The sequence below is a fragment of the Conger conger genome, chromosome 15 (assembly GCF_963514075.1).
Source record: "Conger conger chromosome 15, fConCon1.1, whole genome shotgun sequence".
In the NCBI taxonomy this organism is placed as follows: Eukaryota; Metazoa; Chordata; class Actinopteri; order Anguilliformes; family Congridae; genus Conger; species Conger conger.
In genome coordinates this window covers 37,903,714-37,975,802 of record NC_083774.1, presented here as the reverse complement: position 1 = coordinate 37,975,802, position 72,089 = coordinate 37,903,714, and the positions used below count along the sequence as shown (strand labels likewise).

Sequence of the window (72,089 nt, the reverse complement as noted above, 5' to 3'; positions counted from 1 at the left end):
AAAGGCAAATTCATGTCTCTGGGAGTTCAGAGAACACAAAGGCAAATTCATGTCTCTGGGAGTTCAGAGAACACAAAGGCTGTCAGGGTTGGGAGGTAGTACCGGTTTATTATTTTCACCTGGTGCTCATTAGTGCCAACGGGGTGTCTACCTCCAGAAGGTTTTTAAAGCCCTCTTTGACCATCGGTTGACACTTTGGTGTCATGGTTTGCTCTGCCACCAAGCTGGTAAGCACACGGTAGACTCACTGTTAAATGAGTCAGGTATTGTGCTGGTTCTGGGTTGTGAATTTAAAAGAAAAAACAAAAAAAGGTAAGGAAGGTGTTCTGCTCGTTGTGTGCGTACACTGCGAAGGTTCTTTCGTTTTTTTCCTCTTTTGTTTTCGGCTCGTGTGAGTCTGTGGGTGAGGGACGTTATCCCCGGTATGTATTTTGGTTTGTGCGTTTTCCGGAGCTGCGACTCACAGTTGTTTATTTTGTTTACCTAGTCTTTTATACTAGGTTGTACTTTTATTTTGGGGATCCCCGGTCCGGGGTTACAGAGCTCGCCTTTTAGCCCTCATTTTGGTTGTGTTATTCGCCCTGGTTTTTAAGGGTTGCTTTATTTTGGCTATTTTCTTTATTTGATCGGAGCTGTCTCCGAGTTGTTTTCCTTGCCTTGACCTCCCGGGGTTTTGTGGCGGACACGTTCGCGTGCCCGCTTACTAGGGATTACCCTTAGTCGCGCCTGGCTCTTCGCCATTCCTCAACCTCATAGAACACCAAAGCCATCATGGAGAGACCAGCGACTAGTGCGGTGATTGAGGTGGGGCATTCTCCGCTGGAGGCGGTTGTAGCCGCCCAGCAGGCTGCTCTGATTAGGCAGGAACAAGGGTTACAGGTGTTGCATGTGCAACAAACTGCTACTGCCGAACAGCAGACTATGGTGTTTCAACGTCAGGATGAAATATTGGCCAGGTTAGGTCAGCAGCAGGATGTGCTACTAGGACTCGCTGAAACCTTCCGTCAATTAGCGAGCGAGTTCCGTTCATCCCAGGCACAAGCACCAGCCCCTGATACCCCTCAACCGTCCAATCCTCTCCATCCAGTCTCTCACACTTACCAACCCATTACACTTGTGGTCAGGGAGCCCAAGCTACAGCTTCCTTTACGGTATGGTGGAGAGGCGGGGAAATGTAGGGGGTTCCTCTCCCAGTGTATACATTTTTTAAAGTCCCAACCCTCACGTTTCTCTACTGAGGATTCTCGGGTTGCTTTTATTTTATCCCTGTTGACCGGGATGGCTCTGACCTGGGCGGATCCGCTGATCCGGGGACAGGCTCCCATCATGAGTCACTCCCAGCTCCTCATGCAGGAGATGGCACGAGTGTTCGACCACGATGTCACCGGCAAAGAGGCGGCGTCTCGGTTAACCTGGATAAAACAGGGTACCCAGAGTGTCGCCAAGTTTTCGGTGGAGTTTCAGGCTCTGGCAGGGGAGACTGGGGGGGCGGACGATCCGCTCATGACCCTATTCACGAGCGCCTTATCAGACCCTGTCAGGGACGCTCTGGCTACCATGGAGCCACCGGGGAGTTTAGGGTCGCTGATTTCTGCAGTGATCCGTATAGATAACCGGGTTCGGGAACGGGAGAGGGAGAGAGCGGGCAGAAGGGGCGGGTCCAACTGGCAGATTCCACCTCCCCCAGGCAGGGTTGTCAGTACCGAGGGGAGACAAGGCACACACACAGGGGAGGACCCGATGCAGCTGGACAGTGCTACCCTGGCGCGCCCTAAGAGGCGTCCCTGGAGAGAAGGGCTGTGCTTCTTTTGCAGACGGTCTGGGCATCAGATTATGAACTGCCCCGACCTGAAAGCAAAAAGAACAGTCCCACTAGTAGAGCGAAAGTGGTTAGAGGTACCAGTTTTCGCACATTTCTCCCCGTTGAACAGACGTGGAAGGGGGGTGTGGTTAGGGCAGACGCCTTTATTGATTCCGGGGCGGTTGACAACTTTATTGACCGTCAGTGGGCTAAACACCAGAAACTGCGGGTCCAACCCTTACCACAGCCCCAATCCATCACGGCGCTTGACGGTCACCCGTTGGGGTCCGGGGTTGTACGTCAGATGACTGAGCGGGTGGTAATGCGGATCCCGTTTCTGGGGCACCGGGAGCATATTTATTTCTTTTTGGTGGAATCCCCGGTTTACCTGATCATATTGGGTCATGTGTGGTTAACTAAACACCAACCCCAAATCAGATCAGATCCACACTCCCACGGCTCCCCCCATAGAGATTGACATAGACTCACAGTTGGACGAAGAGGAGGCTAGGGGGTTCCCCAGCCCTCAGATTAGGACTCCGGACATGGAGGAGCAGGTGGAGAGTCTGGAATGGGATTCAGCCTGCGATTGGAATCCCCCCGTTGACGAGGGGGAGGGCAGTGACGTCACTGACTGGGACTCCGAGAGCCTTTTTCGGGCTTCTGACAGTGGGGATGAGGGCCGGATGGTAGGGGCGATTGCGTTTCCACTTCCACCTAATGTACCCAGAGAATATAGCAAACTATATTTAGCAAACAAAAATTTAGCAAACAACGGGCCACTACGTTACCTCCGCACCGGTCATATGACTGTGCGATTGAACTATTCCCTAGTACAATCCCACCCAGGGGTGCGCTTTATTCATTGTCGGTGCCTGAGAGCGAGTCCATGAAGGAATATATTTGTGACACATTGGTGAACGGGTTCATTAGACCATCTACATCACCGACGGGGGCAGGATTCTTTTTTGTGAAAAAGAAAGACGGGGGTCTAAGACCCTGCATTGATTATAGGGGGTTAAATGCTATAACCATCAAAAATAGGTACTTTTTTTGATGAACTCAGCGTTCCAGCGTCTGCAGTCGGCGTCCGTTTTTTCCAAACTCGACCTCCGTAATGCGTACATTCCTTGAATAGAGATGCACAATTGTAAGACAAGTTAATGCTTTTAATTCACAGTGGAGGTTACCTTTGGTAGGACTGTTCCTAATACAAGCATTGGCTTTGTAGGAGCTTTGATTTCTATATGTGAAAATCTCTGCATAAACCTTTGAGATCATTTGGCCTCATTTATCAATATTTGTGCAAATCTGTGTGTGACCAAACTAACAAATTGCGCTGGATTTATCAAACACATGTTTTGTATCCAGTATGTTGATATATACCAATCAATCGTAAAAAAACCCATGCAATGAACTTGTGATTCACGTAAATGATAGTGCTGAGCAACATTCAGCGTTTTTTTGGATATTTCAATAATTAATCGATCAAAGTCGGTTTGATATTTCAATTGAGTTAATTAAGTGGAGGAGTGGTATATTTCTCTGAGCTCATTGTACTAATTTTTTTTAGCCAGCTATTCAACGCAGTTCAAACAGAAACAAATATAGCAATACAATAATCATGATGCATTGCACCTACAGACACACAAGTAAGTTTTAAACAGGTTTGCAGCACTAGCGACGTGAGCAATATAGGAGCTGTACCAAAGAGCTATACATAGCCTACTGCGCGACTACCGAAAACACATTCCATAACAAAATGGTCATTTTCACTTAGCAGAATATCATATTGGAAATTGGACAGGAACAGTGTGTGGATCCTATGAGTTCTGGCTCCAGTAGGAAGAAGGAAGTGGGAACCGACTCGTGAGCCTCACCAAATAAATCGGCTCGGTTTTTGAAGATAAACTCTCTTTGAAGTATTCCATGCACCAAATCTTCTATGAAAGCAATACATGTAAATGTAATATAAAGAGAGGTCAGCCATAGCAACAAAGGTCTAAGCTAGGACTTGTACGCCCTATTTATAGCAAATATTTTATGGAATTTGTATTCAATTCTAATTAAGCATTAATTGATCAAGATTACCCATTTTAATGTTGAATCCAGCTGAGTTTTATATATGATATGAATAATTATAATGTTCAATTTGCTTATTAATTCAAATAATTAATCTTTCTAAATGGAATAATACAAGCGCAAAACAAGCTTTACAACCGTGTTTGCTTCGGTACGAACAGTTCAGAGCACTCGTGAAATCTGTTCGGATTCTATACACAGACTGACATATGAAAACATTGATGAATCCCATATTGTTTGCGTAAATTGAAATTATTTATGGTCAAAATTGTTTGGCTCACTTCAATAAATGAGGCCTATTGTGTAAAATGTGGACAGTTTAAACAAATTATGCCATCATTTTTAATGTGAACTCTGTAATAAAACAATTTCAGTTAGATTTGTTTGTTTGGGATATGTTTCTTTTTGCTTCTGTTGATCACAACAAGCATTACAATTCATGAGAAAACTTTGCTACTTATTTGAAAATGTCCAATGAATGTCATTACTTGATTTATCACATTATTAATTTCTTATGCTATCATGATGTCATAATTTTTACCACGCATTACAAATTCTAAGTGCAACATTTCATTAGCTTTTCAAAACCACAAGTGCATTTTCATTGCTGTGAATACATTCAAATCCTCTTTTAGCCTGAGTTTTCAAATGCCAAATGCAATATTTCCTCTGATGCACAAGATAAAGATGTTTACCTACTTTTTCCAAATGAATGGGCAGGAAAAGAAAGAATTTGGAGAAGAATATGCCTCTGGAAACAGGAGAGCTTGAGGTCTGAGAACTGTCCTTTCTGAAAATCCTAGTCTGCATTCTACAAAATGGCTGACATGCTAAAATGTAAATCAGCTACTTATGGAAGCAACATTATCTCAAAAAGTCGAAAATCAAATCCTCCTGTGGTGGGCAAAGCTTTTTTGTCTATTTTTATTTGGTTATTTATGTATAATGTAACAATTTCTTACATTTTGATTGCACACTGTCTTTAATTTATTTCTGGCTCAGTCCTGTCCAATGTAAAGGTTGACTGTTTGTCCCTTTGTCTGATGCAACTCTGGCTTGCTATTGGCAGAAAAAAAGAAGAAGGGGGAACTGAAGAGTCCAGCGATACATGCTTGTCTTCAATCCTTGATGTCATTCCTCCTGGATGAGTGTCACAGAGTCGCTTCTACAACAAACTGTCTCCTTCTCCAAACAAACAAATAAATGAAGAAGTAACACAATTTTTTTTTTTGCAAATGGATTAAGTGTTTTGATGTAAAGTACTTTTTAAAGTCTGATTTTGTTCTTTTTTGTTTGTGTTTTAAGATTTGTGTTTGTGTTTGACAGATTTAAGTTTGTAATCATGGAGATTCTCTTGCTCTTTTCCTGTAACTGAATAAATAACTTTGCAAGGTATTGTCACTTCAATGGATATGAAATGTGCAGCAATTAATAAAACTACCTGGTTATAATGATTTGTTTTCCTTCTGGCCTGAAGCTAGTCAGAGCCAGGAGTCCTTCATATATAGAGATAAAATTTGAATGCTTAAGGGAATATTAGGGTTTGTGTTATTATTTTCTGTGAGTTACATATAAGCATTTGGTATTGTAATATATTTTGTTTGTCCCAAAACCTATGGCTCAGTAATAACATGTTCGAATGGATGGCTTTGTGAGTCTACCTGATTATGTATTTGTCAAGTCGACTGAACAATTCCCAGGCCTGTAGTATTGCTGTTTGTTTCCAATCTAATAAAAACATAAAAGTTAATTGATTAATGCTGCTGATTGGCCAGAGATTTCATTTGGTGTCAGTCCTGATTAGAGAATGAAATTGTGGTGAAATTTTAGTTCTTTAGTTTTTAGTTATTTTTTTATTCTGGACCTGAATGTATTTTGTGATTAAATTTGTGACATGCAACAAGCAACCTTTAATCGGTGCTCTGCATGGGAGGATAAATAAGGAACAAACAGAAACAGTCCAACAGTATTGGAAGTGCAACCCCATTGCAACCTGTTCCACGCACACGTATTTTTCCATTAGACAACTTTGGAAGAATTAATAATTCATAGCAATGGTAACCTAGTTTATTTTGAGTGATACAGTCATAAAAACACCCTAGCCAGTTTTATAAAACACTATCACAAAACTTTGCAGCATTTCTAGTGAGGATTTATTGTGTTTACAAACACAAAAATGTGTAGATTACTGTATTGGACAAAGTGTAATTCCCAGTTCTTAATCCCCTCCTTCCATTCCTCAATAGGCACAGATTCCTCCCAAACCTCCCAAACTCATCCTTCAAAAGAAACCTCCACCATTTGACAGCACACTCTTCTCTTCTTCCCATTTGGAGCATTGGATTATGGGATTTCTCTTGTTGCAGGAAGCTTGCATTTTATACCCGTGGCAGAAGGGAGCAAAAGCTGTGGAGCGAGGGAAGGCTCCCTCCCCATGCCATATTCATCCTGCCATTTTGGGGTTGCCACCCTTGAAGCAAGGGAAGGGAACATCAGGACAAAAGCATAAAAATGCAGCCCAGCAGTGCTACTGACACTCAAGGCCGGATTGGAATATCCCTGTCCGTAAGTATTCGGACAGTGTCACAATTAATTTTGTTCTGGCTCTGTACTCCAGCACAATGGATTTGTAATAAAACAATGAACATGAGGTTAAATGCAGACTCTATTAGGAGGCTGAAGTAAGAAAGGGGAGGCTCAACAAGGGGAGGCTCAACATCCACCTGGAAGCCTCTCAGTCTGCTGCCTTCTTACCACTACTTCACTCCTTTGACCTCTCTCTGCAGCACTCCCCCCAACTCACAAGGCTGGAAACCTTCTCTACCTGATCTTTCTGAGGAACTGCTCCTCTTCTAACCCCACTGTTACCCCACATTTCCTTCTCCATCCCCCTAGCCCCTCTACCTCCCTCCCCTTCTCTCACCCCCACTGTTTCTGTCCGATGTAACCTCCGCTCTCTATCACCCTCCTCCCTTGCCCCCAGAGTCACCGCTTCCATCCCTTCTCTTGAATCCTTCTCCAAACTACCCACTGATTCTGCATCTTCCATGCTGCTTACTTCTCTCTCCTCAGCCCTTGACTCTCTCTGTCCTCTTGTCTCCCGGCCTGCTCGATCCTCCCCTCGAAGCCCATGGGTTTCTGACCTTCTACGTTCCTCCAGGCCCAGCCTACGTGCAGTTGAGAGGAAGTGGAGGAAATCAAAAGACCCGTCGGACCTGTCTTCCTACCAGTCTCTCCTGGCAGAATTCTCCTCTGCTATCACCACTGCCAAAAGAAATTACTACCAAACAAAAATCCAGAACTCCACTTCTAACCCTCATCAACTGTTCTCCATTTTCTCCTCTCTCCTCAGCACACCTCCCCCACCATCTCAGTCCTCGCTCACTGCTGATGACTTTGCAGTATTTTTTGACGAGAAGGTTGCAGATATCCGCAGCACCTTCGCGACCACCACCACTTCTATGCCTGCCTCCATTTCTGTCTGCCTCCTGTGTCTCCTCTTTCTTACAGATGCTGATGTGTCTCACCTCCTGCTCTCCCACCGCCCTACTACTTGTGGCCTGGACCCCATCCCCTCAAACCTCTTTCAGGCAATCACGCCTTGTCACTTCCCTTGTTAACTCCTCTCTGTCCTCTGGCTGCTTTCCCTCATCATTCAAGACCCCTCCTGCATTCAAAACTTCCGTCCGGTATCTCTCCTTCCTTTTCTATCCAAATCCATTGAACGAGCCGCCTCCAACCAACTCTCTTCCTTCCTCTCTCAGAATAACCTGCTGGACCCGCACCAGTCCGGCTTCAGACCTGGCCATTCGACAGAGACTGCACTCCTCTCTGTCAACGAGTCCCTTCAGGCTGCACGAGCAACCTCTCTCTCCTCTGTCCTGATCCTTCTTGACCTCTCTGCGGCGTTCGACACGGTCAACCACTCCATCCTCTTAGCCTCCCTGGCATCTACAGGGATCTGTGGCACAGCCTTAGAGTGGATCCAATTTTATCTCTCTGGCCGGTCCTCCCAGGTGTCCTGGGCTGGAGGAGTGTCAACCCCTCGCCCCCTTGTTACAGGAGTCCCCCAGGGCTCAGTCCTCGGACCTCTCCTCTTCTCCATCTAGATCCCTTGGCCCCGTTATCTCTGCTCATGGCATCTCCTATCATTGTTATGCTGATGACACCCAACTCTTTCTCTCCTTCCCCCCATCAGACACGCAGGTCTCTACCCATATCTCTGCCTGCCTGAGAGACATCCAGAGCTGGATGGGCAACCACCATCTAAAGCTCAACCCAGGTAAGAAGGAGGTGATCGTCATCCCTGATTTAACCTCTCCCTTCTCTGATTTCTCTATCTCACTAGGGGATACCACAGTGACCTCATCCCTTAGTGCAAGAAACCTTGGAGTGGTGATGGACAACAGGCTCTCCTTCTCTGAGAACATCGATACGGTGACCCAGGTGTGCAGCCCGTCTGGTATTCAATGTTCCAAGACATTCACATGTCACCCCCCTGCTCAGCAACCTCCACTGGCTGCCTGTTATGGCTCGCATCAAATTTAAAACTTTGGTGCTCGCATACCAGGCAGTTAAAGGATCAGCCCCTGTATATATTCAATCCCTTATCAAGCCCTATACACCAACAAGACCCCTCCATTCTGCCACTTCGTGCCGTCTGGCGCCTCCCCCTCGCCACACCTGCACTTCATGCTCACGACTGCTGTCTGTCCTGGTCCCACGGTGGTGGAATGACCTCCCGGTGAATGTCAGAATGGCAGAGTCTCTGACCTCCTTCAAGCGCAGACTGAAGACCCATCTCTTCAGGCTACACCTTTCCCTCCCCAACTCAAAATCACCGTGATTAGCCTTAGACCGTAATGGCACTTATGTATAGATATCGTTACTTGTATAGGTATTGTTGTTTTTATTGGCTGTTGTATTGTTGTATTCTAGCTGCCAACTGTGGTATGCTAGTTTGAAAGTTGATTGTACTCTTCAAGGGTTCTGAATTTCTGTATGTTTACACTAGGACTCTGAACTGTACTGTCCTCTCAGGTCCACTTTTGCACGTGTTCTTGTGTTTGATTTGCACTTTGTTGTACGTCGCTCTGGATAAGAGCGTCTGCTAAATGCCACGTAATGTAAAAAAAAAGTTTCCTTGGTAAATGGTTGGCATTTATATATAGCACTTTTATCCAAAGTGCTATACAACCACACGGCTGCCATGCAAGGCACCAACCTCGGCGTAGTGATGGACAGCAGACTGTCCCTCTCCGAGAACATTGTGGCGGTGACCCGGTCATGCAGGTTCTTCCTATACAACATACGGAGAATCCGCCCCTTTCTCACCCCCTACTCGACCCAGCTCCTGGTCCAAGCGATGGTTCTGTCCCGCCTGGACTACTGCAATTCCCTCTTGGCTGGCCTCCCAGCGTCTGCCATCAGACCCCTCCAACTCATCCAGAATGCAGCAGCTCGTCTGGTCTTCAACCTTCCCAAATACTCACACGTCACCCCCCTCCTTACTTCCCTCCACTGGCTGCCTGTCATGGCTCGCATCAAATTCAAAACATTGGTGCTAGCCTTCCAAGCAGTTAAGGGGTCTTCCCCAGCTTATCTACAAAAAATCATCAGACCCTACACCCCTGCCAGACCTCTTCGTTCAGCCTCCACAGGCCGCTTGGCACCTCCCCCTCTCCGAACCTCCACATCACGCTCACGACTACTGTCTGTTCTGGCTCCACAGTGGTGGAACAAACTCCCCGTTGAGGTCAGAACTGTAGAATCTCTCCCCACCTTCAAGCGCAAGCTGAAGACACACCTCTTCAAGCAGCACCTCTCCCCATCCCTCCCTACCTCCCTGTGAACCTTAATTGTTGTCTCTGTGACTTGCTTTGTGTATCGGTATTTTTAGTTGGCTAGGTAAGCAGTGTTAACTTTGGTCACTTTTGCTCTGTTTCTTTGTTTCTTTGTTCTCAAAAAAAAAAAAAAAGGGCCCTCGTCCTTATCTTTGTTGTACAGGTAGCAGTTGAAATTGTACTTCCCTCTAGGGTCTTTCAGCGAACTTATCCCTGGTTATGCCTCTGCCAAATGCCAATAATGTAAAAATGTAAAACCAGCACTTCAGGAGCATTTGGTGTCTTGCCCCAGGACACTTCGACACATCCGGGGCGGGTATTGTACCGGCAACCTCTAGACTGCCAGACGATGGTGCTTACCTCCTGAGCCAATGTCGCAATCCCAATCAAAATCTCAGAATCAAGACTAGATACTGAAAGAGCTCTTGTACCTGTACTGAGGAAACGGTTGAATACACTAGACTATTCCGAAACACTACATCACCCAATATGGATGTAAATACCCTGAAATGAAAGGGGTCAGTCTGCTCTACTTACTGCACTGTGCATCTCCGTGATATTTGGTTCTTGGTTCCTTTCTGTGTCTGAGTGTGTGAGTATTACATTGTGTATAATAATAGAAACCAAAAGGATGAAGTATTTTGGAGCTTGTTTCTCCCACGCACTTCAAAATGGTGTTTGCATTTGGTCACTGAAAAAGTCCATGAGCATGAACTACACCCGCATCATTAAACCCACAGACAACAAACCAGAACCTGCCTGCCAGACTTTCCATGATTTAAATGGTAAAAAGGTGTTATGAAATCCACCATTCAGCAGCCACAGTGGTGCACTGTTAAGCATTGGACCTTGATGCAGGCATCAGTTCATTGCAGTTGCACACTGAGGAACGGGCTTGGACTCCCGGTCCAAAAGCAGAGTGTGTCCAGCACACGCGGGAGCTGCATCACTGGCTGGCCGCTCTGAGGGCAGGGGGAGGGACTCTGCAGGGGCTGTAGGACCGCCGTGTGCAGGAGAGCCCTGACCACACTCGCCTCAGAGTCGCGGTCCCGCGCGGGGCTCTGAGACCATACGGCTCGTACGCTAGCTCTCTCCTGGGCCGCTGGGGTATGGGGCCATAGTGGTGTAACCTCAGAGAATATGGGCAATTGGAATAGATTTGGGTACAACTGGCTTCCAAATTGTGGAGAAAATTAGACAAATCAGGAATAAATTCATATTGAAAAAAAAGAGATTGAAATGTGAGCCACACCTATTGTAAAATACACTTATCATCATTGTATAAGGAAAAAAAAATAGGTCATTTAATTATTGTCCTTTTGGATCCTTCTCATGCACCATTAGGATTAGTTCCTTCCAGAAACAATATGGATAAGGGCAGGTGTGTTGTAAAATCAGTGTGGTCTACAGCTGTGTTCACTGTGTGGTTATAAATCAAAATTTTATCGAGATCCAGAGTGTGGGGTGTAGTGGCTACCCACTATCAGCATATGGTCAGAATTCAGTGTTTTCCTCCATGCAAAGCTTGCACTTCTCTCCTGAGACATGAGCCACACTGAAGCTACTGGAACAAACAAACTGAACCAACAAACTGTTTCAGCGGGAAAATAGGGCAATCCCTTGGCTTTTCTCTCCATTCACATATCCTCAGCGAACGCTCGGTGTCAGATATAAAGATACATAGTGAGGAAAATTTTAGTTATGGCTCCACCATAAGTTCCCACTGCAGTTTATCTGTGAGATAACAATAGTCAATTTATGCACAGCCAGCACTTTGCATTCATCCCCTGCCAACCTGTAGAAAGCCTGAACATCTCCTCCAAGTATTAACTCTGTTTCCAGAGACTTTCCAAAGACTTTAGTTCACCAAAGTCAATAACTACAGTATTTATTAAGCATTATGCAATTATATATCAATAAAAAAAGCAGTGCAATATCCCATACACTATTTTATTTCCAATTTTCCAACTAACAGACTGTCCTGATAATCATCGTGTGGATGATGGATTCACTTCCAGCCAATGAAATGTGCCCATCTTGCAGGCTTGGCCAATGCCGTAAGCCTGGGCACTGTCTGCCATGCAGTTATCATTTTGCTTCATAGACACTAACTAGAGGTCATCTGAACTTTTCGAGACCTGGTTGTCTCACCTCCTTGTTTCATGTTGCAGGAGGTGGTTTTACTATATTGGTACAGTATTTGATCATAATGTTGTAGAGATTCACTCATCAGTTCTCATTTTGGGATGTTGGAAGTCAGAAGGGAAGTTTGTAATCATTCATAAAAAAAAAATCAGTGAATGTATCATTGCTATTGTTTCACAGTCATTAATACAGTATTTGTGGTTTATTATATCATCCATAAATATCCTAGTCCTGTTATAAAGGTTATGCTATCATCCTTAAATATCCTCATCCTGTTATGAAGGTTAGAACAGCAGTTACAATATGTAGAATCTGAAGTTACACTAGGTTCTCAATACATGCATGTAAGTACTGAGTAACTACAGGATGAGTTAGCCTGCGTCGTCACAGTGCTACCTTGTTAAAACAGCGTAATTATAGATATATTCAGTCCACTGAGTATGATCTAACATGCAACAAATGTGACAACAGCATGTTGTTAACAGAGGGTTTGGTAACACTTTTCATGAATATTATATGAGCAATATAGCGTCATCATAAGCACTTCATAGACATTTATAAATGATTATGTGAATATCTGCAAAAAGGCGCACCTGCTCTCTGACTCTCATCCCTACACAGCTCCTCTAGTTGGTCTCTGCAGACATCCTCCCATTCCTCTCCTCTCTACTGGATGTGTCCCTGCTGTCTACAAGCAAGCTCATATTGCCCCTGCTCAAAAACCCCACCCTGGATTGAGAACTACTACTCTTTTCTGTCATGGAACCATGTTCTAGACCCTCACCAGCCTGGCTTCCAGGGCTGATCTCAGATCACTGATCAGTCAGTGAGGACCTTCATACTGCAGGTGCAGATTTTCTTCTCCTCCACCTCTGCAGCATTCGACACCACAGCCTTCCTGCCTACCTTGGGGACTTGTGGCACAGCTCTTGACTGGTTTGCTTCTTACCTTGACTTTTGGACCTTCCAGGGGTGCAGTATTGTGGCATCAGGAACTGTTTAAGTGTTTTATTTTAGGTCCTGATATCCATAAGAATGCTTGTGTGGTTTTAAGTACCAAAAACATAAATCTCTGTAGAGTTTAATATGTCCCGTCTCCAGCACCTCTCAACCATGTTCATCCAACACTTGGATTTCCTCCAGCTGGTTCATGCTGAAGGCCTCTATATAGAAATTAGCGTATAGTTGTAATGTAAAACAATTATGGAAGTCCAAATGGCTTGTTTAGTGGCACAGTTTCTAATTGCGGATTGTATGGATTTCTTTGTGGACTGTGCATTTTGATACAACTCCTTTATAATCCACATAGCTAGGGACATGTCATTTTCCATAATATGGGACCTGAGACAGGCACTCCCCAGGCTCAGTCCTTGGCCTTCTCCTCTTTTCTGTCAATACCAATATATAAAGGCATATCCTCCATGTCCTGTCTTACGATTCCTATGCTGATGAGTGATACACAACCCTTTCTCTGAACCACAAATTACACCTCTTTTATTATTTTCTTCCACTGGGTACTTACAACAGCTTGCTCCTGTGCCTTGTTGGTGGTAACGCATGTTTGTGTTCCTGAGAGTTACAATGATCTTCGATTCTGTACGTCACTCCAGATAAGAGTGTCTGCTAAGTGATGGTGATGTAATTTCATTCTACAGTACTTCCTTCTAGGGTTTGCAGTGCACTTGTACCTGCATATGCACTTCGTTGTAAAGTGTCTGCTAATTGCCTGTAATGTCACTTTCTGTATAATTTATAACAAAACACTGTATACCTCTTTGGGATACTTTACATAAGCATTTATGAATATTTTGGTGGTACTTATGAAGCTCCTCTGTATTGTTTATGAAGGAATCACATAACTCTTATGAAAGCGCATTCATGGATAGTGTTACCAATATTTAACAAGCACAAACTTTTCTTTGTTGAAGGCCAAGATTGTGATTGGATTAAATGACTGTGCAAACAATCACCATCATGGCTTCTTAGCAGCCAAACTTTAAAAAAGCCACACCTTTAAAAAATTACATTAGAAATGCATCCAGGCAGTAACAATGTTTATGTTATTTTTTTCTTTTTTTGTAAAGGAAGTTCACCTTTAGGCAGATTACAATAAACCAAGTACAAGATAAGTACAAACATCCAGATAATAAATACATCAGAGAAAACTGACATTTTCTTTTGTGGAAATTGTAGATAATGGCCTGTTATTTACTAATCTTTGCTTGTCCTAGAAAGAGAAATATAAAAATGACATTGTTTTTGTTTTCTGATTCCACATGAAATATCCCACGTGCAAAATGTCCAGTAGCTACAACCGGCAGCATTCTGATAAAACGATCACCTCCTCCAGGCAATTTGGAAAGAAGCTGCCATCATGTTACAGCACAGAGAAAACCTTCCTCCTTTGGTCTAACAGCTCTCATGAGACTGCAGTCTGGGTCTTCCCCATGAGGCTTTCCAAGCTTCTCACTTATAAAAACACAAGCTAAACTATCAGAATAGCTTTGGAAAGATGTAATCCTCTTTAGCCTTAAAAACATGTCTTTAACTTTCTTGAAAACAAAAACATTGATGGTCCCCACACCCGCTCCCCCAACCAGTTTGTCATATTAATATTTTTCCAGCTAAAATCTTCAAATTCTGATATGAAACATTGATGTGTGCAATACCTTCAAGCTTTGGCAATTTGTAGTTCCATACCCAGCAATTTAAAAACCTTCTGGCTTCTGGTCTTAGTGGATACAATGCAAATTGAGATACAGATACTCCCCGGAGCTAGACCAATCACCAGATGTGGGATTCCACAATGTTTAATGTTGGGGATATCCAGCACATCCCATAACATTTAATTCATGCTTGTTGTTAGTCTTTCAGCAGAATGAGGAATTATGAATTTGCATCTCTTCAGAGAGTCTTTTTTGTTTGATAGTTGTAACCACATATCTGGAGAAAGTTCTACAGATCCACAATTGAATTACCCAAGTGGTCAACTAAAGTAAAACTGCTGAAAGCTCCGGCAGCAAAGCTTCTGCAATCAGGGTTAGCCTAGTCGTGATGTATTTTACAGTATGATAGTCTATTCTATTGCATGGTACATGCACTGATTCTGTGGATGAAAGTGGTGGTTCAGGTTATGCCTCTGGGAATTCTTCTTCAGATCCTTAAAATCCAAATATGGTCTGAGTGAACGAGCTGTCTCCATGCTGCAGGCAGCGGCCGCAGGACCCACTCTTATCTGCTGCCAATGTTTTTGTACTGACACATGAGCAGGTTCTTGAATGTCTTTTTGAAAGTGACATTGCAGAGCGCGTAGCAGGCTGGGTTGATGGTGCTGTTGACGTAGCAGAGCCAGTAGCCGATGGCCCAGACTGTGTCAGGTACGCAGGACTGGCAGAAGGTGCTGATGAGCACCATGACGTTGTACGGCGTCCAGGTGATGATGAAGGCCAGTAGGATGGCAAAGATGGTCTTGGTGACCTTCTTCTCCCGAGCTGCCATTTGCCGCTTCCTCTTCACCTGGGTGCGGGCAATGCTGGCAAACTTGCGGGCCACAGTCTGGGGCCGGGCTACAGCAAGGCTGCTGTTCTCACCGCCGTTCGGCGGGACAATCTCGATGGCCGTCAGGCATTCCTCCCCAGCCTGCTTGGTGACAATCTTTATCTTTGACCACTTGGAGGCGGGGTTTACTTTGAGGAGGGTGGGGTTGGGTGTGGGGTCAGGGGCGGGGTCAGGGGCAGGGGCAGGGGCTGCAGTCTCCGAGGTGGCCATGCTCTCAGCTCGGCCTTTGGGGTCTTTGGGGGCAATGCTGGCCGAGCTGGACTCATTGGAGCTGTCCTTCTCCTCGGCCTTGGAGGCAGACTCCTCCAGCTGGCCATTCCTCATGGACTCCGTGTCGGGCTTGGGCGAGTTGTTGTTGTTCTGCCTGAGGATGCGGGCCTTGAGCAGGCCTCCGGGCCTCCGGGACTTCTCCTTCTGGGTCTCAGGCTTCTGCTTCCTGACGCGGCTGCGGCTGGCCAGTGAGATGTGCACGTACAGCACGGTCATGATCACCACGGGCAAGTAGAAGGCAGCAATGGCGGTGCCGAAGGTGGCGGCAGGGTTCGACAGGAACTGGATATAGCACTCCCCTGCGGGGACCGTGCGCTCGCCCACAATGAACTGCCAGAAGAGGATGGCGGGGGCCCAGAGGACGAACGACAGGATCCAGGCCACTGCGATCATCAGCCCTGCCATCTTGGTAGTGCGCCGGGCTGGGTAGGTGAGCGGCTTGGTGACGCAGAAGTAGCGGTCGAAGCTAATGATGAGCAGATTCATGACCGAGGCATTGCTGACCACATAGTCCAGAGCCAGCCACAGATCACACACCACAGGCCCCAGCGGCCAGTACCCAACAATGATATAAACGGTGTAGAGGTTCATGGAGAACACCCCGATGATGAGGTCTGCACACGCAAGGCTGAACAGGAAATAGTTGTTGACGGTCTGTAGGTGGCGGTTGACCTTGATGGAGAGCATGACCAGGATGTTGCCTACGACTGTGACGAAGCTGAGCGACCCCGTCACCAAGGCGATGAAGACCATCTCCACTGCCTTGTAGGAGCTGTCTGCCCCAGCAGCTTCCGCCACACAGAGGCCGCTGCCATTGTGGCCGCCACAGCTGCCGTTGGGTTGGTAGGAGCCTACGGACACATTGTGCATGGAGGCTAGAGGAGAAACAAAAAGCAACAGAATATTCATCAAAGACTAAAAACACAAGCTCACACATCTGTTCTGTGGTTACCACATCTATCCAAGAAACAGAAACAATTTGCACATGGGCATTGAATTACATCAAGTGAATCTAGGAACTATAATCAATGTGTCACTGTTACATTAAAGTTATTAAGCTGACTGTGTTATACAATTACAGTTCATTAGACTAAACATTACATTACATTACATTACGTGGCATTTAGCAGATGCTCTTATCCAGAGCGACGTACAACAAAGTGCAAATCAATCACAAGAACAAGTGCAAAAGTAGACGTGAGAGGACAGTACAGTTCCGAGTCCTAGTGTAAACATACAGAAATTCAGAACCCTTGAAGAGTACAATCAACATTCAAACTAGCATACCACTGTTGGCAGCTAGAATACAACAACAGCCAATAAAAACAACAATACCTATACAAGTAACAATATCTATACATAAGTGCCATTATGGTCTAAGGCTAATCACAGTGATTGTGAGTTCGGGAGGGAAAGGTGTAGCCTGAAGAGATGGGTCTTCAGTCTGCGCTTGAAGGAGGTCAGAGACTCTGCCGTTCTGACATTCACCGGGAGGTCATTCCACCACCGTGGGACCAGGACAGACAGCAGTCGTGAGCGTGAAGTGCAGGTGTGGCGAGGGGGAGGCGCCAGACGGCACGAAGTGGCAGAACGGAGGGGTCTTGTTGGTGTATAGGTCTTGATAAGGGATTGAATATACACAGGGGCTGATCCTTTAACTGCCTGATATGCGAGCGCCAAAGTTTTAAATTTGATGCGAGCCATAACAGGCAGCCAGTGGAGGTTGCTGAGCAGGGGGATGACATGTGAATGTCTTGGAACATTGAATACCAGACGGGCTGCAGCATTCTGGATGAGTTGTAGGGGTCTGATGGCAGATGCTGGAAGGCCAGCCAGCAGAGAATTGCAATAGTCCAGGCGGGACAGGACCATTGCTTGAACAAGGGGACAAGCAGGGGACAATCCCCCTGCAATGCATGGGGGGGATGGGTTAAGGGCCTTGCTCAAGGGCCCAACAGCCGCATGGATCATTTTGTGACTACACCAGCCCTTGAACCAAAAATCTTCCGGGTCCCAGTTATCTACTTTAACCACTAGGCTACAGACTGTTAATCAGACAGCAATGGTTCTTACACATCTTGCGCTGAATTTACTGGAAGCACCTTTTTTATAAAAGAAATTTCATGAACATTATCGTATAAATCCATCAGACCTTCATGTAAAACAATGCTCCTCTGGTGTGTCATTTCCACTGCAAAAAAAACTGACTGATTGATGCACAACTGATCTTATTGGCTGGCCAAAGCAATCTCTGCGATATCGGCAGTGGAAGGTACAAATTGGGAAGAAGTATACATCATAACGGTGTACATCTCTACCCTTTCTCATCTCTGAAAAACTACAATGGGCAGGTCATTTTAATTTGGAGGTGCCTCCGCCCAACCTCCCAACTAGGCAAAGGGGGCCCTGACTGAACTCACAGAGAGTAATATATTTTATTGCATACCTACAATAAACGTCAGGCTATTTATAGGTTTTGGAGTGATGGCTGCTCAAGCATCTGAAGCATGTGTTTTAGAACCAGAGACTTGACTCTCTAATGCAACTCACTTTTATGGAGGATTATGTCCTCATATAAGTACGCATATCAAATAATGAAATATTAAGCGTATAGAGTTTAAAGCATTTTTTATCATGAAAAACTGGTTTAAGCAGGTGGTTGGCTGACCGGTGTATTTTATTCCGAAGTGGGGAAGGTGGGGAAGACTAAAGCCCGGCACAGTATATCTGTTGTAAACTCTTTCTCAAGTAACACACATTGTACAACAGGTGAAAAGAAAATGGTTTGACATTTGGCACTTTCCTTCCCACATAGATTATGTGTGTGCATATTATTACTTCGCTAGCAGATTTTTATTAATTAGCTTAATGTCTTTTTAATGTCTTAATATCATCTGTATTTATGCATCTGTGCCAACTCCAATGGCCGGGTCAAGTCAAAGTGAGCAGGCTTAACCCTGTCCACAGAGACATGCAGCCCCAGACCAGGGCTCAGTTGGGTTAGGGATGAAATTCCCTGGGACCCGTAGGGGCTGACCACAGACCAGCCCCACAGACAAGGCGCATCATGGCTCAACATGACCCACAGGAGTTTGTCCATCCAATACCATCTGTCAGACCTGCTTACAGGGCAGCCTTCATGGGGCGGTGGAACATGAAGCTTGGGGGTGGTAAACTGTAGTGCGGTGTAGTTTGACCCCTCTCCTACAGAGTTCCAGAGCTCTGAGGTGAACTGTGCGCCATGGTCAGATGGGGTTGATGTCTCGATGAACGCCCAGGCTATGACGTGAGGGGGTCAGCTCGTCCTCCACCATGGTGAGGAGGAAGGTGAAGCCATGGGAGGGGGGCAGTGGACCCACCAGTTCGACATTCACATGATTGAACCTCCTCACGGGAACAGCAAAACGCTCAAGGGTGCATTAGGCGACAGGTGCACTAGGGGACGGGTGCGATAGGGGACGGGTGGGTTAGGGGACGGGTGGGTTAGGGGACGGGTGCATTAGGGGACGGGTGGGTTAGGGGACGGGTGGGTTAGGGGACGGGTGCATTAGTGGACGAGTGGGTTAGGGGACGGGTGCGTTAGGGGAAGGGTGCGTTAGGGGACGGGTGGGTTAGGGGACGGGTGCACTAGGGGACGGGTGCGTTAGGGGACGGGTGCATTAGGGGACGGGTGCACTAGGGGACAGGTGGGTTAGGGGACGGGTGCACTAAGGGACGGGAGCATTAGGGGACGGGTGCGTTAGGGGACGGGGGTGCGTTAGGGGACGGGTGCACGAGGGGACGGGTGCATTAGGGGACGGGTGAACTAGGGGACGGGTGCGTTAGGGGACGGGTGCGTTAGGGGACGGGTGCGTTAGGGGACGGGTGCGTTAGGCGACGGGTGCATTAGGGGACGGGTGGGTTAGGGGACGGGTGCACTAGGGGACGGGTGGGTTAGGGGATGGGTGGGTTAGGGGACGGGTGCATTAGGGGACGGGTGGGTTAGGAGACGGGTGCGTGAGTTTGTCCATCCAATACCATCTGTCAGACCTGCTTACAGGGCAGCCTTCATGGGGCGGTGGAACATGAAGCTTGGGGGTGGTAAACTGTAGTGCGGTGTAGTTTGACCCCTCTCCTACAGAGTTCCAGAGCTCTGAGGTGAACTGTGCGCCATGGTCAGATGGGGTTGATGTCTCGATGAATGCCCAGGCTATGACGTGAGGGGGTCAGCTCGTCCTCCACCATGGTGAGGAGGAAGGTGAAGCCATGGGAGGGGGGCAGTGGACCCACCAGTTCGACATTCACATGATTGAACCTCCTCACGGGAACAGCAAAACGCTCAAGGGTGCATTAGGCGACAGGTGCACTAGGGGACGGGTGCGATAGGGGACGGGTGGGTTAGGGGACGGGTGCACTAGGGGACGGGTGCATTAGGGGACGGGTGGGTTAGGGGACGGGTGCATTAGGGGACGGGTGCATTAGGGGACGGGTGGGTTAGGTGACGGGTGCACTAGGGGACGGGTGCATTAGGGGACGGGGGTGCATTAGGGGACGGGTGCGTTAGGGGACGGGGGTGCATTAGGGGACGGGTGGGTTAGGGGACGGGTGCGTTAGGGGACGGGTGGGTTAGGGGACGGGTGCGTTAGGGGACTGGTGTGTTAGGGGACGGGTGCGTTAGGGGACGGGGGTGCGTTAGGGGACGGGGGTGCGTTAGGGGACGGGTGCGTTAGGGGACGGGTGGGTTGGGGACGGGTGCGTTAGGGGACTGGTGTGTTAGGGGATGGGGGTGCATTAGGGGACGGATGGGTTAGGCGACGGGTGCACTAGGGGACGGGTGCATTAGGGGATGGGTGCGTTAGGGGACGGGTGCGTTAGGGGACGGGTGCGTTAGGGGACGGGTGCGTTAGGGGACGGGTGCATTAGGGGACGGGTGCATTAGGGGACGGGTGGGTTAGGCGACGGGTGCACGAGGGGACGGGTGCATTAGGGGACGGGGGTGCACGAGGGGACAGGTGCATTAGAGGACGGGTGCACTAGGGGACGGGTGGGTTAGGGGACGGGTGCACTAGGGGACGGGTGGGTTAGGGGACGGGTGCGTTAGGGGACGAGTGGGTTAGGGGACGGGTGCGTTAGGGGAAGGGTGCGTTAGGGGACGGGTGGGTTAGGGGATGGGTGCGTTAGTGGACGAGTGGGTTAGGGGACGGGTGCGTTAGGGGAAGGGTGCGTTAGGGGACGGGTGGGTTAGGGGACGGGTGCACTAGGGGACGGGTGCGTTAGGGGACGGGTGCATTAGGGGACGGGTGCACTAGGGGACAGGTGGGTTAGGGGACGGGTGCACTAAGGGACGGGAGCATTAGGGGACGGGTGCGTTAGGGGACGGGGGTGCGTTAGGGGATGGGTGCACGAGGGGACGGGTGCATTAGGGGACGGGTGAACTAGGGGACGGGTGCGTTAGGGGACGGGTGCGTTAGGGGACGGGTGCGTTAGGGGACGGGTGCGTTAGGCGACGGGTGCATTAGGGGACGGGTGGGTTAGGGGACGGGTGCACTAGGGGACGGGTGGGTTAGGGGATGGGTGGGTTAGGGGACGGGTGCATTAGGGGACGGGTGGGTTAGGAGACGGGTGCGTGAGTTTGTCCATCCAATACCATCTGTCAGACCTGCTTACAGGGCAGCCTTCATGGGGCGGTGGAACATGAAGCTTGGGGGTGGTAAACTGTAGTGCGGTGTAGTTTGACCCCTCTCCTACAGAGTTCCAGAGCTCTGAGGTGAACTGTGCGCCATGGTCAGATGGGGTTGATGTCTTGATGAACGCCCAGGCTATGACGTGAGGGGGTCAGCTCGTCCTCCACCATGGTGAGGAGGAAGGTGAAGCCATGGGAGGGGGGCAGTGGACCCACCAGTTCGACGTTCACATGATTGAACCTCCTCACGGGAACAGCAAAATGCTCAAGGGTGCATTAGGCGACAGGTGCACTAGGGGACGGGTGCGATAGGGGACGGGTGGGTTAGGGGACGGGTGGGTTAGGAGGGGACGGGTGCATTAGGGGATGGGTGGGTTAGGTTAAGTCCAGAGCAGCTTAAGGCCTAATGATATCCACAGGCACTCGACCAGCCCGAGCAGCATGATCACCACTGTTTTCGGGACATCGGGAGGGCGCACGGGCACCTGGGGGCCCCGCACCAGGCCCCGCACCAGTCCCTGCACCAGGTCCACCTGAGAGAAGATGAGCTTGCCTGACAGGTGCGCTGAGAAGTCCTGGATGTGCGGGACTGGGTAGCGACCGGGCATCGTTGCATCATCGAGATGGCGGTCACCGCACGGGCGCTGACCACCACCCAGTTTGGGGACAATGTGGCGTGTAGGGCGTGGGGCTCAGTGATAGCAGTGTTGGCTAGTGCCGTCTGGACCTGAGGGGGCATGTACTGAATCACTAATGTACTGATTCACTAATGTACTGATTCACTAATGTACTGATTCACTAATTTACTGATTCACTAATGTACTGATTCACTAATGTACTGTTGCACTAATGTACCACTGCAAGTTCTGCACAAATAGGCAGCAAGCACAATGATATGTTACATGGCAGTTGTGAAACATGATGTTTTGGCCTTTAAATCAGCTTTCGCAAGATATGACAATAAAATACATGAAAAAATAATATAGATTTTGTCTTTTGCGCTGCATTAGTTTACATTTCAGCTGTTTGAGGATTATTATTATTATTATTATTATTATTACAAATCTAATTTAACTTAACGTATCTTAAATGAACATGACTTCCTTTTCAAAATCAAGCATGAATTGCTTATCAAAAGCAAAAGTGCCCAGCCCTGCGTAAATCAAATTAGACTCCTGCTGAGGGCCCAATTTTACAACTTCAGTCTTATCAGAATTTAGCTAGAAGTAATTCTGCCATGTCCAGTTTTTAATTAATGTGTATGGACAGTTCATTTGATGACCCAGTTTTGTCATCTGCCTAGCATTGTAAGGAGATATCATGGTCACAGTGAATGTTGATAACATTAAGAAACACCACCTGTAATAGGAGTGACTGAAGGTACACATTCACCAATTGCCATGACGATAGGAAATGAACCAACTCAGTACACAAGTTCTTAATCTTTCCATTAAGATGACATGATCAATGGCATCTAACGCTGCAGTGGGGTGTAAAAGCACCAGAATGGAAGAATGGAGTCAGCATTTATTAGCAAGTCATTTACTACAGGATATAGTTGCTTTAGTTGCTAGAGGAAGGCTAGACTAGTTTAGGCTAGGCTAGAGTAAGACTTGAACCCACTGAACTATATGATCCTTATACACTCATGGCTGAAGCACAGCAACTTTCAATTAAGATGGAACTGTTCCATTGACATAGATTTAAGATTATAATAAAATCACTGCACACCGTTCTAAACACTTCTTTAACCCATTACATTACATTATTGGCATTTGGCAGATGCTCTTATCCAGAGCGACGTACAACAAAGTGCATACCCATAACCATTGATAAGTTCGCTGAAAGACCCTAGAGGGAAGTACAATTTCAACTGCTACCTGTACAACAAAGATAAAGACGAGGGCCAATTTTTCAATTAAAAAAAAAAAAAAATTTTAACAAAGAAACAAAGCAAAGTGCAGAAAGCAGAGCAAAAGTGACCAAAGTTAACTATCCAAACACTGCTTACCTAGCCAACTAAAAATACCGATACACAAAGCAAATCACAGAGACAACAATTAAGGTTCACAGGGAGGTAGGAAGGGATGGGGACGTGCTGCTTGAAGAGGTGTGTCTTCACCTTGCGCTTGAAGGTGGGGAGAGATTCTACAGTTCTGACCTCAACGGGGAGTTCGTTCCACCATCGTCGTTAATGTTGGCTGTGCCGAACACACCGCAACGACGGTCCGCCGACGGCCGAGTTGCACGTACATTCTGCGCCTGCGTGAGAGGTAACAACTCTTGTCTTTCAAAAAATGGAAACCGGAAGACCGGGGAATCCGTTTGCATTGCGTTGGACCTAGAAGCAGCCATTGTCTCGCTCACAACAAACAGTTTGCAGCAATTTCCTTGTTCTCTCGCTATTTAGTAATACTAATCGAAAATTATGTCTGGTAGTGATAGTAACAACATGTTGAATCGGCGTCGGAGCCCTCCAAAACACGCCGACGGAGTGTCGGCGTGCGGGACACACCGGAAAGACTCGGCCGACAGGGCGCCACCGACGTCCGACGGCCGACCGTCGGTTTGGTGTGTCCGGGCCTTTACATGTGTGTCTTCGTGAATCCAGTCCACGTTTTCGTTTCCCCCTCGTTATTGTAATACACTTATGGAGCTGTGTGTGCAGCATGGTCAGTGCTTCTGTGTAATACACTAATAGAGTCACTAACTAACTGATGTTTTGGGGGTTTTCTTTGCAGGTTTCACAATGTTTCTGTCATCAACTGCTGTTGTTTTGCTTCGTTGTTCTGTTTGGTGTCTGTTGCTCAGTACACCAGCGGTTTCTCTCTTTTTCAGGACATTCAAAGTTGTTGTACAAGCCCAACCCCAAAGCTTCAAAATGGCTTGCTTTTCTCCCAAAGACAGGTCTGGTCTTTGTGTTGGTTTATCCTTTCTAACACAAATGCAGTATTCACAGGCAAAGGGCAAGGCTAAGACCAAGAGTAGACATTCAGAACTATTTATTGATTAACCAATCAATACAAGAAATACCTGTCAATCACATATCCCAATACTTTTGCTCACCTAAAAATTGGGTGGTCTGATACAAAAGATGATGTGTTTTAAGTTGTTTAACAAATCTTGCTAAAAATATCACAATCTGAAATTTGGATCTGTCATTTCATGTATATATTTTGACCTCAAACTCAATTGCCTTCACTGTAAAAACAAAGGAATTGACCTTGCCGTTCCAATACTTTTGGAGTCGACTGTATACGGCAGATAGCATGGCCTCATGGTACGAATCTTTGTTCCTTATGATAGGACTGTTTTGTATTGTAGAGACATTTATATTGTATCTAAAGTTTGTCAATTCTGTCAAAACCTTTTTGAAAAGGTAAACCAGGTGTTTAATCTATTGTGTAGCAAGAGAATATGGCAAAGTATTCCCATATTATGAGTTTACTTTTAACAACTTTTTGTCAGAAAAAGCCTGTCAGGAAAATAAGTGGTTGAAATTCTAATGAAAATGTCTTTTGGGGGTCAAGTTCTGTTTGGAAATAAAAAAAATGCATAATTCCATTGGGTCATCTTTTATTTATTGATCCATGGCATCCTTCTGTATTATGCAAATCTAGGGTATGTTTTACAATCAGCCTCTAAGAAGAATCTTCACTTTTGGCATTTCTCACATATCGATTGCTGTCATGTCTTGCTGCCAGAATGTCCACATCTGCCTTGAGTGCAAGAAGGCAGCAGTTGACATTTTACACAAAGTCTAAATGTGCTAAATTTAAGAAATGAAGCACCTTAAAAATATTGAACCATTGTCAAATGTTTGCTGGGGACCATACTGCTGGACATTGGATGAGTCTCAGTTGCTTTTCACATGACATATTTAAGTGCAGTCACTGACCATCTAAGACATGTCACTTAAGTGCTAAGTAAAACAACGCAATATCGGTCCTTTTTTTCCAAAAACATAAAGTGAATTATGAAATATACTAATTTGAGGAATATGGAGGGTGCATACAGCAGGTGGAGAAGCTACATAGGTGGTGTTGTAGCTTGGTGAGAAAAGTGTGGTCGTAATTCTGAGGCTGTAAGCTCCAATTCCAGGAGGGGCACTGCGGTTCTATCCTTGAGCAGAGTACTCAACCTGAATCTCTTCTGTGCATGATGTGTTCTAGATGGGCTGAATGGCCTCTTGTTCTCATGATGTATTATTGTGTTCTAGATGGGCTGAATGGCCTCTTGTTCTGATGATGTATTATTGTGTTCTAGATGGACTGAATGGCCTCTTGTTCTCATGGTGTATTATTGTGTTCTAGATGGGCTGAATGGCCTCTTGTTCTGATGATGTATTATTGTGTTCTAGATGGGCTTAATGGCCTCTTGTTCTGATGATGTATTATTGTGTTCTAGATGGGCTTAATGGCCTCTTGTTCTCATGATGTATTATTGTGTTCTAGATGGGCTGAATGGCCTCTTGTTCTCATGATGTATTATTGTGTTCTAGATGGGCTTAATGGCCTCTTGTTCTGATGATGTATTATTGTGTTCTAGATGGGCTGAATGGCCTCTTGTTCTCATGATGTATTATTGTGTTCTAGATGGGCTTAATGGCCTCTTGTTCTGATGATGTATTACTGTGTTCTAGATAGGCTGAGTGGCCTCTTGTTCTGATGATGTATTATTGTGTTCTAGATGGACTGAATGGCCTCTTGTTCTCATGGTGTATTATTGTGGTCTAGATGGGCTGAACAATCTGTTACACCTCATTATATTCTCTTGTTTTATGGTGCTGCTTTCAAACTCTTATTTCTATGCAGGATGTGTGCTTAATTTGGAACATATTTTGAACAACAGCCACTGTGTATACATCCCAACCCATTACAAATCTCTTTTAATACTGCCACTGATTCAAACAATTCCTTATTTTTTCCCAAATCTTACTCCTCTCCACAATGAGGGGGCAGAACAGAACTCATCAGTTTTGCTGCGAGGGTAAGTGTGAAAGGGCTGAGACTGTCACACAGGATATGTTTTTTTTCTCCAGTAAAAGCATAATTTGTGATGGACTGATGGAGATGTAGTTAGTGGAGAGGGATTTCATCAAATGAAATGGTGCTGTAATTAATGTGCAGTTGCAGATGGTTTGTGCTATCACTGCTTATAGCTGGACACTTGTGCATGGTGTGCCGACAGTTCTTTAATACAGTTCTTTAATAAGTCACTAACTTCTGCTGCTTCCCCAGCATGGCTGTAAGCAAGATCAAACCGTCCCATGACGGTTGGACAACAAACAGTTTGAGCAACTCTGGTCCTGGTGAGCCAGTCTAACCCAGCCACTGCTGGGTTAGACTGAAGTGTAACTCAGCACTTCATCTTTCAAATCACACAGCTAACAAAGCTCACTTGGCTTCTTTGGTCAAAATCTGTTGCCGGTTTAAAGGTGAAAACCAACAGAGCGTGATTCTCCAGAACTTTGCAGTTTGCAGACCCCTGGTACATAGGGGAACGTAGGCTAGCAGTCACATCCCAGTTAAGAAGCCTGGAAGAGACCCACACCCTCATCCATCCAGTAAAACCCCTGGGTTTAGTGTGAAGCCACACATCCTCCGAGGAGAAGCGATGATGACATCACCCCCATGCGTTTTCCATGAGAGATGACCAGACACTCTCCCCCAAGGAAACCCAGGAAAGTGACCGGAAGGGCGGAGAACATGCCCCCATAACCAATCAGATTAAAAATCCAATATGTACATTGTCCACCATTTCAAACTATTATGCTCACAAGGGCTCGATTGTTAATGAAAGGTATATTTAATGCTATTCACATTGTTACAGCCTTGCTGCCTGTTGCTACGAGAAAACATGTCCTTTTCTAAAGCTTGTCATGAGCCGATAATATCCTCTTCAGAGGGCCCATCTGTAGGCTCAGTGCAGTCGTCTCAAGTAGTTCCAGCCTCTCAGCCTAACTGCCAGTGTGGAAGCTGGCCAGTCGCTGGGCACCCAGCTGCTCTCTAAATCACCAAGAGCTTGTCTTAAAATCCTGCCTGCACCCTCCTGCTGCTTAGGCCGATTAGACTGAACCCGTTCACAAACCTGCCCCCCATCGCTTCTTAATCGCCCCCAAGCCTTCAAAACATCTCAGAAAAGGGAGCCATTGAATAAATATACTGTGTTGCTCATAAAGAATAGTCAACTTAGTCATATATCTATCTAGTTAATAGTATTTTTATATAATATTAGAATATTGCACCTTTTTATCATGCTCTGCAGCTTAATAATGTGTGTTCCAAAGTAGAGGCTTCTGAAGTTTTGCATGAATGTTTCTAACACGTAAAAGCCAAACTCATCTGGCACGCTTATACAAGGCCACTCATGTTCATTCGAATTTGAAAGCATATGCAGAAAATGGCTGTGTTTGTTTATACTTCAGTCACTGGTCTGACAGTTACACAGTCCACCCCCTTCTGACAGATTTTGAGATGGTAAGCAACGACACTACGGTTTGCCGCTTGACAGCTTTGACAGACAGGATGGAGGAAACAGCAGATGGCTCTGATGTCTAAACATATTAATGAATCAGAAAACTGCAACTGCGCAGCAGCAACCAATCAGGCCATGGTCGCCTGTGGCAGGTGGCCAGACCTGAACGATTTCACATGCCAGTTACTGCAGCAGGGGCGTCCATTTTGTGGATTTGATGCCAGCTTCTGCAGTTTAATAAGCTACATTGATGAGCTCAGGACTGATTCCCATATAAAACACTGTACTGCAGTCTAATCCACTGCCCAGACATTATGACTACCTTTGCACGGGAATAGTGAAATCCTTTGCATGATCTGCTCGCAAAGAAAATACAAAGAAAAAAAGAAAAATAATAATGTTCCCTTTTGCAACGATAACGCAATGTTATCTGGTTTTATTGTTACTAAAGTAAAGTTTATTGTTACTAAACAATATCCTGAGCTGCAGCAATAGATCTGCAAGTCGCTAATCCACTTATAATTACATTGTTAAATATTTGGAGCCAATATTTCCTAGACAAGTTGTGGGGAGGATTCCACCTTGTTGGAAGGATCTTTTTTGCCACTGTACCACCCGCCAACCACACCTGTCTTTGGCTTCTGAATAGAGAAAAGGTGGAATTGTCATTTAAAAGTTTTGCATGTGGTAAACAAGTCATTTTAGAATTTGTTATCTTGGAAATACATTTTAGTATCTGTTCCCAGAAACAACGGACTCAAGAACAGTCCCACATGAATATGCAGATCAGATAGGAACCTATTGTCATGTGGGAGGTAATACCCGTTGTTACCAGCAGGATCATTGTTTGCACCTGTTCCTCATTGGCGTTAGGGGAATTACCTCCCGGGAGCATATTTAAGCCCAGTACTGACAATCCTTCAGTGCTTGTGTGTCAACTGTTCACTCTTGAGCCAAGCCGGTAAAGCACAAGGTAGACTCTGTCAGCCTTTGAGTCAGGTACTGTGCTGGTATTTTCTATCAAACAAAACGGGTAAGGAAGGCGTTCAGTATTCTCCTATTGTACACTGGCGCCCTCCTATAAGGTCTTGTATTTTCTTTTATTTTGGGACTTGTGTGAGTCGGGGGTAGACGGACGTTGTCCCCGGTAATTGTATTTTGGTTTGATTTTCTTCCCGAGCTTTGCCTCGAGGGTTTTATTTTCTCGTGCCTAGCACTTTTACGCTAGGTTGTATTTTCTTTTCGCCGGTCCCGGTCTGCTACCGTCAGTGCTGTGTTTCTGGCACCAATTTGGTTTTTGGAGTTTCGCCCTGTTTCGGAGGGTTGTTTTATTTTCTCAGCCGTTTTGGGCTTTATTTCTGTTATCGTTCTAATTCGCCTTCGGGTTAGTTTTTGTTCGACCTCTGTTCTGGGAGTAGGGGTTATCGCCTTTGTTTATAGTGAAGTTTAGTGGCGAACACGTTCGTGTGCTTGCTTAAAAAGGGTTTCCCCTTTAGTCGCTACTGGCTCTCCGCTCAACCCCATCCTTACACCTATTGCATCTTCTGAACATTTTTTCAATTTGATCTGTTGGTCAGTTTCATTAAGTACCTCTCCTTTAAATAAATAAAATAAAATCTATGGTGTCAATAGATGCTCCAAATTACTGGACGCCATAAAAGTATTTTACAAATCCTATTTTGGTACAATCAATTGGCAACTCAAATTCTTTCCGTTCCAGATTCCATACTATAACTATACCCAACAAAGAATCAGTCTTTGCTTGCAAAGGGTTATAAAAAGCCAACATCTTTTTTGATGGGCTGCTCCTGCAAGAGTATATATTCCTTGGATTGCATTTAGCTGTAATTGCTACTCTTATTTGTAAATATTGAGTTATTTCAAATGTAAAATTCTTTACTCAACTGTTGGAACATTTTGAAACCATGATGATCTATAACATCACCAAGAGGGCAAATGCTCTAGCCCAAGATAAGTAAGTTAAAATGTTCCTAATAAAGCGCTTGGTAAGTGTAACCTGGTGGTTAGCTAGTGGCCAGGTGTCCACATCTTTACCAATTAGGAAAAAGTACTGATTCATGTAAGTCTTTAAAATATATATTTTTTTATCTGGTCAAATTAAAGACTTGCATGCTGACTTCCCCCTCCCGGAGCATACATTGTTAGCCCCCACCATTTGGCACACATGCCTGTGGGGGAGCCCCCCTTCTCTGACATTCCATACAGGTTTGAGCACAGGAATACTGGAGATGGCATAAAGATGTTTCATGATAATCCCAGGTCAGAATATAGTAATGTTATTCTGATTGGTTCAGTGCAACTGGTGTAATGGTCTAGTTTTTGTCACAGTCTACCTTTGATATCATAACCATTCAGGAGCCAAGGGGAAACTGGGCAAAAGCCGTCTCTGTAGACGCCATTTGTTTTAGCTCCCCGACTAAGGTCTCACTGGTGGGAGTTTGGCGGTAAATTACAGATGGGTGACCCGTTTTTAGGGTCAAGAACTAAGGCCTAGATTTTGGAGATAAGGAGAAGAAACCAAGCAATCTGGGGTTGTGTCTCCTTTCCTTTAATTCACCCAAATCAGGTTTATCCAAAAGGTATATTACCATGAGAGGCACAAATACATATTTACAGCATAATGCAGTTATCATAAACTCCCAACTACAGCATTCATAGATATGATGGGGCGGCCTATAGCATAGTGGTTAAGGTCAGGAAGGGCTGCCATTTGTGAGGGGCCTGAGAGCTGGGGTTTCTGGTCAATGCTGTTAAGACTACCTTTTGGGGAGTTTCGGGCAAAGATAAGGGAAAGATGTATGACTGGTCCAAGGGCAGTTGGGTCATGGGAAAAGAATCCTCTAGAACATCGGTGACCTCCCTGTGACCCCATACCTGTTCACTTCCAAGGGGGACGACTCCGGACAATGCCACAGTGCCCTCATTTGGGCACCGCTGTCATTACACCGGTGACTGCTCTCCTACATTAAATATTCAAAACTGCTATTGAGATAGTAAATAGACCCGGTAAAACCTTGAAAACATTGTCCATGTGATCCTTGTATTATTGCACTAAGTCTTCTGTAATGGTAACAGGGAGTGCATGTAAAATGGATAATCAGGAGGGAAGTTTCATGATAACTGCAACATAATAAAACATAAGGGTAATCTGTTTGGTATGGATGTGATCCGGTGAATACAAGGAATCGGATGAAATGCATTTCATACCAAATGGAGTTTAATAAACCATAGTTTCAGTAACTCAAGGGAAAACCTGCATGTCCTCTCTTGGTAATCATCTCATTTTCCCTACTTAACAACCCCCAAGGGTGGGGGTCTAAATTCCAGATTTGACCACCCCTCCAGGTTGATTTATGGCACTGCCGCCTGGTTTCAAGCATATGATTTGGCATAAAAGCAAGGGAGACAGACCAATCTGGGAAGATCGTATTCGACTTCCCACACAACATATTGTACATATATGTAAGTAACAGAAAGATCGTATTCGACTTCCCACACAACATGTCTTGTGTATGTATGTATGTACGTGTAGCAGCAGAAGATCGCATTCGACTTCCCACACGGCATATTCTATACTCTTTATTTGTGTGTAGCAAACGCAGACTAGTGTCGAGGACCCGGCCCTAGGCCCCCCTGATGAGAGATTGACAGGGGATGGGTTAGAAAGGAATGCATTGTTAACCCCCCGCACACACCATCGAGGTGGTAGTAAGAACGCCCGTAAGAAGAAAAATGTGGTTCAGAGAATGAGCAGCCATACTTGTCAGTAGAGGAGTCTGAAGTCGGGGGACTTAGATTTAGGGTTTTAAGGAGCAAGGTTAAAGACTGAGAATACCCCAACCCTACAGGGGAGGGGCACAATGCCTGGCTAAAGAAAAACAAAAATAAGGAAAACGGAAGGGATGTCAATACCGAAAGAAAATTAAAAGGCTTCAAGGGCCTTCCTGATTATAGCACAAATAATTTATCGGATAGATTCAAAGGACTGACTATAGAAGAGTTGGTGGATGATTTACACTCAGCTATTGGCTGGATGTCCTTTGTAGATCCCTTAAGGCGCCGCGGAGAGGGGCACCTGAAGAGTGTGTTGAGATGTTGGAGGGCACTAACTTCTGGCTTGTATGAAGTCAAAGTTTGGAGAGAGTCCAAGGAGAGATTATGACAGGGAGACAAATACCAGTGATGAATAGGTTCATTAAAAAATTACATAAGAGCTAGTGTTTTTCCACTCGTATATAAAGATGGTGGAAATTCCCAAACTGGAGGGGCACATGACATAAAATACTGGGGAAATTTCTTTTGAGGTATGAGAAAATGACAATTGGAAAAACAGAAATAATTAATATGATCATTAAAAAACAAGTTACATAAGAGATAAATGTCTTCCCGCTTGAAATATTTATCAAAAAGGTAAACTTTTGTATGCAAAAAAGATATATAAGGAATAAGCTTTTAGACCTTAGGGTGGGATCTTAGAATTTTGCTTCAGAAGATATCTACGAGCTGTTGAAGAGAGAGCAACGCAAGACAGTCAAGCTGGAGTGGCGCGCTCCCTCTGCGCGCCACTCCAGGATATGGATATGGAGAGAGGAGTGACGTACGCGGTGCGGACTCAGCTGAAGAAAGAGCCACGCAGAACAACTATAACCAAGCTGGAGTGGTAATTATAATCTATATTACTTGTAGAAGTAGGAAAGGTAACACATTATAAGTTTCCTTTTATTTTAATATCTTTTATGTCTCATTAAGGTACTATATAAGGTAGAAAAATGTAGAGAAGTTATCATAGTTAGATAAATATAATATTCTAGGAATAGTTTCTTTTTAAACGTCAAGAAGGGGGAGCTATAGGATAAGGCTAAGGCCAAAGAGGATGGATATTGGAGGGGTGTACCTTGATTTTTAAACATCATGGTGGAAATGTAATTTAGAAAGAGCTAGAGGGGTATATGTAACTTGCATGTGATTAGCAAACTGCAAAAGATGATATGTACACTGTAATCTGTATAACTCTATTCTTTTGATTGATTATAATAAAGTATATCTTACTATAATCATAAGTGATAAAGATTCTTTAGAGGAATACATTGAATACAGGACATCGAATACCAGATTTGCATCACACCCTTCACTTCGAGACTGGGCTGGAAGTTCAGTAGAACTTACCAGGGCTCCAGGACGTTCGGAGTACTTGAGTTCGTCCCCGAGACACCTCCTCGTGGCGTACTGCTCGTGGGAACGTGAGGTCTGCGCTCGGCAAGGGGTCCGTGGCTCATGACACTAGGTATGATGATTTACGCTATCTCTATTCTTAATTTGTGTATTCTGTAATTGAATTCTAAATCTAGTAACCTACCTATCTGCGAATAAACTATTTTGTTTAACTTGTGTGATCTCCATGACTCTGATTCATCTTGTACCTTTTCAGCCTAAATTACAACTGAATACTCAGGGGGAAATGGTGGCTAAAGACCGACTGATCAGCGGCTTGGTACATTCGGGGTAGTTCTAAGCTGTGAGGCTGTCAAGTTCGGCCCATAAAAGGATTGGTGGTGCATGGCTCTTGTAGTTTGGTGCGAAGGGAACCCTCTGGGCGTTACAATGCTGGTTCCTGTCAAATTAGCTCTAAGGAGCCCATTTAATGCTACGCCGACCTGGGCTCGCAACTATCATTGTTAGGTTGAGGCTGGGCGGAGAGCCAGATGCGACCGAGGATAAAACCCTCTAAAACGAACACGCGAACGGGTTCGTCACTAGATCCCAGGGAACAACGGGAATGGGATATAAACACAGAACTGAACCAAAGAAGGAAAAGAGAAAAGCCCCAAAAAACGGCTATAAGAAAACAAATCAACCCTTTAAAAACAGGGCGAACCGCACCACTAAGCCAGGTGCCTCAAATGACTGCGTCTCGAGGTTTTATTTTCGTGCCTAGCCTTTTTCCCCGGCTAGGCACGAAAATAAAACCTCGAGACGCAGCTCGGGACCAAAACGCAAACCAAAATACATACCAGGGGACAACGTCTCACTGACTCACACGAGTCCAAAGAAAGAAAAACCAAAACCAAAATCTTTGAGGAAGGCGCCAGCGAACACAACACCAGCTGAACGCCTTCCTTACCTTTTAAGCTTTTTGTTTCTTGACAGCGAAACACACACCAGCACAGTACCGGACTCTTAACTCTCACCGAGTCTACCATGTGCATTACCGGCTTTGTGTCAGAGCGCACAGTTAACACAAAAGCATTGGTAGACTGCCGGCACTGGCCTTAAATACTCTTTAGGAGGGGGGAAAAATCCTCTGCCAATAATGACAACCAGGTGAAGCCAATGAGCACCAGCCCTCTGGTGGACACCATAGATATTACCTCACCATGACAATCATGGCAGTGTCTTGCATGTATTGTGTTGGCTAGACCCTCAGCCTCTGAGTTCTCCACCGAACTGAGATTTCAGCAATAATGCTAATCCCGGGAGCATATATTGAGTAATGGTGGAGTAGGTAAGAGTCGAGTGTAATCACTCCTGAGGTTCGCGTATGTTTCAAACCCAAATTTCTAAATTATATCTTCAATGGAGTCAGATAACGAAGGTAGATGTATTGACCCTACTGTGGAGATTCTTGGTCAGCCCAGACCAGTAAAGAGTGGAAGGCAGAGTGGTACTACTGTCTTTGTAATGTGGTTTATTCATTAGCTGATCTAGACTCTCCGCATAGCGGTCATTACTATTTAACCCTACTAATATTCTTCCAGCAACACCAGAAGGACAAGCACGCAAAACCCCCTTCGGCCCTTGCTAAATTTCGTCATTGGGTTAGCGTGGGGTTTTACAAGTGTGTGTGTGTGTACCCTCTCCCTGTTGGTGTGTGTGTTTTAGCTGCAATGCTCTCACAGAGATGCTGTTTTGAGGCCAATGCATTAAGAGCCTGTGGGAATGCCCCCTTTAATGTCCAGCCAAAATATCCAATTGAGTTTATTCGCCAGAGGATCCTTGGAAAAAATCAAAGAACATGTATATTGCATACACACACACAAATACATACACACACACATACAGACAAGGGCACACAAACACACACACACACACTCTTATTTGCACACTTGCACAGACAGACACATATACACACACTCAGACTCGCACACAGACACACACAAACACAGATAGACACACATGCACACATGCACACACACCCACACAGACAGTCGCATATGCAACAACTCCCCCCACCCCCCACCCCCACCCCCCCCACACACACACACGCATACACAATTATGTGCGTGCACATCTGCAAACATGCAGACACACACAATGCTTGATAAAATTTGAGCGTTTTCAGTTATGTTTTTCTGTCATTGCAACTGAAAGTGAAAATGACAGTAAAGACATGCATTTCTGCAGTGGCACAATAGAGTCTGGCCTTGTACCCTCATCTCCTCACAACAAACGGCTGAGTCAGGCAGCTAATTAAACCACTTAATCCCTGTGTTGAATAAAAGTGTCATGATTGGTCCCTTGTTATTTCATTGGGGGTGGGGGCGAAATGACTACAGTAATTCAAAACTATATAAAACTGCAGCCAAGGCATTGCATTGAAGGTTTAAATAGAACGACTTCACTGCGGCAGACTGAAGCTCTTCCCCAAATTCCCTCGCTTTATCCACCTCAGTTCGGCACACAAGCACATTCTTTCCCGTTCAGATCTCGAAAGATCTGCGGTATTATTTTAAAAAATTAAAAATTAAAAAATAATTAAAAATCAAATGGGCCCTGGTCCTTATCTTTATTGTGCAGGTAGCAGTTGAAATTGTACTTCCCTCTAGGGTCTTTCAGCGAACTTATCCCTGTTTATGGGTATGCACTTTGCACTTTGTTGTACGTCGCTCTGGATAAGAGCGTCTGCCAAATGCCATTAATGTAATGTAATGTAATGAAAGTAATGATGCGATATGCTAAGTCCCTTAAACAACACGGCCTGCAGACGTCAGTCCAACTTCAGTCGCTTTTTAAAAAAGGCAGAATCTGTAGAGCACTGGCACTGAGGAATGTAAATATAAACACTGCGACGTCTCTCAGGTATGAAGACCTCATGGTTATATGCTGTAGTACTCGTATCCAGCGGTTACCTGGCTGCCTATCAGCCACGTGTTACCTGGCAGACAAATTATAAATTGCGCTGCGCTTGCGAGGAGTGCGTTTTGAGTGTGTTATTTGTGTAAATGTGTGGGCACAGCAAGGGCACAACTCTCCTGCTTTTCGGCGTAGTGCAGCTGCAGCCAGAGGCTTCTCCGTGGTGGGTAACACGCTGAATGCCAGCAGCAACCGTAGGTACTCTTATTTAGGTAAATGACAGTACTGACAATACGTTCTTTTAGCTTTAGTTGCAGTAATGTTAGTATGGTGGCCAACAGTCCTGTTTCAAATACGGGATGTCCTGTATTTGAGCTGAAAATGATCTGTCACATGCAAGAAATCTGTTGACCCTGCTCTTCCCCATTTCCTGTACAAAGTGATGATTGTGAAAACCCAAATCTGGACTGCTATATGGTAACTTTGTGGACCAAATAAACTTCATTTGATTGATTACCTTATTTGGGGCAGCCTATAGTCTAGTGGCTAAGGTGCTTGACTGGGACCTGGAAGGTTTGTGGTGTGTGTCGCCACAATAAGATCTGTGCAGCTGCACAGCAATTCCTGTTAAGCTCCTTGCCCATGGGTGCAACAGCAATGCTCCTGGGATTTAAACTGGCAACCTGAAATACTCAGGGCCTTAACCACTAGACTACCACTCATTTACCTTATCACCCACTTATCTAGCTACATATATCATCTACCTCATCTACGCTGCAAAACTGCCACCTGGAACTGCTTAATCTGTGAATATTAGTAGTAAAAATAGAAAACATTCATAAAGAACTGATGAATGGGAAGATGCAATCTCTCATTGTATTTTAAGGCACTCTGCTTGTACCTGACAAAGTCCTGTGCAAAAAAAAAGTATTTGTTTTGAAGGAATGAAACAGTATTACAACCTAGCTATGGAGGGCTGTGCTTCTGTTATCGTACAGCTGAGTTCAGAATAAAGGCAGATGGGTCAAAATATGACATACACAAGCCGTTTTACACATCTGAAGCTGCATCATACCAATGATGCATACTTGCTGTGCCTGTGTGTGTAAGTCTGTGGGTGCATGCATGTTTGTGTGTGCGTGTGTGTGCGCGTGTGTGTGCATCTGTTTGTGTGTGCGTGTGTGTGTGTGCCTGTGAGCCTGTGAGTGTATGTGCTTGCGCCTGTGGGTGTGTGTGCCGGTATGTTTGTGTGCATGTGTGTATGCCTGTTACTCTTAGTATTGAGGCTGCCCATCAGAGCAACAGAGTTAGTATAGCCACAGTTCTCTCTGAGTTCCATTCAGCTACTGGTCCTGCCACGGCCAGAGGTCCTTGCCCAGACGCTCTCTGCTACGCCCTTGTAACCACGCCTGTGTTGTGTGTGTGTGTGTGTGTGTGTGTGTGGGGGGGGGGGGTTTCACCCTGCCTCTCTATGGGTGATGGATTTTACAGGTCTATTATGCAACCATTCAGGAGGTGGACTAAAAATGGCCGCTCTGACATCCAATTAGCTCATAAAGTTGCCGTAGAGACTGGTTCCCATCATGCCCCTCATTTTATTAATCATCTGAACAGCGAACTAGCCCAGAGAACGCCGGTCATCAACGGAGAGTTTTAGGAAAGGTACAAGCGCAACCTAGCGGGGATGCGTTTCGCGAACGTGACAGAACATAGGGCCGCAGTCAGCTCCGGGTACCAACCCCAAACCCCGCCCTCTTCATGCCATGTAGGATTGAGTCATTAATGGGGTGGACTGTGGACACTGGGAGCTGTCCCACCCAATTATTGATAGTAATTGGTTCAGGGCCCTAATTTTGCGCAGTTTTGAGCGTAATGGCTGCAGAGGGTACCGCTTGGTTTCTGGGGATTTCCGCTTCTCCGCAGGGAGAGCTTTGCATTTCAATGAGCTGCGAATCCTATGCTTTTAAAGCCGTAGCTAGGTAACGAAAGGAAACGTTTTAAACGTGCCTCTGTCGCCTGTCGGTGAAAAAACTATCGACTTCGTGACGTGATGAAAGTGGTCATTACATGACTTGTTTGAAACATCTAGTGAAATGGGGAGGTGAATGTGGATTTTATTACATAAACATCACCCAAATGTTCATATGCTGAGAAGGGCACCACGCCGACGCAGTCAGACGTACATGATGTCGGGCTCAACTATGATAATGAAGTCAGGCTGAACAAGCTAATGCAACCTGTTGAAAAAAATAAAACAGGAATAACACAGCTTTCTATTTTACGTGCGTTGGGTGGTTGTTCGGAATTTAATATTAGATTAAATTGGTAGTTTGCTCTTAAATCGACACAGTCTAAATTAACTAGGTACTGGGCCATACACATAAAATACAAATGGCCGATATGCCTATGATTTGTATCCAAAAGGAGGACAAGCCTGAAGTTAGAGTTTTGAAGGGAACAGTAAAAACTGATCTCAACTTCTTGGTCAAAGACGTTTTTCATGAGTATTTATGAGGTATAAAAAAATGAACCGCCGGTCCGCTGTTGTGTAGTGGTGTCACTGAAAAATGAAAATGAAGTCTGAAGATGAAAAGTGATTTAAAAATAATTATAATTTAGGCCTATATCTGGTGACAAAAAGAGTGAAATTGCGCACCGAGATGTATTACAGGAAACTACCTGACTAACAGGCCATTTTTCAGACTCGCGCTCGTCTTCCTAATTTATGGGAAAAGGCATTGAATCGTAGCTGTGGATTGCAATATTTTGCACACTCGGGGACGGTCGATCCTGACCATACAGTGTGAGCAAGTTAAAGCGCATATTTGTGCTGGGAGAAGGCGGCGAACATAGGCTAGATAAGCAGTTCAGGCTTTTTGACAGTTTACAGTCATACGCTATCCAGATTCAGACTGTCCTTAGAAGTAAATTAAATTAGAGAGATGAAAGAGCAGAGAAAAAAGCATTATAGATATTTAGTTCGTTTCTCTTTTCGCGTGCAAACATATCCCAAAGTTAATGACGAATGCCCTAGATCTATACTTATCTATACTTACCCAGAAAGAGGCAGGTTTTTGTTGCAACCAAGCACCTGATTCTACTTAGCAAATACTTTAATGGTTGATTAAGTATAAGCAGGTGTGTAATTGCTTGGGTTGAACAACAAGCCTGCACGCCCTTTCTGGGAAAGACTTAGTATCTCTGCCCTAGACCGACCTAAAGTTGTAGACAGGATAAAAGCATATAGCATATAGCCTACAGTTTATATGTCAATGATGTTACCGTGTAACTAGCAAATAAGGTAAAAGTCAAGCGATCGAGTAGTATTAACCCATTATAAACGAAATGACCACATTTCGTTTCCCCGGAGCCTGTTTTTCAATGGGAACAATGGGCTTGGGGCTATTTCGTTTCCCACCATAGAATCATAGCCTATTGGGAGAAGACCTTGAAACTTCAAGAGCGTGAAATTAAAATACATTTTCAAAAATATTTCTAATGTGTTCTTGAATTCAAGTTTGTGCTGCATTCGTAACGCAATATGTATTGATGGTGGAGCTGGGTAAAAATTCCTGGAGAGAAATCTGACAGTTGTGTAAGACCATCAACGGTTTTCTGGCAAAATGCCCCTTACCGATAACATTTCGATGAGCTACAATAAACTCCTTAGCGTTACAGGTGCTTTATGGTTTCTTTGACGCCGTTTCCGGAGTGTGCTTTCCAGTGGCATAGAAACAATTCGGCGTTGATTTAAAGATACATAAATAAATAAAATAACATAAAATAAAATAAAATAAAATAAAAAACCTTCTTTGTCTAAATCGGGGATGTGTTTAGCCCACAGATGTGTTTTTTTTTTTTTGTGTGTGTGTGTGAGTGACAGTGTAACTATGTGAGAAAGCGCTAAAGCCTACAGATGAAATAGAATTGCACACAAAATAAAATAATTCAAATGATTAATAATTTAATCAAAAAAAGGGGCCCTTTCAGCTGGATTTTGTAAATATCTAGAACAATATGAAAAGACGACGAAAGGAGAAAGCATCAAAAGTAACTTACCATTGAAGTTCCAGGGCGTGAGCCCGTCAACTCCCGTACTGTTAGTGCCAGTCATATTTCATTGTTTTCCAGTTGCTGATTCAAGCAAGCAGTCTTATTCTAAGACGTAAATCTTCCAGCTTTCTTCATCTTCCTAGACCTGGCTTCAGTTTTCTTAAGACCACCATCTGCCATAAATTCAATGTCTTTGGGGAAAAGGTGCTCATGTAAATACACTTGTGACCGAAACGGCCGCAACGAAAGTACTAACTGCGAGTACTGATCAGAAACCGTTTACAGGCACTGAGGCTGCCGAGCGCCAGTGATGTCATCCCAATCGGACCAATCACTCGGCAGCCGCTTATGATCCCGCTCGCTCAGAATGTCTGAACACACATTGCACTATTGCATCGGAACTAATATTCCAAACAGTACTAAATATGGTTTTGTTCTTTCGTTTTTTGTTTTTTGTTTTTCAGATTTTCTTGTTAGTGGAACGCGGGATGCTTAACATAATTAATTGTTCAGAGCTGTAACTTTTCAAAGTGGGGGGGGGGGGGGGGGGGCGTCTAAAAGGAGCGCTGAAGGCTTGCAATAGGAACAATATTCTCCCCATTACGGTGTGCGATATTGTTCATTATAATGTAATATCGCATGTAGACATAGGGTTCTTAACGATTGGTTTAATTCGATTAAACCAACTGCTGTTGTTATTATATAGCTGTTTTAGCATACTGCAAACTACTGGAGGTATCGAGAGGATAGTTGTAAAAAAAATTTTTATGGAAAAACCTCGAAATGATCTGGTTCATTCACTCGGAGGAACCAGCGACCTGTTTTCAGCACCATGGACAGCACCTCCACCACACATCATGTTCACATGTTCACTCAACCACGCTTTTGATCATGTTATATGATCCCTCCGTGCTTTAAAAAAGCATGTACAATTATTATTCAAAATGAACAATGGTTGAAAAGTAATGACCCCTTTCAATGATTCTGTGCTGAACTGTAAACCTCTGCATCCAAAGTTGCTTTACGCACTATAAATCCGCCAATTATTTATGTGAAGTCACGTGATTGCATACTGATGAGTCACACTCCACTTGGAACCTGCCGTTTTTAATAGAAACCCAATTGTTTGGAAAGATTTTGTAAGTCAAGTCACATCTCGGTGTTACTGCACCCTCACTTCGGCACGGAATACCACGTTCTCTAATACACGGGATCGATTGGTACCTCCGTATGATTCTAAGCGATACTAATTCCAGACTATACTTTTAAAACTATTTCCAATAGCTAGTCCACACCATCTTTTGCCACTATATTTAATAATTTAATGAGCTGCTTATTAACCAGCCTTGCACTTACAAGCACATAACTTCACCAGTATGTGGAAATAACATCCTTCATGGAGACAGAAATATGGCAAATGTGCCCCAAGATCTCACAAAATATACACATTCTTAAAGGGCCATTTCTAAAATGCAAAAGATGCTTGTGTCCACTATTTATAAGTATTTCCAGTCTCCTTCATATATTCTGTCCATATACACTGGGCTTCAGAATTATTGGCAATACACAAAAAATACTTCAAAAAAAACAAACTAACAATATAATTATTGAGATAAATCAAAATGCCAACATGTGAAACATACTGAACTTCATTAATGTTTCAATGACGACCCCACCAAACCCCACCAAAGTCAAACATTAATTTAATAAAAAATAGATTTAACCAAAATCAAGGTTCCAAAATTATTAGCACCCCTGATTTAGAACTTCGAGCATCCACGTCAGGTCTAGCAAGGATAACAGCTTGGGGTGTTTTCCTGTAATGCTTCACAAGGTTGAAGAACACATTTGGAGGGATTTTGGACCATTCCTCTTTGCAGATCCTTAGAAGATCCTTCACATTCTTGGGGTTGCACTTATCAACTGCCCTCTTCAGTTGAGACCATGGGATTTTCATTGGATTGAGGTCTTTTATTGTCACAGAACCATTTCTGTGTGGATTTTGAGGTTTTCTTTGGGTCATTGTCTTGCTGGAAAGTCCACTTACAGCCTTCAAGTTTCAGCCTTGTGGGAGATGGAATCTGTGCCAAGGCCAAACATACTGATATCTGACCAAAATGTTGAATTTGGTCTCATCTGACCACAGCACCTTCAATCACAATTTAAATAACCGAATGAGACCAAAATTGAATTTTACTTTTTTCAGTAGAGAGACTGGTTTATGTTTAGTCCACACCTCTATTTAAACCATTTTTTACTCACACCGTTTCTGACTTGACATAGAGTATGTTTCTCATTTGTTGTTGCTATGAGACAGTGAGGTGCTGCCAAAATGGGAGTGGAGCTGTGAGAAGAACGACGGTGCAGTGAAAGTAAGATTCTCACAGAGACACCAGCCAACATTACAGCTTCTGCATCCACATTTCACTTCCCTTAGACCTCCAGATCACAGATTAAACCAGCATCAGCCTTTCTGTGCGGAGTTTGCATGTTCTCTCTGTGTCGGTACGGGTTTCCTCTGGGTACACCAGTTTCCTCTCACAGTTCTAAGACATACAGGTTAGGTTACATTTTTACTTCATTACACCAACTTATAAGTGCAGTTATCTAATCAGCCAATTGTGTGGCAGCAGTGCAATGCATACAGTCATGTAGATACAGGTCAAGAGCTTCAGTTAATGTTCACATCAACCATGGGGAAAAAGTATATCAGAAACTGCTGATCTCCTTGGATTTTCACGTACATTAGTCTCTTTTTTTGCAAAGAATGGTGCAAAAAAAAAAAAAATCCAGTGAGCAGCAGTTCTGCAGACAGAAATGCCTCGTTAATGAGAGAGGTCAGAGGAGAATGGCCAAAGTTGACAGGAAGGTGAAGTAATGCAAATAATCACACATTACGACAGTGGTATGCAGAAGAGTAGCTCGGAATCCACAACGCATCATAACTCATAAGTGGATAGGCTACAGCAGAAGTCTAAAAAATAAGTCTTATAAATACCTAATAAAGTGCTCGGTGAGTATATATATATACACCTGTATATATAGGCTTCTCTCTGTCTTTTGTTCAGATTGTTATGTGCCCTGCTTGCCATACTCCTCCCATGCCCCGTCCAGTCTCCAGCCTTCAGCCTCCTCTTCTTCTCCAACTAGATTGTGCTTCTAGATTTAAGTGCAGCATTCAACACCATTGATCACCTGATCCTGTTGGATAGACTTGAAAATCTTGTAGGCCTCCATGGACAGGCTCTCTTGGTTTAGATCATATCTATCAGATCGATATCAATTTGTGCACTTTAACAATGACTCCTCTTATCAATCCAGGGTTAGATACGGAGTACCACAAGGATCTGTGCTTAGGCCCTTGCTTTTCTCTCTATATATGCTTCCCCTGGGACAAGTTATTCACAAACATGGCATTGGCATGGCCACTGCTATGCTGACGACACACAGTTGTATTTATCAGTCAAACCTGAGGAAGTTGTCCAGCTGTCAAAAATGGAAGCTTGTCTTAAAGACATAAAGAAATGGATGAATCATAACTTTCTTTTGCTAAACTCTGATAAGACTGAGATAATGGTGGTGGGGCCCAAGTCCTTGAGATGTAAATTATCTGATGATATGCCAAACATTGATGCAATTTGCATCACCTCAAGTGCTATCATCAAAGACCCTGGAGTTACTTTTGATCCAGATCTTGCGTTTGATGCACATATTAAAAACATCCCTTGGGTTTTTATCACTTGAGGAATATCTCCAAAATTTGGAAGATACTGTCCCTAAATAATGCAGAAAAGCTAGTGCATGCTTTTGTTACCTCAAGATTAGATTACTGCAATGCTCTTTATGCTCTGGATGTGCAAATTCCTCTCTGAAAGGGCTCCAGCTAATTCAAAATGCAGCAGCTCGTATTTTTACAAGAACAAGGAGATTTGAGCACATCAGCCCAGTGTTAGCTTCACTTCACTGGCTGCCTGTTAAATTCCGAATAGAGTACAAAATACTACTTCTGACTTTTAAAGTCCTGACTTTTATTTTTAACTAAAGATTTATAATGAGCAACTACTGAGTCTGAATATTTCTTCAACATCATTGCTGCCAAAACAACTTCACCTACGTAAAAGGGACGAGGAGGAAAAGAGACAAAAAATATTTCCTCAACACCTTACATGGGCTTGCCCTCTGTACTTAAAAGATTTACTTCATCCTTATTCTCCCTCATGAATACTCTGTTCGCAGGGTGCAGGCCTCCTTGTTATTCCTAGAATAACTAAAAGTTCCATAGGTGGCAGAGCCTTTTCCTATTGTGCTCCTTTCCTGTGGAACAAATTGCCTGCTCATGTTCGGGGTGCAGACACTATCACCTTATTTAAATCTCTTTAGTCTGTCCTATAGTTGAGGGGTAGGAGTGGGTGGCTGGCATAAGTTATAGAGTCTCTGGTGGACTTGGCGGTCAGTGCTGTCAGTGGATCATTGTTGGTAGTGCTGTGTTAAGTATAACCAGTCATGGTCTGGTGGTGACCGTCTCAAGCCTGCCCTCATGGATGTGTTGGCCACTGCCTCTGTTTCCCTTAGCTACGCTGCCATAGCCTTATTCTGCTGGGGTTCTCCTTATCGCAAGCAGGTACCTCTCCCTCCTGCTGTGATTGACCAATTACCATCTGGACCTCCTAACAATGTTACTTTCCTTTTCTCCCCGCTCAGGGCACCTGCCTGGAGCGCTAGCCCAACTTTCCTGCGCACCCCCTCCTGGCCTGAAGCTCCAGCCCAAGACCAACCGCACAACTCCCTCCTGCCACTGCTGATTCAGCTGTAGCACCAAGCCTGTCCCCTTGCCTGACAGTGCCACCCATTGGTGTTCCTGCCATCTGTGCTTCAAGTTATTGGACATTTATGTACTTCTATTTAATCTGGTTTTCTGTTTAAAACCATTGTTTCTACAAACCAGTGGCAGATGGGGTCAGGTTCTGCTCAAGGTTTCTTCTTTTCCTTGCCACTGTTGCCCGAGGCATACTCTTGGGGCCCGGTTTCTAATTCTCTAAAGCTGCTTTGCGACAAAGGCCCTTTGTAAAATTGAATTGAATTGAATTGAACTCCTTCTCCACTCCTGGCTGGCCCATCAGACTGACTTCCTGTATCGACCCTCGCTCTTTCTGGACCACATATTGCCTGTCTGCCCAGCTTCTGACCATCACCTGTCCTATCACAATGAACTGTCTTGTCTTTATTGCTACTGTTTGCTGGAGTTTGGACACGACCCTGTTCATTAATCTACCTATTCTGCCATTATGAGTCCACACTTGGTTTCCAATTGTCTGCCCGTGACAGGTTGGTTCAGTCAGCTGCTTAAAAATTACTTTTCAGACTATATTAATTTCCAGAAAATTAAGTATTCTCAGGCTATTATCAATGTCATACAATTACCCATGTACTAACAGCAATACAGTAGGCACAGTCAGTGACATGGGTGTATAATATCCAATGAAAGTTAATTCATTGTGGAGCGAATGGTAAACTCCATATGTGTCATACTCCGTGTCTGTTTTTTTTCTTGTCATTTTCTGTTCTGTGTCTCATGTCCACATTTTCTGTCCGCCCTCGCTTTCCGTAGTACATTTACCTGTTCCTCACACTCACACCTGTCCGTCATTTAACTTCAATCACCTGTGTATTTAAACCCATATGTTTTCGTCAGTTCTCTGCCAGATTATGTGCTTGTCTCTGTTTCTTTGTTTCTTTGTTCTCAAAAAAAAAAAAAAAGGCCCTTTTCCTTATCTTTGTTGTGCAGGTAGCAGTTGAAATTGTACTTCCCTCTAGGGTCTTTCAGCGAACTTATCCCTGGTTATGGGTATGCACTTTGTTGTACATCGCTCTGGATAAGAGCTTCTGCCAAATGCCAATAATGTAATGTAATGTTGTCTCTAACTCTCCAATGGTCTGATCTGTGTTTTGACCCTTTTTGTGTACCCCGACTTTCGTTTCTTGGATTCTGATTCTGTCTCTGTTTGGATCAGCTGGTATCAAATTTGGACTGAACTTCTGGATTTCCCTTTGTACCTTTGCCTGGCTGGACTGCCTATTTGTGTATGAACTTTTGCTTGTGACATGGACTCTGTTTTGGAAAACCTTGATTGCATCTGTTTGCTGGTTCTGGACTGGTTCTGGACCGCTCTGGATGCGATTGGTTCTTCAGCCCTGTTGTCTGACACACATGCCTCTATGCTTACTAAAACACAGTTTATTATTAGAGTGTTTCAACTAGGAATTGCACACACTGACATTCCTTGTTTTCTTTTGGGCTTATCCCCATATATTTATTTTTGTTTTGTTTGGCACTTGCTGCTGTGACGTCAGGCAGCAGGACACAGGTGATGTAGGTTGGCTCCTAATTGATGTAGGGGAGAGGTGAATACAAACAGAGATTGGGTTTTGGTGCAGTGCGATACTGCTTAGGGGAGAACAGTTTCTAGTTGCCAGGATTTTGTTTTGCTCGGTTTTTCTTTTGTTTATTTTTTTTTCACTAAAAATGAAATGAAACTTCCTGTGAAAGCACCAAGAGAGCACAACGCCACTGAAGGCAGGAGGATTGGGCTGGCCCTGGCAAGAATGGGGAAATTGTGGATATGTCCCATGCCCTTTTGGTTTTTTTCTTTTTCCATTAGGCCCACAGCGCACACCTTCAGAGCATTACGGTTTGGCCAGCAGCTTTATTTGATGTATACATTTCATTACATAACGCTCAATCAGCTTGGTGTAATAAAACCTCACAATTTTACTCTGTATAGACCTGAGTAATATATATTTAAATAATACATTGTTTTAATCATTCTTGGGCTTTATTATATTATAATTTGAAGAATTAATGTGCTTAAGTGAAACTCATAAAATTACGATTTTCTGTTTGGAAAACTGGCAGATGTTATCTTTATGACACTTTAAACATTGTAGCATTTTTCACAATAATCTTTTGAAACAAAATTAAATTAGAGGGAAAAACAATCTGTATTTGTGTTATGTTCCTGTGTTCTGTGTGTTAGTGTATCATTGATTATTTATTCTTGTCATTTATTACTTTTCATATTTCATGTCTGGTTCTGTTTATATTTGTTTGTCTTTGCACTCGTCTTCCCCTGTGATGTCTAGTCCAGTCACTCCCTTGTCTGCGTGCCCCACTATTCGGGTGTTTACGGTAGTTCCGGGGTTCAGTCTTCCTTCCAATCTTACATTACTTACTTCCTGCTTTCTCTCCATTTCATGTTTGTACATAGCACTAATATACTAATCCCAACTAACATAGAATTTGTACAGTACTAATTATACTAACACACTAATATGTTTGTCAAACTAACATTCACTAGTTTTGGGTATTTGTAATTTAAAGCACTTAACTAACTTACTAATGCATCTCCAGTTTCAATTCTGTTCTGTAACTCCACCTCCCTATTCTATCACTGATTACTTGCTTAGTTTTCAGCGAAGTATTCGCACCTGTCTCTCTGTATCTCTGCATCTCCTGATTCTCTGCAAATTGTCTACTCCCTAGTCCGGAGCCGTTTGTATTACATGTGTGTCTTTGTGATTCCCCCTTGTTATTGTCCCATTACCCTTTCATGTGTCTCACCTGATGTTTATTTGTTAGACCGCCCTCACTCCCATGCCCCGCCTAGTTTGTCTCATTCCCCTGTTTATTTATACCTGTCCTTTTCAGTTGCACGCGGCTAGTTCGTCTTGTCCTGTTTCTGTTCCCGAGCCCTTGATTCCTTCCCCAGTTCTAGCCTCCTTGTTTCCTTGCCCCTGCCCTTGTTCCCGAGTCCTTGCCCTTGCCCTTGTTTATCTGGTTTTCCTGTTTTGACCCCTGCCTGCTTCCCTGGACTATTCTTTGTGTTTTGTGGATTTCTGTACCTCTGCCTGTTTGGACTGACCCCCTGGATTTTGACCGTGGCTTGTTTTGTGACTACGCTCTGTCTGTCCCATCACCTGTGAGTAAACTTGCCATTTTCCACACCCCTGTGTCTGCTTCTGGTTCCTCTGTCCTCCCTGCCGTAACAATTTGACTGTAGGTAAAACATGCCTGCTTAAGCAAAATATAATGGTTACTACTCAATTCTCCTTTTGATTTACAGGCATAATCCTGGTCTCGTCTGAAAGGAGAATTACTCCAAATATTACTGAAACAAAGTTACAGAAGCTCAATCACTCAATTTACTGAACAGATTTAGTTTGAGTAGATGAGAAAAATAACTACAATAATTACAATAATACCACTTATATAATAACACATTCTAATATATATCTTTTTATTTTTTTATATTTTCTTTTTGACCACATGAACAAGTCCACACATTCCACAATTTCACATACCATTTATTATTCAAAAGCAGGCTTGCTCCTTATTTATAAGCATACTGAATAATAATATTTTTGTTTAAATGTGAGAATGTAATGACATGCTCACCGATCTAAAATGGTGTCACGTCCACTGTTTTTGGAATTAGAAACAATTATGGATTTTTATTTGGTTTGCTGGACCCTTGTTGTGAAAAGAATACAGCTTGTACCATGATTTGTGTAGTCTGTGGAATTCCAAAACTCCCCATGATTGTTTTGCTCCACATGTTAAAAAATAAGAAAGCGTTGTTGCTCAAGTAATGTCATTGTAAAATAATTACAGGTTGAACCATGAGCTTAAACCTTTTCAAATGTTATATCCTTTTACCATATTAATTGAAAACTTCACTGTGGAAAAAAAGGAATGATTGCACACAAACCTACTCCAGCCTGAATATGGACTTATGGGGTTAAGAGAATTACATTATCATGACTGGAGGAGACATTAGCTCTGTGTGTCACACTCCTCTTTTCTAAAACCATCTCCTGACTTTGGGATTATTCAAGTATTTGCCAAACTGTTACTAGTGTTTAGTCGTCTCATCTGGATTTGATTAGTCTCTGTTCATGAATAGGCCCAGGTTCCTGAGGTAGGGCTTTGATGAATTGTTAAAAGAGACAGTATGATGAAACACAACTGGCACAATATTTTATTCAGGATTTACGCAGGATTTATGAAAGCCAGTCATGCGCTTTGTTTTTGTGAACTGCATGACACAGGCCAGTTTCAGCTCCTGGTATCCATGAAGACAGGCAGAAAACTCTGCCTGTCTTCTTTTTAATCAATTCAATTAAATGTATTTGTATTACACTTTTTACAACACAAATTCTCACAAACAATTACATAAATTCCAGGCCTGTGGGGTGCAGAGGGACAGCCCATCTGCTTCTCGTCGGCAATGTGCAGACAAAGAGTCAAACGAGTGATTACACGGTTATATGTAGTAGTGTTACAGCCCAACTCATGGGGAAACACAATGGACCATAAGCTAAAGCAAATGGCACACAACAGAAGTCAAAATCTCAATACAAAAAAACATGAATAAAAAAGGAAAAAACACTATTACCTTGGGTATGTTGACAGAATGGTCCAAGCACAAAACATAGGTCACGTAAACTACTCCTAACCCAACATAGGAAAATAATCTATCCCTAAAAAGGAGTGAGTCTTCCACAAGTAAGCTTCCCTACTCCAACCTAAAGATCTAAAAAGGTGCTCAAACAAATACAGAACGTCCATTTTTGCTGGAGCCCGGCTTCGAGGCTTGTATTGTTTTCAGAAAATGTATTTGTAACCTTAAATTGAAATAATGTATATATACTTTTTTAGGTGAGGTTCTAGCATAAGCCCTCTGGGGTTTCCAAACCTCTCCTGAACATTGGTTCATTATTTGTTCTGTATAACTGTCCTGGGTTGCGTTTCCCGAAGCCTTCTTAATGCTACGTTGTTCGTAAGCTCTACCTTAACGTTTCAGCATGCTAAGTATGCTTTCTGTACAATGTACTTTCGTAAGGTTAGTCTGGACCACTCTTAGCTATACCTTATCAATGTTGTCAGCTCACTCCGCTAGTGGCCACGACTGTTATGACAGCAAGCCTCTGAAATCAGCTGTTCCATCTAGTTACATCTCAATCTGCAATATGTACACTAATAATTCTAGATTTGTAGTTGGCTAATAATATTACTAAAATACCACATTAATGGCACTGTTTTTATGCAAATAATGAAATTGTAAATTACGAAGGATGCATGTTGCACTTTATTGAACATGTTGCCTAATTGCCTTTTAAAGAATGATAAGAGACAGGACAGAAGTACATATAAGGAGTGGGGAGGTGGAGACACAAAATGAAACACAGGTGGAACAGATGAATGAGGGAATGAAACAGACTATGGTGGTCACAGAGGGATACAAGAGACAAAAACGCTAGGGAATCAGGAAACAGAAAACACAGAAGCTGAGGAGATGGGTGTAATGAGTTTTAAAGCTAAAGGATTACCAGGCAAACACAGTCACTGGAATACATGAGTTTGTTCCATTTTTAAGATTTAGAAGCCTCCAGTTCACCCCAGCTCAGTATTCACACTTTAGACTGAGACGTTTCTTTTTTAAAATCTGCCAATTGCTTGAGTAACACAGCTATATGTTGAATGGTGGTGGAATGAGTGATTTGGATCAGAGTGATTCAGAATGGTGGTGGAATGAGTGACTCGGATCAGAGTGATTCAGAATGGTGGTAGAATAAGTGACTCGGATCAGGCTGGACAGAAAGACATGCCAAAGAGCAGCCTAGCCCTGAATCTCTTAGGTCCCATTAATCCAACTTCAAAGGGGAGAGATCAGAGCACAGCAAGGGTCCTGCCCCACAGTCAGCCAGAACCTCCACACTCTCCAAATAAAATATTCTCAAACCGCCAAAGTGCTGGCAACCAAGCTATCACCAATATAGGGGGTCTGAAACACCAAGTTCAAAGCGCTTAAAAACACCTTTGTAAGGTCACTGAAACACCATTTTATTTTTGGTAAATTTTATCCAGGGGTATCCAAATGTCTGATTCTTAACACCACATTGCTCCAGGGGGGATTGTCTCCTTGCTTAGTCTAATCAACTGTAAATGACTTTGGATAAAAGCATCAGCTATGTAGCATGTAATGGGTGGTGACTGGGGTCGGGCAGGGTTGGGTGTTGCCCAAACAGAGAATGAGCATCGTGAGCAGTTGACACTAGCAATAAATGAATATGGTCCTGCATGAGTTCCCCACATATAAAGCACAAACGCAAACATAAAAACATGACTACAACTTAATACACCATGTGCTTTATAAACCGTCAGTTCAACAAACATATCAGCTTCATGATTACTCACTCTGTAGTATGACTGAAGTGATGACTGAAGTGATGACTGCAGTGATGACTGCATCTCTCTGCTGCAGTTTCTAGTGTAGCAGTCTGCGTACACCAGTTTCCACTCACTATAGGCCACTAAGTCACTAAGGTAAACTAGCGGTGACCATGAGCCCTTGTGGTGCGCTGTGGAGGCCTCTGTCTGAGTGTTGAGAGCAGGGTGTGGAAGCCGAAGGCCAGATGAGGTGAAGGGAAGGGCAAAGAAAAGAAGGAAGTCCAACGAGGGTGCCTTGCTCTTATACTGGGAAGATTTATTGCTCCTGCCATTACGGTATTGGATACATTTCGATGAGACAACCTTTGAGTGGCCATGCATGTCCTGTGAGGATCATTTCAGCATGAGAAGGACTTCTAAATGGCAGTGTTCTCCTCTCCAGAAGCTCTTCACTCAGGGAGGAGCAGGGGCTGACTGGGCACTATGCCTCTTTTTCCACCCCAGGGCTGAAGCCATGATATTCAGCACTTCCATGGTGTTCAGCAATGCCCACAGCGACAAACTTTGATAGTGACATCCCCAGATAGCAGCAGAGATATCCACAGCCATTAAGCACAAAGAGATATTCAGCAGCTTATAAGAAACCAGCAGGGAAAGCTGATGACGGATCCGTCATGTTTCATCAGGACGTTTTGGCTTGTGGTCGTGAGTTATGAGTTTTGGCTTCATACTATGGCATATTGTGAGGAACAGGGCCAGTGTACACAATGAGAACGACATCTTCAAAATAATATATAAGCACCTTGACATGAGTATGTGGTTCTGTGGCCAATGCGTAAACATTCATGCCTTCTGTTATGAGCCCAAGTTCTGTCTCTTCATCAATATGGAGATTATTTCTATATTACTCCAACATTGTTCATTGATTCACATACGACTAACTACCATGTAAATCTGTGTTTTATAAATGTGGTTTTGGATCTTCATAAAAAATGGTTGTATAATCATTATCCTTGAGAAAGTTACACTTTCAGACATTTTCAGGACTTCTTTTTTCTCCATGTTGCCCTGAAATAAATTAATAAGGATTCAAACTATGCATAACTTTTAAGAGGGAATACATTTAAAATGTGTGGTTACCCATCCAATTTAAAACAAGTGATGTTGGCTCAGGTGGTAAGTGTGGCTGCCTGGCAATCGGAGGGTTGATCCCCTGCCTGGGTTGTGTTGAAGTGTCCCTGAGCAAGATGCCTAACCCCCCCAAATGCTCCTGACAGGCTGGTTGGTGCCTTGCATGGCAGCCAATCACTGTTGGTGTGTGTGAATGAGAATTTGCTATTGTACAGCACTTTGGGTAAAGGTCCTATATAAATGCCAGCCATTTTGCTATATAATTGTGAAATTAAATGGAATCAGTTTATTCATTAAAGATAATAGTCTGTTATGTGTTCTATTTTATTTTTGAAGTCAAGGCCATAAGAATTGATCCGGGGCAACTCAAATAGGCCCTGCTCCTTATCTTTGTTGTGCAGGTAGCAGTTGAAATTGTACTTCCCTCTAGGGTCTTTCAGCGCACTTTTCCCTGGTTATGGGTATGCACTTTGCGCTTTGTTGTACATCGCTCTGGATAAGAGCGTCTGCCAAATGCCATTCATGTAATGTACTGTAATGTAACTCCCTGATAATATTCCTCAATAATTCTACTGATATGGATATAAATACCTTGAAATGAATGGGGAGGCTGCACTTTAACCTCATATTCATTGTGCTAGAGTACAGAGCCAAAAGAACAGTGATTGCATTGCTGTCAAAGTGTAGCAGGGTTAGCTTGGCTAGTTTGCTAGTAAGCACAGTGAAATCCAGGAACACGGTTGTCCAACAAATATTTGGACGAGTGAGAGGCTGCGGTTCAAATCCCACGGACTTGGGCAATATCTCGGACTCAGGCAATATCTCTCTCATTACACAAGTACTTACAGACACTGTAATCCACTCTCAATATTGATCGACTTGCTGTCACTATAGCAACCTGCAAGGGCTGTAAGTTACTCCATATCGTTTACCTTATCTCTGGTGAACTCATTGTTATTATGCAGATAAAATGTATGTTTATTTTAATATCATTTTTGAAACCGAGGCGGATAAAAGAAAATGTTGGACACAAAGAAAAAATCGCATCAAAGAAAAAAGTTAAAAAGTTAAAAAGTGTAAAGTAAATGTGTTCCAAGATACCCTCAATTAATTAGAGAAACAGATATTTTTTATCCCAGGCTAATACTTATTCCTTCTACATTTAATGAAGGAAAGATTCATTTTATTCTCAATTGCGCTTTTTTGCATTTTTTATAGACTCATGGTATACCCAATCCAGAATCACAAATGCATTAATTAAACAATTCTGCTATCATACACACGTGTGAGCATATTACTGTTTGAGTGATTATGATAATAACTCAATACCTGCTTTCATTTCACCTGGGACTGTAGACTATTATACAACTCTAAATGGCTGAAGCCCCAGCATCATCTGAAGCCCCAGCATCGCCTGAAGTCCCAGCATCATCTGAAGCCCCAGAAATGGCTGAAGCCCCAGCATCATCTGAAGCCCCAGCATCATCTGAAGCCCCAGGGATGGCTGAAGCCCCAGCATCATCTGAAGCCCCAGGGATGGCTGAAGCCCCAGCATCATCTGAAGCCCCAGGGATGGCTGAAGCCCCAGCATCATCTGAAGCCCCAGCATCATCTGAAGCCCCAGGGATGGCTGAAGCCCCAGCATCATCTGAAGCCCCAGGATCATCTGAAGTCCCAGGGATGGCTGAAGCCCCAGGGACAGCTGAAGCCCCACAGTCGCCTGAAACTCTGCGTTCACCTTAAATCCCAGTTCTCCAGCCCTTTCGATCCACCTCCATCCTTCTAGTGCCTCCGAACTATCCTAGATCCAAGGACCCTTGTCCTCTCCTGTGTTGCCCAGTTTCCATCACTGCTGCCCTCATCATTCCTGTTCCCCTGTGCCCTGTGTTTTCCCTTGTTCCACCCACCCTCCTTGCTCCTCCTCCCTGTGGGTACCTGTTGGTGACCGTCATTGGGGTGGGTTCTATCAGGTCTGTGCTTTATTCCCAGTTTCTGCGTTTTTTCTTTTCTTTGTTTTGTTTTGTAGCATGTCACTCTCCGTAGACTGGTTGGTCTGCCATTCATTCCTTTCACATGTTCTCCATTTAGTGTCTGCACCTTCCACTCCTTATATGTATTTCTTTCCTGTCATTCTATCATGTCTCTCTCTCTCGTTTATCAGTGTTGTATTTAAACCTGCCCTTTCCAGTTTCTCTTGCTAGTTCATCTTATTTAATTTACTAATTCATGAGTAAGTCATTATTTTATGGTTTGCTAAACATTAACTTTACATTTTTTGTAAATTAGTCAGTTGGAATATTTATATATTTACACACACATACACACTAACACATACGATTATGATTCTATTTGCTTTAGAAAGATTTTTTATAATGTGACTATAGTAGGATTTGAAGTCATTTTTAGAAGAACAGTCACTTCATTCAGTGCTGTGGGGATAAATTGACTATTCACATAACTAACAAAAGAAGAAAGCAATAGTATTCATGTTCATTGGAGAAACTTTTAATCTGGGGTGTACTGGTAAAAAGGTGGGTAAACTGTGCATGCAGCAGAGATTCACAGCCCCCGTAGAATGATCAAAATTAATCAGTCTTTGTTGTCCACATAGCCAAATATCCATGATGATATCTGGCTAAGGTGATATAATAACAATTAACATAATGAGTTAAAAACTTGAGTGATAATAAATACATTACTAGTGGTTTACTTACTGAGGTTGCATAAGGTATGACAAGATGCAGCCACTCGATTGCCAGCAAGTGAATTTCGGAAAGGTATTACTGAAATCGTAATAATAGATCATTTGCTTTGCATTTAACAGGTTGATTTCTGGTTTAGGACTGCAAAGTTACTGAAACATTTCATGTAATTGTCATGTCCATGTGCAATATCTTAGGGGTCTGGGTCACTTCCAATATACAAGTGATTCCTAATTGTACTCCTGGCTTCTACTTCTACTTCACTAGGTATGGAGTGTTACCATTATTTTTGCCTATTTTAATATACGGCTGAAAATACGCTTACGTTTTGTCGTTGTCAAAGGAACCCATCCAATAATAGGTGCTCAAACACTAGCTAGTTAGCGTCATTCTTTTCCATTCCAACGATAAGTCTGAGACGCATTTCTTCAGTCAAATCTTCAGGAGAGACCAACTGTCTCCCATCAATACGGTATTTGCATTTTACGTTACCTTTCCTGGGAAGAGTGTATGTTCTCATGTGTCATGAGCAATATCCCTGTGGATCACTCCATCCTCCTGTCCTCCTAGTCCACAAGGGGATCTGTGGCACAGCCCTGAACTGGATCGAGTCTTACCTCTCTGGTCGCTCCTTCCAGGTTGCCTGGGCCGGTACACCTCGGACCCTTGCCACATGAGTTCCCCTGGGCTAAGTCCTAGGCCCCCTTCTTTTCTCTCTTTACACTTGTTCCCTTGGCCCTGTTATCACTGCTCATGGTCTATCCTACTACTGCTATGCGGACGATACCTAACTCTTCATCTCATTCCCACCATCAGGTTTACGTATCTCTGCTTGCCTGAGTGACATCCAGAGCTGGATGAACAACCACCATCGAAAGCTCAACCCAGGTAAGACTGAAATTATATTAATCTCTGCCATTACCTCTCCCCATCTGGATCTCACCATTTCCCTAGGGGATACCTCGCTGACGCCATCACTCTGTGCAAGGTACCTCGGTGCGGTGATGGACAGTAGACTGTCCCTCTCCGGCGGTGACCCAGGTTCTTCCTATACAACTTCCTCACCCCCTACTCGACCCAGCTCCTGGTCCAAGCGATGGTTTTGTCCCACCAGGACTACTGCAGCTCTCTCTTGGTACTAGCCTTCCAAACACAGTTAAGGGGTCAACCCCAGCTTACCTCCAAAAAATCATCAGACCCTACACGCCTGCCCGACCTCTTCGTTCGGCCACCACAGGCCACCTGGCACCTACCCCTCTCCAAACTTCCACCTCCTGCTCATGACTGCTGTCTGTTCTGGCTCCACGGTGGTGGAACGAACTCCCTGTGGAGGTCAGTACCGCTGAATCTCTTGCCATCTTCAAGCGCAGACTGAAGACGCACCTCTTCAAGCTGCACCTCTCCCTGTACCTCTCTACCTCCCTGTAAACCTTAATTGTTGTCTTTACCTGTGATATTTATTTGTGTATTAGGATGTTGACTTGGTAAGCAGTGTTTGGCTAGGTAAGCAGTTTTGCGTGTTGCGTGTTGGGGTATTACGACTTTAAAAAAAAAGAATCAGATGAAATTGTACTTCCCTCTAGGGTCTTTCAGCGCACTTATCCCTGGTTATAGGTATGCACTTTGCACTTTGTTGTACGTCGCTCTGGATAAGAGCGTCTGCCAAATGCCATTAATGTAATGTAATGTAATCCCATATCAGCCAGTTAGCTAGATAGATAGATAGCTAGCTAGCTAGCAAGGTATAAACTATTTTTAAATAAATAGTTAAAAGCCTAACTATTGTTGGAAAACATGGGAGCCAAGTCCAGTACACATGAAGTATCTCACCTTGTAGCCAATCTACAATCATGTCTAGCCCCTAATCTAGTCAAATGTGCTTCTTTGATCAGTATCTCTTTGTTATATAAGTGGTTGGCATTTATATAGGGCCTTTATCCGAAGCGCTGTACAATTGATGCTTTTCATTCACCCATACACACACTCACCAACCCACCAACCCACCAACCCTGTAATGGACTGGCGACCTGTCCAGGGTGTATTCTTGCCTTTCGCCCAATGTATGCTGGGATAGGCTCCAGCCCCCCTGCGACCCTGTTCAGGATAAGCGGTTTAAGAAATGGTTGGATGGATAGATACTGCTGTAGCCTATCCACTTAGAGTTATGATGTGTTGTGTGTTCAGACATGCTCTTCTGCATACCACTGTCACTTGCATACCATACTGTCACTTTCCTGTCAGCTTTGACCGGTCTGGCCATTCTGCTCTGATGTCTCTAATTAACAAGCCGTTTCTGTCTGCAGAACTGCTGCTCACTGGATTTTTCTTTATTTGCACCATTCTTTGCAGACTGTATAGACTAGTGTGCATGAAAATCCCATACTCAAACCACCCTGTCTGCCACCAAGAATCATTCCAAAGTCACTTAGATCACATTTTGATGTGAACACTAACTGAAGCTCTACATGATTGTATGCATTGCACTGCTGCCACAATTGGCTGATTAGATAATCACATGAATAAGTAGGTGTAGTAAAGTAAAAATGGGCATGTTGAGGCGGCCTGTAGCGTAGTGGTTTAGGTAAATGACTGGGACACGCAAGGTTGGTGGTTCTAATCCCGGTCAAGCCACAATAAGATCTGCACAGCTGTTCAGCCCTTGAGCAAGGCCCTTAACCCCGCATTGCTCCAGGGGAGGATTGTCTCCTGCTTAGTCTAATCAACTGTATGTTGCTCTGGATAAGAGCATCTGCCAAATGCCAATAATGTAATGTAATGTAATGTTTCATAATTGTCCTATAATTGAAGAAGAAACTGTAAAATGTTGCACATGACCTTTTCCTTGGTTAATATTTTGTCTACAATGGCTTAGAACCTGTGATATTTATAAATGGCACTCCGGTGCCGAATGTAACTGCATATGGCCTATGAATGAACGGCCTGCAGGCTACTCAGATAGCATAACCCACACATTCCTTTAATTTGTAGGCTTCTTCACAGTATACAGAGATCTGCAGTCACAATTAAAAGATTGTTCAAGTTGCATTCATTGTCATTCTTCTCATTGTAATGTACACAGATGGGTGTAAGAAAAAGAAGGGGAAACAGTACACAGGGACCACCATGCAGTATAACGATTAAAGACAGAAATAAATACAGGAATTAACAATAAAAAAAGAAAATGAACAAATGCATTTTTCTTGCTTGGGGGATTTATAACAGTCAAATTTTACAGCATATGATCCCTGAAAATGACTGATGGGCTGTTGAATAGGTTATGATCCTGTAGGCGTTGCTTCAAAGCTCTGCTCAACTCCCGCCAGCCAGTGGTGTCAGGAGCAGGACTCCTTGTGCAACAGGAACAGCATAACCTAGCTAATTAAAACTGCCACTGCCACACTCATTATGAATTCAAAAACATTATCCACAAAACTAGAAGATGGACTCTTGCCATTTAGAGAAACCTATTGGTTTGGAGCACGCAGGGTTTTGTGGCCCAGTGGGGGCAGATAACAGAGCCTTGTGCTTAAAGACTGGATCTTTAGCACTTAGCCATGTAATTACATAAATCTCTGCTGGTGACAGGCTCAATGGCCTTCACTTCTGGGTTTGTAATCAGGACACACCTCAGTGGGTGCGTGGATTTAGGTGCTAGTTAATCCCACTGGCATGGCAGGTTAGCTCTGGCTGTCTGGGGTGTGAAAACAGGGTGCCCCACAGGGTAAGCTTGGCACCCCACTTTGATCAAACAATAAAATGACAAAAAAAAAGGGATATGGGCATGTATTGGGTACTTTTTACTACTGCATGCTATGGCTCAGGATAGTTGGAGGTGGTAATCCCAGTATTCGATGTTTCAGACAGACAGAAACACAACATGGTTTATGGACCAAATAATATTTTTTAAATGACAAATTCATAGCCATTATAATGGGTTTTTTTTCCAAAGCTGTGTGGATGTCTTATTTTTTATTGTCTGTCTATGTTATAAAGTTAGATGTAGCACCTGAAACACTTTATTTCCACAAAATCCTACCAGTGGGGACATATGGCTTCCTCTCCAGTGAAATACATGCAGATCAATTAGGATGTATTGAGCACTGAGACACTTGTAAGTAACCTCTCATGACTTAATTAAAAACGGGTCAATCTTCAGCTGCTGCATTACTCCTACAAGTCTTCAGAACCAATCAATGGAGCTGCTCAGTGTAGGCGTAAATCCCGCCTCTTGATCAATAAGCCCCTCCCCTCCCGCTGCCTGGCTGCTGTAGTATTAATCCTCTCTGATGCAAAACATGGAGGTTACAGTCTACAGTTCAAAGGTCCCTGTGCTAGTTTAATCCTTTAGACTGAAGACTGCTGGGGTTTCCAACCCAGAATGTAAGGCTTGTCTCTTTTGGCCTGAATGTAATTAAGTTAGATTTTATTTTATTTGTGTTGCCCTTTTTAGGGATGCTCCAATCTTGATTTTTGGAGCCGACACTGATCACCAATACCGATACCAATTTCTTTTCTTTTTTTATTAACGGTTTAGTCTTTCCTACTAACTGTACCAGCGGCCTCTTCTTAGAATGGTCTTACCCATATTATTGTACCCATATGATGACACTGTCTTTGCATAGACTTAGCTTAGATTAAGGTTGCCCATTATTAAATACTCATTAAACTCATGAATAAGCCCTTCAAATATTATTCAGTATACAGTTCCAGTCAAAAGTTTGGACACACCTTGCCTCTTTCTGCTTTTTCCTATTAATAATTTATGTCCTCTGTTTATAATCAAACAATTCATATGTGGTCAAAGTGCAGATTCTCAGCTTTTATTAAAGGGTATTTTTGTACATATTGGTTTCACCATTTGGTTGCATATTGTTTGCATGCCATGACTTCTGTGACCTATCAACATCACCAGAATCTGGAGGTTAAGGTTGTCATACAAGTGATACAAACATCTCTTTGCATTTGAATGGATCTCTTTGGGAACTGGGGGGTGAGACTAGATTCAGCTGTAAATTATGCCAAAACAGTATGGAACATATTTATTAGCTAAATGGCTTTATGTCATCAAGGGTCCAAAGTATCAGATGAGCCTCAAACCATCCTGCTGCTGCCGGATATGCTGTAGATACTACAAAGGACATTTCTCCTGACTAATTTTCCTGTTGAACTCAATTAAAGAATTATTCAGGAGAAACATTGATTGAAGTATCTACTGTATATCTAGTAGCAGCACGGTTGTTTGAGGCTGGTTTGATACCTCGGACCCTTGATGACTTAAAGCCGTTTAGCCAACAAATGTGTTCTATACTGTATCAACATAATTTACAGCCAAATCTAGTCCCACCCCCCAATTCCCATAGAGATCCATTCAAATGCAAAGAGTTATAGTATCGCTTGTAGGATAACCTGAGAACAAGATATCCAGACTCTGGTGATGTTGATATGGCATAGACATCAGGAAGTCATGCTATGCAATGGATATGCAACCAAATACAAAACATGACTATTTTATTTGACATTATGTTAAATTGTCTCAAACATTGAAATGGGGGGCTATGTATAAAAAGTGCTGTAATTACTACATGGTGCAACCAAACTGTATAAAAACGTGGCTTAATGAAATATGAGAATCTGCACTTTGACCACAAATGAATTGCTTGATTACAAACAGTGGAAATGAAATCAAAAAAGCCAAAAAAGGGCAAGGTGTTTCCAAACTTGTGGACTGGTACTATATATGAGATATATACTTCAATATACAGTACATCAGACAAATGCTAAGTGACAACGGCAGCGCTGGAACGGCGCTACGGTCAACACCAGTCAGCTGAAGCTAACCGAAACAAGCTACAAGGCTGCTACCGCCAGAAGGGTGAGAGCTGGGGAACTGTGGCTGCCGACGTACAGCTCTAAGCTCGCCAAGGCTATCCCGAGTTCTGTGAGGCAGCGCAAGAGAAGCTAGCGCTTCATGCGTTCCTGCGAGCCCTCACGCCAGAGCGGCTGCGGGACCACGTTAGCCTAGCCAAGCCTCGCACGATTGACGAAGCCCTGAACCTGGTGAGAGAGACGGAAGATGTTCTAGAAGTGCAACCAACTGTGCAGCAGGCCCGACCTGAAGCCCGGGTGGCCTGTGACGGTGGAGACGGCGAGGAAGTTCGCTGGGCCCGGCCACAATAGCGAGGGCGAAAGGAGCGGAGGGGCTACTGCTATCGGTGCGACGAACCAGTGCCAGAGCCCAAACAGCCGGACCCGCAGCCGGCGGGAAACCGCAGTGAGGAGAACGCCGCCCCGAGAAGCAAGAGCCCTCACCAACCCAAATGGTGCCAAGGTGCGGGCCCCTGTGCCTTTGCCCAGCCCGACCCTCAAAACGAAAGCAAAAATTCCATCTGCGTTTGTAAAGGCGGAACAAACTGCTTTTGTTAAAGCAACCCAAACCGCTTTTCCAAAGGCGAACATGCGAAAGCATATAGGTCGGCTGGGCAAGGCCAAGGGGTTATACCTTGGCTGTTGGCTGGACGGGCAACCGTGCCGGGCCCTGGTGGACACGGGGGCCACCATCTCCCTTGTTTGGCCGGGGGTGCTGCGCGGCACTGACGGAGCCATTCCACGAGGGGAATGGGCGCCCACCACCACGCCGCTGACGTCCGTGACGGGGGGGGAGATGGCCATGAGGGGCAAGAAGGTCCTGCGGGAATGCGTGAGTGGCCAGGAGGTGGCGCGTGAGTTCTGGCTAGCTGATATCCGGGACTCGTGCATCATCCGCCTGGACCTACTAACCCGCTGGGGGGCCCGTGTGGACGTGTCAGGGCCCACCATCACCCTCGGCACAGAAACTGTGGCCCTCCAGTCCAGACAGCCCGAAGAGCCCAGAAGAGGGCGACTGACGCCCTGCCACTGCCGACCACCAACGCGCCTGGCCACGCATGCGCCCTGCCACTGCCGACCACCAATGCGCCTAGCCACGCATGCGCCCTGCCACTGCCGACCACCAATGCGCCTAGCCACTCGCTCGCCTGCAACCCACCTGTCACGCCAGCTGAAGAGACGACAGCAGCCATCCACGACCTGTGGCAGTGAAGCAGTGAAGGCCTCAGTGACCAGCAGCGGCAGCAGGTCAAACAGCTTCTCTATCAGCATGCTGACCTGTTCGCGGTACGTGACCAGGACTGCACCCAAACTGAGCTGGTCCAACACGGCATCACCGCCGGCACTGCCCAGCCTGTTCGCCTGCGACGCAGCCGGCGTAATTGAACCCTCTGACAGTCCGTGGGCAGCCCCCGCTGTCTTGGTTCAGAAAAAGAACGGGGAGTGGCGGTTTTGTGTCGACTATAGGCGTCTAAATGAGGTGACCATTAAGGACTCCTACCCACTCCCCTGTATTGATGAAGCACTGGACCACATTAGCGGCTCTAGTTGGTTCAGCTCCCTGGACCTTCGCAGTGGCTACTGGCAAGTCAGGCTAACGCCTGAAGCACGGCCTAAAACCGCTTTTACTATTGGGCAGGGGCTGTGGCAGTTCCGGGTGATGCCTTTCGGCCTCTGTAACGCGCCGGCCACGTTTGAACGGTTGATGGAGCGGGTGCTAGCAGCTGTCCCTCGTAGTCCCTGTGTTGTGTACCTGAACGACCTCCTGGTACACGCTAGCGATTTCCAGCAAGCCCTTGCTAATCTAACAGATGTGCTAGCCGCAATTCGCCAGGCGGGGTTGCGGTTGAACCCTAAGAAATGCCAGCTTCTCCGGAGGGAGACTGCTTTCTTGGGGCACGTTGTGAGCGAGCGTAGCCACTGACCCTGCTAAAGTGGCTGCTGTAAAGGACTGGCCTATTCCCAGCAATGTAAATGAGTTGCGAAGTTTCCTGGGCTTAGCGTCATACTACCGACGTTTTGTTCGAAACTTCGTTACACTGGCTAGCCCCCTCCATCGCCTTACAGACAAGGGCCGGCCGTTTCAGTGGGACGAAGAGCAGGCAGTGGCGTTCGACCAACTCAGAACGGCTCTCACTGAAGCACCGGTGCTGGCCTTCCCTGTCGCTCAGCGTCAGTACATTGTGGACACTGACGCAAGTAACGTTGGTGTGGGGGCCGTGCTGTGGCAGCCAGGAGAGGATGGCGAGCGAGTGGGGGCTTACTTCTCGAAGGCGCTGAGCAAGGCGGAGAGGAACTATTGCATGACCAGGCGGGAGCTGCTGGCAGTGGTCAAGGCGCTCCGCCATTTCCGCCCGTACCTGCAGGGCAGTAAATTCCTCCTCCGCACCGACCACGCCTCCCTCACCTGGCTCCTGCACTTCCGCGACCCCGAAGGCCAGGTTGCCCGCTGGCTAGAGCTGCTGCAGGGCTACCACTTTGAAGTACAACATCAAGCTGGGCGTACATCACGCCCTATCACGACGACCCTGCGCAGCCCAGGAGTGCCGGCATTGCAGTCGGCAAGAGGAACGGGAGCAGGCAGGGCCGGTGGTGGCGGCGGTCCAAGCAGGCAGCGGCGAGGCTGAGTGGGTGCCCGTGACACCCCAGGAGCTGCGCCAGGCACAGGCAGCGGACCCTGTGCTGGCGCTGGTGCGCCGCTGGCTGGAGGCAGTGCAACGTCCGGCGTGGCAAGCGGTGTCAGCGGAGGGGCCCGAGCTGAAGGCGTATTACAGCCAGTGGGGGAGCCTCCAACTCCATGACAACCTCCTCTACCGCGAATGGCAGTCCCCAGCATGAGGGCACAACCTCCGCCAGCTGTTGGTTCCCCGCCTGCTCCGCCCCAAGGTCCTCAGGCTGGTCCACGGCTCGGTGGGGGCAGGGCACTTTGGAACCAACAAGACGCTCCACTGGCTCCGACACCGGTTCTACTGGCCGGAGCACCGCCTGGACGTCGAGCTCCATGTGCACTGCTGAAGGGCCTTCACACCGCCCCCGAGCGCCCATGCAGCAGTATCAGGTGGGGGCCCCAATGGAGCGGGTGGGCGTGGATGTCCTCGGGCCTTTCCCGGTCACCGAGTCTGGCAACCGCTACATCCTCGTGGCCATGGATTATTTTTCCAATAAACAGCGGAGAGGCTCGTGGCAGAAATGTTCGCTCGTTTCGGGGCCTCCGCCGAACTGCATAGTGACCAGGGGCGCAACTTTGAATCCAAGCTGCTGGCTGAGGTATGCAAGCGGCTGGGTGTGGTGAAAACGCGAACTACGCCGCTCCACCCCCAGAGTGATGGGCTGGTGGAGCGGTTTAACCGCACGCTAGCCACCCAGCTGGCTATCCGCGCCAGCAGCCACCAGCGGGACTGGGATCAACATCTGCCCCTGGTCCTTTGGGCGTATCGGTCGGCCGTGCAGGAGTCGACCCAGTGCACGCCGGCGGCCTTGATGTTCGGGCGTGAGCTCCGGACGCCGGTGGAGCTGGTGTTCGGGGCCCCGCTGGAGCCAGAGGAGTCTGGTCGGTCCCCGGTGGAGTATCTCCAGTGGCTGCGGGAGCGTCTGAGGGTTGCCCACGGCTTCGCCCGCCAGGCTCAGGTCTCGGCCAGCGCCAAGCAAAAGCGTTGGTACGACGTACGCTGTCGGGGACAGCCCTTCGTGGCAGGAGACCGTGTGTGGGCGCAGCCATGTTGGAAACAGTGACGCCCGGGCAGGGGTAAATTGGGCGGAGTTATCTTCCCGCCATGTGTCATAATGTGGTGTTCAAACAGGTCGTCTCTTCAGCTATTAAAAACAATAGTCGCCCGACCAGTTTGTCAGTCTGCGAATGTTTGCTGTGAAGAGCATTACTCCAAGAGTGTTTTAATAAAACGAAGCTGCCAAGCGATTCGAAAAACGCCACTATGTCTCTGCCTCAGTCTTTGGAGCCAGCGCTCGCCACAATATCACAATGAACAGAACAGGCCATTCAGACCATCTAGGACATAAAAAGATATACAGAACAGGAGAACAGGCCACTTAGCCCATTGAAACTCACTATGTATCTACAGACAAGAGACTGTCTAGGGCTGTATCAACACTGGACTTCCATATCCTGAAGTTATCTGTGTCTACACCCTCAGGGTCAGTGTCTGACTCAGTTACATGCACTCCATCAAACTCAAACTGCATGAAACGAACAAGGCCTGAACCAGTACTTTCATCTCATCATCATAACAATAATAATTATTGTCATTTTTAAATGATTGTGAGTTTGCCATGTGCACTGAGGAGTAGATAGCCCATAATAGCCTACACACAAGTGGCACAATATGAATGCAGAAGTGTATGTTCATGAAAATAAATGGTTTTAAAGATGTATGTCTTAGGGTCGATGCTACCTCCATGGGTAGTTTAATTCCATCCTGTGATAATTTGTACTACCATCACAGATTACTGTATAGATGTATTATGCTGGCATAATTGCAGGCCATTTGGAAGATAATGAAGTCTTTAATTGTTTTTGTGAATCTTTCTTGGATCAATATAGCACCAAGAGGCACCTGGTCTGTGCCCTTGGGGATTTCCAGATCTTTCTTTCTACCCTTATGTTGCTAGATAAATCAACTGTTCACTAGTGGTCTGCTTTCTCATTGATTCAAAGATTCCTTTATTCACAAAATTAGACACTGTTGTTGAGGATGGAGGCAGAGACACTGGGCAATGAGTTTTGCATCGATCTGAAAGCATGCCAATGGCGTCATGTGAAGCACAATAATGAAGCTGTGTGAACACAGAAAGATCAATGGAAGATTCTGCAGATGAAAACATGCATAACCCCTTATTGTCTTCATAACTGAGGTTCAACCCATAAATAGATTGTGCTGTAGCTCACATTACCTTGCATATTGATTTTAATTCTCCAGTGGCTAAAATAGGAAAATATACATTCGGCAGGTGTCTGTGCGTGTGTCTGTGTGTCTGTGTGTGTGTGTGTGAGAGAGAGAGAGAGAGAGAGAGAGAGAGAGAGAGAGAGAGATAGAGATAGAGAGAAAAATAGAGAAAGTGAGAGAGAGATGGAGAAAGAGAGATACAAAATATGAGCAGAAACATTTTTATATACTGCATCTGTTTGCTTACTGTGTTCCATGTGCCTGGTGTTAAACCTTGTGTAACGTTTCAGCCCTCCTGTTTGTCCCACTGACCCACGGCTTTTGGACCCGCTTTGGACTTTGGATTTCAATTTAGTTTATTTGCCTGTTTGGACTGCCTGTTTGTTTTCGATGCTCTGCCGGTGATCACGACCATTCTCTGGATTACCTGTTGTTTCTGTTTGCCTGGATACTGACCCTTTGCCTGGACTATCGATTACGAACTGCCTATTCTGCACCATTCTTGCCTGTCTGATCTGCGATAACGTTAATGAAGACTTTAACTTGAACTTTTGTGGTCTCGCTATCGGCTTCATTGTTCTGGTGCCTGAAAACACTTATCCATGACTCAACTACTGTAAAAGCATTCTTTATGGAACTTCTTACAAAATTCTTTAAAATGTCAATATGCCCAGAACTCTGCTGCTTGTCTACACCCTGTCCTTCAGAACCTCCATTTGCTTCCAACAAAGACTGCTTACCACGTATAAACCCCTAAACAACGTTGCCCCCTCATACCTTGCCGACCTACTGCACCAGTACACCCTCACCCATAACCTTCTCTCAGCTGAAGCCAACCTCCTAACCCCCACCATAAGGACCAGCCATCGGACCTGGGGTGAACAAGAATTTCTCTCTCTGCAACTCTCTCCCCAAAATCAACAAAAGTTTTAGACTAAAAACATCAAATGATCGTTCCTGCAATATAATCAAGAGGTAGAATCTCCTAACTTTTTATAACATTGTACACCTTGCATAAGCGTGATGTATAACTCTTGCTCTTTCTCCAGTGAGATCATTTTACAGTGTTCAGATATGCTTAGAAAAACTACAATGTTCACCAATTCCAATCAAATTTAAATCAAATGTTTATCTGCATAGCATGTCTTTTAATATTGACATTCTATGTATCTTTTGCCTTAATTTAGCTGGATATCTAATTCTGGGACAGCCAAGGTGGCTGTCCACTGTTTCTAATATGAAACAATAATGTAAACATGGTGCACCATTCCAAGGGAACTGAATTACTTAAACAGGAATCCAGGGGAAAAAATGGCTTATTTCACATTGAGAAAGACAGCAAATTTCCGAGCATACACTGATGGTGATTGTGAGATCACTGCATCTTAACTTTGAGCAACTTTTCATATTATGATACAAAGAAACCTCTTTGCATTTTATTCGGCCATTACGTTTTTCAACCTTTTGTAACAAAAATGATGCTTGACTGCTCTGCCTCATGGCTTTTTGTTATTTTGTTATAGAATTGGTCCATTACACTGTTGGCTCCAGAATTATTGGCACCCTTGATAATTATGCACAAATATACTGTAATATAATATTATAATATTTTTATACAGTTATTGCCCCACATGTGTAAAGTAAAGCTTTATTAATTATTCAATATAATCTTACATTTTTCAAATATAAAAAATATTTCCCCAAAAAACATGTTTCACAAACATTATTATTCGACACATTGTGGAAACACCCCTGGCAAAGATGAGTCCTCACCTATAATGTGATGAGGTTAGAGAACACATTTGGAGGGATTTCTGACAAATCCTCCATGCAGAACCTTTTAGAATCATTGATATCCTTGGGTTTGTACTTAAGGACCCCCCTTTCAGTTCAGACAACAGGTTTTTGACTGTATTTAAGTCTAGAGACTGAAATGGCGATTATAGGATGTTGTTTTCACTTAACTATTTCTGTGTGGATTTCAATGTATGTTTGGAATCATTTTCCTGCTGTACAATCTACCACATATAAAGTCTTGTCTTCCTAGTAGAGACAAACAGATTGTCTGCCTATAATTCCTGGTACTTTGGTGAATTCATTGTTGGCACCCTTCCACAGAGTTTGTTGGTTAGGAGGCGCCTCCCTCACAGTCCATGGGGTCAATGTGCACTTGCGTCCTCTTCCTTGCAACTTTGCAACCACTCCATGTTTAACGTTGCCTTTTCCCATTCTGATGGATGACAAAGAGATTTTGCATGTTTTGCAACTACATTTCTGTACTCTAGTAAAACAGGAAGTGATGGAATTACACAATATAGTGCTTTAGACTGAGATTAACTAAATTAAGGACAAATTCTTGACTTACCGGTCTCTCCTGGCGGCATTCTCTTCCGATGTCACTGCCGCCAAAGCAAAATACTATCAAACACAAATTCAGAACTCTGCTTCTAACCCCCGGAAACTTTTCTCCATTTTCTCCTCTCTCCTCAACGCACCGCCTCCTCCTCCTCAGTCCTCCTTCGCTGCTGATGACTTTGCTGATTTCTTCGATGAGAAGGTCGCAGTCATCCGCAGATCCTTTACAACCACCGCCCCCCTCACTGTGCCCTTCCCCCCCTCTAGGCCCATCCCTTCCTTTTCCACTTTCTCCCCCCTTACAGACTCTGATGTTTCTCAACTCCTGCTCTGCCACCGCCCTACAACCTGTGCCCTTGACCCTATCCCCTCTTCTCTTCTCCAAACTATCACACCTGACATTCTCCCATTTGTCACCTCCCTTGTCAACTCCTCCCTGTCTTCCGGCTGTTTTCCGGCATCCTCCAAGAGGGCCCACATCACTCCGCTGCTAAAAAAGCCTACCCTGGATCCCTCCATCATCCAGAACTACCGCCCGGTATCTCTTCTTCCTTTCCTTTCTAAAACTATAGAACGAGCCGCTTCTACTCAACTTTCTTCCTTCTTTTCTAACAACAACCTGCTAGACCCCCATCAGTCTGGCTTCAGATCGGGCCACTCGACAGAGACTGCGCTCCTCTCCGTCAGTGAGTCACTTCATGCCGCACGAGCAGCCTCCCTCTCCTCTGTCCTCATTCTTCTAGATCTCTCTGCTGCCTTCGACACTGTGGATCACTCCATCCTCCTGTCTGCCCTGTCAGCAACGGGCATCTGTGGCACAGCCCTGGACTGGATTGAGTCCTACCTCTCTGGTCGCTCCTTCCAGGTTGCCTGGGCTGGTTCGGTATCGACACCTCGGCCCCTCGCCACAGGAGTTCCCCAGGGCTCAGTCCTTGGCCCGCTTCTTTTTTCTCTCTACACTCGCTCCCTTGGCCCTGTGATCACTGCACATGGGCTATCCTACCACTGCTATGCGGACGATACCCAACTCTTCGTCTCGTTCCCGCCGTCTGATACGCAGGTTTCAGCCCGTATCTCTGCTTGCCTGAGGGACATCCAGAGCTGGATGGACAACCACCATCTAAAGCTCAACCCAGGTAAAACTGAAATGATATTCATCCCTGCTAATACCTCTCCCCATCTGGATCTCTCCATTTCCCTCGGGGATACCACACTCACGCCGTCACCCAGTGCAAGGAACCTCGGCGTGGTGATGGACAGCAGACTGTCCCTTTCCGAGAACATTGCGGCGGTGACCCGGTCTTGCAGGTTCTTCCTATACAACATACGGAGAATCCGCCCCTTTCTCACCCCCTACTCGACCCAGCTCCTGGTCCAAGCGATGGTTCTGTCCCGCCTGGACTACTGCAATTCCCTCTTGGCTGGCCTCCCAGCGTCCGCCATCAGACCCCTCCAACTCATCCAGAATGCAGCAGCTCGTCTGGTCTTCAACCTTCCCAAATACTCACACGTCACCCCCCTGCTTACTTCCCTCCACTGGCTGCCTGTCATGGCTCGCATCAAATTCAAAACATTGGTGCTAGCCTTCCAAGCAGTTAAAGGGTCTTCCCCAGCTTATCTGCAAAAAATCATCAGACCCTACACCCCTGCCAGACCTCTTCGTTCAGCCTCCACAGGCCGCTTGGCACCTCCCCCTCTCAGAACCTCCACCTCACGCTCACGACTACTGTCTGTTCTGGCTCCACGGTGGTGGAACGAACTCCCCGTTGAGGTCAGAACTATAGAATCTCTCCCCACCTTCAAGCGCAAGCTGAAGACACACCTCTTCAAGCAGCACCTCTCCCCATCCCTCCCTACCTCCCTGTGAACCTTAATTGTTGTCTCTGTGACTTGCTTTGTGTATCGGTATTTTTAGTTGGCTAGGTAAGCAGTGTTTGGATAGTTAACTTTGGTAACTTTTGCTCTGTTTGTTTGTTTGTTTGTTCAAAAAAAAAAAAAAAAAAAAAAAAAATGGCCCTTGTCCTTATCTTTGTTGTACAGGTAGCAGTTGAAATTGTACTTACCTCTAGGGTCTTTCAGCGAACTTATCCCTGGTTATGGGTATGCACTTTGTTGTACGTCGCTCTGGATAAGAGCGTCTGCCAAATGCCAATAATGTAATGTAATGTAATGTAACAAATTGGTAGGTTTGAGCATGAAGTGCTTGTTTCAGGGCCTGCCACAGCATCTCTATTGGGTTCAAGTCAGGACTGGGTCACTCTCAAACTTAAATTCCACTTTAGCACTAGGACAGATCAGCGGGCATTCTCCTTCAGAATTTTCTGGTACAGAATTCATGGTTCCTTCATTAATGGCAAGTGTTCTAGGTCCCGAGGCAACAAAGCATCCCCACTAGAAAGTGCTCTGATTGGGGGAGGGGAGGGGGCAGTCACAGATCTTAGGGGCACTTTTTATTCCACTTAAAAGCAGCTTACCACAATCATTTTCTTTACATTTATGCCCCTTGGGACTTTTAATCCATCTTTTGTGTCCTTGTTTTTTGTATTGATTATGTGTTTCTTAGTTAAATGCTTCGTTTAAATTATTTGACCCTTACTTGCTTGTTGTGTTAAAATGATTATTTTGAGTTATTATTGAGTGTGTTTTAAAAAAAGAAAACATTTTAAAATTGTAAAGAAATTGAAAAAATCAATAAAACCACATTTACAGTTTGTCTTGCTGTCATTTGTAGGATAAATGATGCATGACTTTAGGGGGGCAGAGAAAATCCCCCCCACCTCACTCTCGCTCTGACCCTGATCTCCACGTTTGACTGTTGGAGTGATGTTCCTGTTATTGTGAAATGCTATATTTGCTTTACGCCACGCATAATGGATTCCGTGTCATGAAAAAAGGTCCACATTGGCTCAACTTCTTTCATTAAATTAAATAATTTGAAAAAACATGTTTGGTGTTGTCTATGTAGGGCATTTTATGTGGGTGGGCCTCTCTGCAGACTCCCAAAAGGAAACAGACTGTGTTTAGCATGTTGACACAGGGTCAGCCAGGTTTGAGATAGATCTATTGCTCCCATCATTGTGCAATTCTGCCACCTCAGTGGAATGCTCCCAGACCTGTTAAGTTGAAATACTACTGTATAAATAATTATATTGTGGGAACACTGGGTGTGGTACACCATGTGCTGAGTAAAGATCATGAAATACCATTTAAAAATAAACCACAGGCAAGCCTTGTGACTTGTGACTCTTTATTTGATGATTTGTTGTTTTTCTGTACTTGTTCCTGCTGTTACAAGATACATAATTGTACCATTGTAGGCTGTACAGGTCAGAGGCACGTCCGTGTCTACAAAGATATATAGAGATTGTATAGAGCCACAATATTGGCTGACATTTGAAGTTCCTTTTGTTTAACTGCACAGAGGAGCGGTTAAACAAATGTTTTGGAGTCAGATAAACGATTAATTAACCCTGTTCCCTGGCGTACGCCTGGTAAGACTACACGTGTTTCCTTTGCTTCTCAGATACTTCCACTTATTGGTGGATTTGGGGGGTTCCTACAGTGTCTACTCAGGTTCCTTTTGTATAATATTACATTTTGTCTAAACATTGATTTTGTCTAAATCATTCAGTGTGACAAATATGCAATAATAGAGGAAATCAGGAAGAGGGCAAGTATTTTTCACGGCATGTATTTATTTTTAAATGATTAGATTACAATGCCTACCAGGATTGAGCCACAACACCCCAGGAAATCAGATGTTTTTTCAGTCAGGGCATTCGACATGGAATCGCCCTCACCTCCCCCCAATACAACACCCCTGACTACCGGTCCTGGACAGTTGGGAGCCCCAGCCCTGAACCGAGAGAGTCTTAGGGTCTGTTGTTCTCTTGGGTATTTCTGAAAGAGTGTGACAGCAACAGATT

The 72,089-nt window shown here is 44.8% G+C and overlaps 1 protein-coding gene across 1 annotated transcript; it reads right to left on the bottom strand.

Moving 5' to 3' along the window:
- Nucleotides 1–13,908: 13,908 nt before the first annotated feature.
- LOC133111657 (muscarinic acetylcholine receptor M4-like) lies at nucleotides 13,909–40,214 on the bottom strand. Its single transcript, XM_061222177.1, has 2 exons — nucleotides 39,989–40,214; nucleotides 13,909–16,574 (listed from the first exon to the last, which is right to left on the bottom strand). The coding sequence occupies exons 1-2, from the start codon at nucleotides 40,041–40,043 to the stop codon at nucleotides 15,103–15,105; spliced, it is 1,527 nt and encodes a 508-aa protein (XP_061078161.1). The 5' UTR covers nucleotides 40,044–40,214; the 3' UTR covers nucleotides 13,909–15,102.
- Between the last annotated feature and the right edge of the window lie 31,875 nt (nucleotides 40,215–72,089).

Bases quoted from the DNA above. Each gene is read 5' to 3' on its own strand.
- LOC133111657 (XM_061222177.1), bottom strand. From the start codon at position 40,043: ATGACTGGCACTAACAGTACGGGAGTTGACGGGCTCACGCCCTGGAAC. The intron at 16,575-39,988 runs GTAAGTTACTTT...TTTCTCCTCTAG, and splicing joins CACGCCCTGGAACTTCAATG to CCTCCATGCACAATGTGTCC.